Here is a 72,089-nt window from a genome sequence, read left to right as displayed (position 1 = left end):
GGGTGACCAAAATCCACAGGGAGCTGTAGCAGGGTGCAGGTTCAACCGGCAGCACACATCCACAGCACACCCTCTCTGTTGGTCACTGTGATGGAAGTTCCAGGGGGATTATCAATAGGAGATGAATAAATATGCCTGTACATAAATTCCCATACCGAAAATGGGACGGACAGAGCAGGGGCAGACTGACAACTTATGGGGCCCCCGGGCAATAGGGGATCATGGGGCCCTGTGTCCTTGCCCACACTCAAACCACACCCAAAAAAGCCTATAAAAAGGTACCAGGGGCATTTCATGTGGCCCCCTACTGACCCTGGGCCCTTGGGCAGTGCCCAAGTGCTCGAATGGTCAGTCCGCCCCTGGGAAAGAGGAATATTACCGTTGTTACCGTTGTTCCCTCAGACCAGAGACGCCTCTTGTTTTTTTGGTTATATTTATCCTGTGACATTTGCAAACAATTTCTTTTCTTACCTGACTTGGCTGTTTGTTAACTATATCAATGACGGCTTACATTTATTATAGGAAAAAGAAAGGACCAAATCCAGGTGCCAGAGACCAAGATCATTTCTAGACTTTACTCTGTCATCTGGTTCTCAGGAAAAATAGTAGAATATAATTTAGTGACTATATGTGGAATAGTAATAATTACATTTTACACGTTAGTCAAACTAAAGCTGCAATTTTGTACATTTATCAGTGTTTTTCTATTTTTACTTTAAATGTGATTGGTTCTCCTAAAACCATAAGATAGTTAAATTCCTTATAGGTTACATAGTTACATAGTTAGTCTGGCTGAAAAAAGACAAAAGTCCATCCAGTTCAACCATTAATAAAAAAAAATGTTATAATCCGACACCCACAGGTCCAATTAAAGAACATGTACAAATATTCTGGTTGGCAAAATTGTTACAGTTACTGTGAGCGTGACCAATGCATTCAGAAACTGGTAAATGTGACCTGGGCCCCTAGATTACAATGGCCCCTGGTTACGAAGGGTTAAGTACAACTACGACCGACGGACATTTTCACATTTTATGACAGACATTACTAAAATCTTTAGTCAACTGAAAACTTCCTAGAAAATAAAAGTGTCAATATTCACAATTTTACTTTTGAGCAGCAAACCTGAATTAATTTTAGGTGATAATATGACCTCCTAAGTGCCTCCATGAGATCTTTGTTCCTCAGGCTGTAGATCAGAGGATTCAGCAATGGGTTAATGAGGGCAGATATGACTGAAAACAGTTTGTTTAAACTGACCATATTGCTGGAAGATGGAACCAAGTAAATAAAAATGAAGGAGCCATAAAAGATGGAGACCACGGTGAGGTGTGAGGTGCAGGTGGAGAATGCTTTCCTCTTTCCAGTCTTACTACGGATTCTGAGGATGGTACTAAAAATATAGACATATGGAAGAAAGGTCAAAAGAAAGGCTCCTAATGCAAAAGTAGCGCATGTTAAGAATATGGCCACCATGTTTATGAAGGGGTCAGTACATGTAATTTGATATAAGCCTGGAAAGTCACAAAAGAAGTTGTGGATGGAAGATGTTCTGCAGAAGGACAACCTGAGCAAAAGTAAAGTATGGAGCAAAGAGACAGAACATCCAGCAACCCAGACCATGGAGGCCATATGAGCACAGACCCTCCAAGACATCATTAGTTTGTAATGTAGGGGGTGGCAGATGGCAATGTAGCGGTCGTAGGACATACAGTTGTGACCAAAATTATTCAACCCCCAATGCTGTAAAGGGGTTTAGGGACTATAGTGTACATTTGGAATTGTATTCAGAATCAAATCCTACAAGGACGTTGTAACTACCCAAATGCAACTAAAATGACATCAATTGTTTATGTAATACAGTAGTAAATGGTTCTTATGTGGTTTCTTCATTGCCACAATTATTCAACCCCTTAAAGACTACCACTCTGAAGAACAGAGGTTCATACAGGTGCTTTCCATCAGGTATTGAAAACACCTGTGGATGTCACCGAGCAGCAATCAAGCATAATAAGCACCAATTAGGCAGCTTTAAAATGACTGTGATACTCAGCTCCTTCTAGACATTTACTGGTGTGGTTACAAACATGGTGAAGGCAAGAGAATGGTCCAGGAAGACAAGAGAAGAGGTGATTTCTCTTCACAGGAAGGGCAATGGCTATAAGAAGATTGCAAAGATGTTAAACATACCAAGAGACACCTTAGGAAGCATCATTCGCAAATTCAAGGCAAAGGGCACTGTTGAAACGCTACCTGGTCGTGGCAGAAAGAAGATGCTGACTTCGACTGCTGTGCGCTACCTGAAGCGTAGAGTGGAGAGAAGTCCCCGTGTGACTGCTGAGGAACTGAGAAAAGATTTGTCAGATGTGGGTACAGAAGTTTCAGCCCAGACAATAAGACGCACACTGCGTAATGAAGGCCTCCGTGCCAGAACTCCCAGGCGTACCCCCTTGCTGTCTCCAAAGAATAAGAAGAGTCGACTGCAGTATGCCAAAAGCCATGTGGACAAACCACAAAAGTTGTGGGATAGTGTTCTGTGGACTGATGAAACAAAATTAGAACTGTTTGGGCCCATGGATCAACGCTATGTTTGGAGGAGGAAGAACAAGGCCTATGATGAAAAGAACACCTTGCCTACTGTGAAGCATGGTGGAGGGTCAATCATGCTTTGGGGCTGTTTTGCTTCTGCAGGTACAGGGAAGCTTCAGCGTGTGCAAGGTACCATGAATTCTCTTCAGTACCAGGAGATATTGGATGGAAACGTGATGCAGTCCGTCACACACCTGAGGCTTGGGAGACGTTGGACCTTTCAACAGGACAATGATCCCAAGCATACCTCCAAGTCCACTAGAGCATGGTTGCAGAGGAAAGGCTGGAACATTTTGGAGTGGCCATCGCAGTCACCAGACTTAAATCCGATTGAGAACCTCTGGTGGGACTTAAAGAAAGCAGTTGCAGTGCGCAAGCCTAAGAATGTGACTGAACTGGAGGCCTTTGCCCATGAAGAATGGGCGAAGATACCCGTAGATCGCTGCAAGACACTTGTGTCAAGCTATGCTTCACGTTTAAAAGCTGTTATAACTGTAAAAGGATGCTGTACTAAGTACTAAGATTGAATGTCACTTGGGGGTTGAATAAAACTGATAATGCTGTGAGCACAGAAAAGACATTTGTGGTTATTTCATTATAACTGTTATGTTATATTTGTCTGACCTACAAGTGCCTCTTTAATGTAAATGTAAGCAAGATGACTGAATGATCAAAAGCAATGTCAAACTGGCCAAAACACTCAATTTCAGTGGGGGTTGAATAATTTTGGTCACAACTGTAGCCGAGAGCAAGGAAAATTCTGAGCCAGCAAAGGAGGCATAGAAAAAGACTTGAGCTGTACAGGCAGGAATAGATATTGTTCGTCTTTTTATGACCAAATCATAGAGCATCCTCGGTGTGGTCACTGATGAATAGGACATGTCCAGAAATGCCAAGTTGGCAAGAAAAGTCAGTGAGGACCAAGAAAAATATAAGAAGGTTTGTGATAAGAGTCATCAGATAGATCAGAAGGAAAAACCCAAAAAGTGCATTCATGGTCAGTGGATGGTCTGATAGACCTACGAGGGTAAAAGAGGAAATCTCTGTCTGATTCCTCATAATATTCATTTGTTTTGTCTGTTTACATGTATTACTATAGAGCAGAGATATGATTATCTATTTAAACAATCACCATTCTGAGAAATTATTAAAAGGAGAACATGTACGGAGTACCTACACAATATTCTCAGGTTTACATGAAGACATTTGTACCGGCTAATGAATTGTTCTTATATAAAATGCTGGAAGTCCTGCAGGACCGTCTGCTGCTTTGTAACAACAACAGAAAATCTAATTAAAGGTCTCTATAGAATAAATGTATAACAGCTTTGTGACTTCGGAGTCTTTGTTTATGTAGAAATTGTTGTAGTTCTGAAAATGTAAACTGTGAATAAAATCCACTGAAGCCGTTTTCATCTTTTTTGCCAAGTATTTTATTTATTGGCTAATGGACAGAATGATCTAAAATACTTTACAAAGTTCATTGTTTTTCTTTGAGGATTCCATCATTTTGTAGTTGCATCTTCTAAGGGTTGTCAATAGACAACTTCATTGGATCGCACAGTTTCTAATCTGTAAAGAAAGCTGCAATCTTTGTGTTTGGTTGGGTAAAACTTGTCCGGGGTCACCGGGGTTTGGAAGTGATAACTACGGGCCAAGAAGCAGAAACTAAAGGGACAGGTAGTCCTCCTTCTTAAAAATATTATTCTTTCATTTATAGATGGGTAGACATTGGCCAGGGGCTAGAGGCCTAAAAATGGAGACATGAGCAAACAATCATCAATCTTTCTAAAAAAATTAATCCCGCCGCCCTATTTTGGTGGGTTTTGGTGGGTATAGATTCTTCAGTAGCACCACAATTTTATGGCAGCAAAAACAAGCCAGAAAGCAGAGAAAGAATTCACAGTGTCTTCCTAAGAAAAACTATAGCTTTGGCCCTTTTTTTAATTCCATGAGGGGTTTTTGACAAGAAAGGGGAGAAGGAGGACATGTTCCAGATGGTGGCTATGATGATACTGGGCAGCACCATTACACAGGATTAAGCAGCAGAGGTAACAAAAGGGAAATGTTTCTGGTGTTTTCCCTGTGAAATGGAGCAGAAAAGTTCATTTTGAGAAATTTGCACTCTCGTGTTTAGGAGGTAGAAGTGGCAGAGCCACCAAATGTTGCAGCCATTCAAGGTGACATCCCCCTTGTTGCATCTCTACAAGTCACCAAAAGGTTCTCACAGTGTGCATTGAGCAATATATTCTTTCTTTCCTGTGTTTGTTTGAAGAGCTGTTGGTAGTCTTGATAACCCCGCCAATGCCAGTCTGGTCTAGCTAGACACCCGTTTTGCTCAACTTGCTAGATTTGTAAGATGGAGACTACCTTCTGAGAAAATAATTAAATAACACATAAATATCAAGTTAAGGGATCCGTTCATCTTCAAAACGAGATTCACCCACAGTCAGGGTCTAACATGTTACATGTTACTAAACAAGAAGCCCATGCAACCCCCCCCACCCACCTGATGGCTCGTAGTTCTCAATGAACTACCCCTGCCCTGGTTAGTGATGTAGCACGGGGCTCAAAATTTCAATTCCTAAGCTACTAGCCAGGCCTTAAGACTTACTCACCACCAGTTGCCCCACCATACCCCTACCTTGCCCGCCCCTAATTCTGCCCCTAAACACACCGTTGTAAATGATCTCATGTTAAGTTAAGGGATCAGTTCATCTTTCATAACATGTTATACCCATAGTCAGGGTCTAACATGTAACATGTTACTAAATAAGCAGAGTAAAATGTAGCAATAGAGAGCGCTCTCCAATAGCAGCTGATACACTCTGGTAACCACATAAAACCTTCAATAGAAATATAATAATAAAGTGCAGCGCTAAATAATCCAGTGAAAATAAAGTCCCATTGTAATTCAATATACAATCGATATTGTGAAGCGTGCCAGCAAGCCTGTCCTTAATAGGTGGTGGTCCATTCAAGTATTAAAATTATGCGCTTACCGGAAGCGCATAGATTATGCGCATTGATAAATCCGAGTAGTATGGTATGCGTGTGGGACATCCGTCTCCAATAGGGCAGCTCCGCAGTAAGTGAATGATGTCTGCTCCAGAGGTCTCCTTAGGGATCAGCAGGGTCAGCCACCTGATTACAGGAATTCCGCTCTCTGGATATTGAAGAACTTCCCAGGTTCTGCATACTTAAAGGCTCCATATAGGAGTCATAAAAAAATGCTCATAGTGCAATATTGCCAGGAAATTGAATTTATTATTACAGCAAGTATCACAATAAAAGATCATTAAAAGGTACACTGACCAGTATTGAATGGCCACCCGGACCAGTATGTGGCTCTGGCGGTTGAAAAACACAGCGTGTTGACTCCTTAGGCCTTTCGTCAGAATGCACATCTTCAGAGGAATGTCAACACTAGAGATGAGCGAAGTATTCAATAATTCGATTCGGCTGATTCGGCGAATTCGAGGAATAAATTCGATTCGAGGCGAATATATTCGCTGCGAATTTAACTTTAAAAAGGGTGTTTCTAGGCTTCAGAGAGCCTTTATATTAGTGCAGAACACTGTAATTTAAATGCCCTTGGAGTCTGCTGGGGAAGAGAAATAATACTGACAGTCAGTATGACATGCAGATGAGTGCCGTCGATCTTAGAATCACCGCACACTTCACTCATTTGGGCAGTCACGGGGCCAAAACCAGAGTGTGGAGCCACAGTGTGGCGGTGGAGGCAGCAGCAATGGGAGGCCATACAGCACCCTATGACAAAATGGAACCCACCAGCAGTGTGAGGAGACCTGAAAGTGGCACATGGCAGAGTGTGGCGATGGAGACAGCAGCAATGGGAGGCCGTACAAGGACCCATGACACACTCTGGACCTGGCAGCAGCATGAGGAGGAGGTACAGGGACCCATGACATACTCTGGACCTGGCAGCAGCATGAGGAGGAGGTACAGGGGCCCATGACAGATTACGGGCCTGGCAGCAGCATGAGGAGTCGGTACGGGGGCCCATGGCAGATTACGGGCCTGGCAGCAGCAATGGGAGGCCCGTAATCTGCAGCACCCTATGACAAAATGGAACCCACCAGCAGTGTGAGGAGACCTGAAAGTGGCAAATGGCAGAGTGTGGCGATGGAGACAGCAGCAATGGGAGGCCGTACAGGGACCCATGAGACACTCTGGACCTGGCAGCAGCATGAGGAGGTGGTACGGGGGCCCATGGCAGATTACGGGCCTGGCAGCAGCAATGGGAGGCCCGTAATCTGCCAGCACCCTATGACAAAATGGAACCCACCAGCAGTGTGAGGAGACCTGAAAGTGGCAAATGGCAGAGTGTGGCGATGGAGAAGAAAGCTACTCATCATCGACTGCAGACTGAGGCAGCCGCTGCTGGTGGAGCTGCCACTGCTCCTACCACCCCACCCCTCCCCTGCTGCCATGACAACGGAACGTGAGCGCACAGGGCCCACAGTGTCTGAGGATGGACGTTAGCGCAGACAGGCAGAGACCAACTGACTACATAGGTGGTTTTTATAGTACGTTATTTTGGCCTCCCTCTCAGCAGGTGTGAAAAAGGCCACCATTTTTGAACGGTAGCGAGGGTCCAACAAGGTGGACAGCCAAAAGTCATCCCTCTGTCTGATGGTTATTATTCGGCTGTCGCTACGCAAGCAACCGAGCATGCTATGGGCCATTTGTGCCAAGAATGCGAGGGACTCCCTGCCTCCATCTCCACAGCATACTGCCACGGTGCGTCTGGGTCCTCTGTCTCCTCCTCCTCTACCAGATGCTCCTGCTCCTCCACTCCTGTCCGCTGAGTGGAAAAACCACCCATTTCACTCAATAATTCCCGAGCACCAATGTCCTCCTCTACCTCCTCCTCTTCTTCCTGTCCTGCCCCCACAGGGGTCATGTGGCGTTGAGATCTGTGCGCCACGTCTACCGCACCCTGACCAGCCATTGTTAACAGCATTTGTTCCAGGACGTGCAACAGAGGAATGACGTCGTTCATCCCATAGTCCTGCCGACTCACGAATAGCGTGGCCTCCTCAAAGGGCCTGAGCAAGCGGCAGGTGTCACGCATGAGCTGCCAATGGCTGACATCTAAGTTACACAGGGGAGTACCTTTATCCGCTTGTAACATCAGGAAATCGGTGATGGCCTTTCGCTGTTCGTAAAGGCGGTTAACATATGTAGGGTTGAATTCCACCTTGTTGCAACGTCACAGCATGAGGAGTCGGTACGTGGGCCCATGGCAGATTACGGGTCTGGCAGCAGCTATGGGAGGCCCGTAATCTGCAGCACCCTATGACAAAATGGAACCCACCAGCAGTGTGAAGAGACCTGAAAGTGGCACATGGCAGAGTGTGGCGATGGAGACAGCAGCAATGGGAGGCCGTACAGGGACCCATGAGAGACTCTGGACCTGGCAGCAGCATGAGGAGGCGGTACAGGGGCCCATGGCAGATTACGGGCCTGGCAGCAGCAATGGGAGGCCCGTAATCTGCCAGCACCCTATGACAAAATGGAACACACCAGCAGTGTGAGGAGACCTGAAAGTGGCAAATGGCAGAGTGTGGCGATGGAGACAGCAGCAATGGGAGGCCGTACAGGGACCCATGAGAGACTCTGGACCTGGCAGCAGCATGAGGAGGCGGTATAGGGGCCCATGACAGATTACGGGTCTGGCAGCAGCAATGAGAGGCCCGTAATCTGCCAGCACCCTATGACAAAATGGAACACACCAGCAGTGTGAGGAGACCTGAAAGTGGCACATGGCAGAGTGTGGCGATGGAGACAGCAGCAATGGGAGGCCGTACAGGGACCCATGACAGACTCTGGACCTGGCAGCAGCATGAGGAGGCGGTACGGGGGCCCATGGCAGATTACGAGCCTGGCAGCAGCAATGGGAGGCCCGTAATCTGCCAGCACCCTATGACAAAATGGAACACACCAGCAGTGTGAGGAGACCTGAAATTGGCACATGGCAGAGTGTGGCGATGGAGACAGCAGCAATGGGAGGCCGTACAGGGACCCATGACAGATTACGGGCCTGGCAGCAGCATGAGGAGGCGGTACAGGGGCCCATGACAGATTACGGGCCTGGCAGCAGCAATGGGAGGCCCGTAATCTGCCAGCACCCTATGACAAAATGGAACCCACCAGCAGTGTGAGGAGACCTGAAAGTGGCAAATGGCAGAGTGTGGCGATGGAGACAGCAGCAATGGGAGGCCGTACAGGGACCCATGAGACACTCTGGACCTGGCAGCAGCATGAGGAGGCGGTACGGGGGCCCATGGCAGATTACGGGCCTGGCAGCAGCAATGGGAGGCCCGTAATCTGCCAGCACCCTATGACAAAATGGAACACACCAGCAGTGTGAGGAGACCTGAAAGTTGCAAATGGCAGAGTGTGGCGATGGAGACAGCAGCAATGGGAGGCCGTACAGGGACCCATGAGACACTCTGGACCTGGCAGCAGCATGAGGAGGCGGTACAGGGGCCCATGGCAGGTTACGGGCCTGGCAGCAGCAATGGGAGGCCCGTAATCTGCCAGCACCCTATGACAAAATGGAACCCACCAGCAGTGTGAGGAGACCTGAAAGTGGCACATGGCAGAGTGTGGCGATGGAGACAGCAGCAATGGGAGGCCGTACAGGGACCCATGAGAGACTCTGGACCTGGCAGCAGCATGAGGAGGCGGTACAGGGGCCCATGACAGATTACGGGCCTGGCAGCAGCATTGGGAGGCCCGTAATCTGCCAGCACCCTATGACAAAATGGAACCCACCAGCAGTGTGAGGAGACCTGAAAGTGGCACATGGCAGAGTGTGGCGATGGAGACAGCAGCAATGGGAGGCCGTACAGGGACCCATGAGAGACTCTGGACCTGGCAGCAGCATGAGGAGGCGGTACAGGGGCCCATGACAGATTACGGGTCTGGCAGCAGCAATGGGAGGCCCGTAATCTGCCAGCACCCTATGACAAAATGGAACACACCAGCAGTGTGAGGAGACCTGAAAGTGGCACATGGCAGAGTGTGGCGATGGAGACAGCAGCAATGGGAGGCCGTACAGAGACCCATGACACACTCTGGACCTGGCAGCAGCATGAGGAGGCGGTACAGGGACCCATGACAGATTACGGGCCTGGCAGCAGCATGAGGAGGCGGTACAGGGGCCCATGGCAGATTACGGGCCTGGCAGCAGCAATGGGAGGCCCGTAATCTGCCAGCACCCTATGACAAAATGGAACCCACCAGCAGTGTGAGGAGACCTGAAAGTGGCACATGGCAGAGTGTGGCGATGGAGACATGGGCCCCCTGGCCACGCTTGACTTTCTGGCCACATAGTCAACATACGGCTACGTTTACTTCCTCGGGCGGCTTGACGAAAAATTGCCACACCGCCGAGTAGGAAACTTTGCCCCCGCTACTCCTCACTGGCTGACTGCTACTTCCTCCGTGCACACCGGCACCACTACTGGCCGTGGTGGTAGGCTGCAGTGGAGCTGGTGCTCTACTCCGTGGCCGTTTGCCTCCACTGACACTGCTGCGACCCTGCTGCCTCCTGGGCAACCCACCGACTGTTTTGCTCGCTGCCAAGCTGCCACCCTCTTCTCCTGATGATGCGGAAGCAATAGCCTGATTACGACGAGGCTGCCAAGTGCGATCAGCCTCATCATCATCAATTAGGGTCTCCGCCTCACTACTAGCCCCCCGGCTGCGTGTGGGTCAGGAGACAGACCTGTCTCTAGACCGGCTACCGAGCCACTCTCCTCGCCAGTACTTCTTCGCCTGGCTGCTGAAGAGGCGGATGTCTCCCCCCGTTCCTGACCGCCCTCTGTTAGCTCTTCCTCACTGTACAGTGGGGCTGAGCCCACAGCATGCGATACTTCGCTTGGTGAGGGAACACCAAAGGACAGGGGCAGGTAGAGGACACGTGATTTCAGTGAGCTTGCTCCCGGGCCATGCCAACTAACGGTTGTGTCTGACGTACCCACCGACCGTTAGCTGTAGGTGTCAGAGGTGACCTGGGAAGAGGAAGACGACCGAGCCAACCAATCGATGACAGCAGGGTTGTCGGTGGAGACACGACCGCTGGATGACACCGGGAGCACTGGCCTCTGGCTGCGACTAGTGCTGCCTCGACCCCTTCCTCTGCTGCCACGTCTGCTCGCTCCTAAAACATTGCCTCCTCTGCCACTCCTCTGCGTGTTGTCTGACATACTCTTTAATTAAACGATTATGTGTCCCTGAGTAACAATTCTGTGTCCCTGAGTAACAGTTCTGTGTCCCTCAGTAACAATTCTGTGTCCCTCAGTAACAATTCTGTGTCTGTCCCTGAGTAACAATTCTGTGTCCCTGAGTAACAGTTCTGTGTCCCTGAGTAACAATTCTGTGTCCCTGAGTAACAGTTCTGTGTCCCTGAGTAACAATTCTGTGTCCCTGAGTAACAGTTCTGTGTCCCTGAGTAACAGTTCTGTGTCCCTGAGTAACAGTTCTGTGTCCCTGAGTAACAGTTCTGTGTCCCTGAGTAACAATTCTGTGTCCCTCAGTAACAATTCTGTGTCCCTCAGTAACAATTCTGTGTCCCTCAGTAACAATTCTGTGTCTGTCCCTGAGTAACAATTCTGTGTCCCTCAGTAACAATTCTGTGTCCCTCAGTAACAATTCTGTGTCCCTCAGTAACAATTCTGTGTCTGTCCCTGAGTAACAATTCTGTGTCCCTCAGTAACAATTCTGTGTCCCTTAGTAACAATTCTGTGTCCCTCAGTAACAATTCTGTGTCTGTCCCTGAGTAACAGTTCTGTGTCCCTGAGTAACAGTTCTGTGTCCCTGAGTATCAATTCTGTGTCCCTCAGTAACAATTCTGTGTCCCTCAGTAACAATTCTGTGTCCCTCAGTAACAATTCTGTGTCTGTCCCTGAGTAACAATTCTGTGTCCCTGAGTAACAGTTCTGTGTCCCTGAGTAACAATTCTGTGTCCCTGAGTAACAGTTCTGTGTCCCTGAGTAACATTTCTGTGTCCCTGAGTAACAGTTCTGTGTCCCTGAGTAACAATTCTGTGTCCCTGAGTAACAGTTCTGTGTCCCTGAGTAACAGTTCTGTGTCCCTGAGTAACAATTCTGTGTCCCTCAGTAACAAATCTGTGTCCCTCAGTAACAATTCTGTGTCCCTCAGTAACAATTCTGTGTCCCTCAGTAACAATTCTGTGTCTGTCCCTGAGTAACAATTCTGTGTCCCTCAGTAACAATTCTGTGTCCCTCAGTAACAATTCTGTGTCTGTCCCTGAGTAACAATTCTGTGTCCCTCAGTAACAATTCTGTGTCCCTTAGTAACAATTCTGTGTCCCTCAGTAACAATTCTGTGTCTGTCCCTGAGTAACAGTTCTGTGTCCCTGAGTAACAGTTCTGTGTCCCTGAGTAACAGTTCTGTGTCCCTGAGTATCAATTCTGTGTCCCTCAGTAACAATTCTGTGTCCCTCAGTAACAATTCTGTGTCCCTCAGTAACAATTCTGTGTCTGTCCCTGAGTAACAATTCTGTGTCCCTGAGTAACAGTTCTGTGTCCCTGAGCAACAGTTCTGTGTCCCTGAGTAACAATTCTGTGTCCCTGAGTAACAGTTCTGTGTCCCTGAGTAACAATTCTGTGTCCCTGAGTAACAGTTCTGTGTCCCTGAGTAACAATTCTGTGTCCCTGAGTAACAGTTCTGTGTCCCTGAGTAACAATTCTGTGTCCCTCAGTAACAATTCTGTGTCCCTCAGTAACAATTCTGTGTCCCTCAGTAACAATTCTGTGTCTGTCCCTGAGTAACAATTCTGTGTCCCTCAGTAGCAATTCTGTGTCCCTCAGCAACAATTCTGTGTCCCCCAGTAACAATTCTGTGTCTGTCCCTGAGTAACAATTCTGTGTCCCTGAGTAACAGTTCTGTGTCCCTGAGTAACAATTCTGTGTCCCTGAGTAACAGTTCTGTGTCCCTGAGTAACAATTCTGTGTCCCTGAGTAACAATTCTGTGTCCCTCAGTAACAATTCTGTGTCCCTCAATAACAATTCTGTGTCTGTCCCTGAGTAACAATTCTGTGTCCCTGAGTAACAGTTCTGTGTCCCTGAGTATCAATTCTGTGTCCCTGAGTAACAGTTCTGTGTCCCTGAATAACAATTCTGTGTCCCTGAGTAACAATTCTGTGTCCCTGAGTAACAATTCTGTGTCCCTCAGTAACAATTCTGTGTCTGTCCCTGAGTAACAATTCTGTGTCCCTCAGTAACAATTCTGTGTCTGTCCCTCAGTAACAATTCTGTGTCCCTCAGTAACAATTCTGTGTCCCTCAGTAACAATTCTGTGTCCCTCAGTAACAATTCTGTGTCTGTCCCTGAGTAACAATTCTGTGTCCCTCAGTAACAATTCTGTGTCTGTCCCTGAGTAACAATTCTGTGTCCCTCAGTAACAATTCTGTGTCCCTCAGTAACAATTCTGTGTCCCTGAGTAACAATTCTGTGTCCCTGAGTAACAGTTCTGTGTCCCTGAGTAACAGTTCTGTGTCCCTCAGTAACAATTATGTGTCCCTCAGTAACAATTTTGTGTCCCTCAGTAACAATTCTGTGTCCCTCAGTAACAATTCTGTGTCTGTCCCTGAGTAACAATTCTGTGTCCCTGAGTAACAGTTCTGTGTCCCTGAGTAACAATTCTGTGTCCCTGAGTAACAGTTCTGTGTCCCTGAGTAACAATTCTGTGTCCCTGAGTAACAGTTCTGTGTCCCTGAGTAACAATTCTGTGTCCCTCAGTAACAATTCTGTGTCCCTCAGTAACAATTCTGTGTCCCTCAGTAACAATTCTGTGTCTGTCCCTGAGTAACAATTCTGTGTCCCTCAGTAACAATTCTGTGTCCCTCAGCAACAATTCTGTGTCCCTCAGTAACAATTCTGTGTCTGTCCCTGAGTAACAATTCTGTGTCCCTGAGTAACTGTTCTGTGTCCCTGAGTAACAATTCTGTGTCCCTGAGTAACAGTTCTGTGTCCCTGAGTAACAATTCTGTGTCCCTGAGTAACAATTCTGTGTCCCTGAGTAACAATTCTGTGTCCCTCAGTAACAATTCTGTGTCCCTCAATAACAATTCTGTGTCTGTCCCTGAGTAACAATTCTGTGTCCCTGAGTAACAGTTCTGTGTCCCTGAGTAACAATTCTGTGTTCCTGAGTAACAGTTCTGTGTCCCTGAGTAACAATTCTGTGTCCCTGAGTAACAGTTCTGTGTCCCTGAGTAACAATTCTGTGTCCCTGAGTAACAATTCTGTGTCCCTGAGTAACAATTCTGTGTCCCTCAGTAACAATTCTGTGTCCCTGAGTAACAATTCTGTGTCCCTCAGTAACAATTCTGTGTCCCTCAGTAACAATTCTGTGTCTGTCCCTGAGTAACAATTCTGTGTCCCTCAGTAACAATTCTGTGTCTGTCCCTGAGTAACAATTCTGTGTCCCTCAGTAACAATTCTGTGTCCCTCAGTAACAATTCTGTGTCTGTCCCTGAGTAACAGTTCTGTGTCCCTGAGTAACAGTTCTGTGTCCCTGAGTATCTATTCTGTGTCCCTCAGTAACAATTCTGTGTCCCTTAGTAACAATTCTGTGTCCCTCAGTAACAATTCTGTGGCCCTCAGTAACAATTCTGTGTCCCTGAGTAACAATTCTGTGTCCCTGAGTAACAGTTCTGTGTCTGTCCCTGAGTAACAATTCTGTGTCCCTCAGTAACAATTCTGTGTCTGTCCCTGAGTAACAATTCTGTGTCCCTCAGTAACAATTCTGTGTCCCTCAGTAACAATTCTGTGTCTGTCCCTGAGTAACAGTTCTGTGTCCCTGAGTAACAGTTCTGTGTCCCTGAGTATCTATTCTGTGTCCCTCAGTAACAATTCTGTGTCCCTTAGTAACAATTCTGTGTCCCTCAGTAACAATTCTGTGGCCCTCAGTAACAATTCTGTGTCCCTGAGTAACAATTCTGTGTCCCTCAGTAACAATTCTGTGTCTGTCCCTGAGTAACAATTCTGTGTCCCTCAGTAACAATTCTGTGTCCCTCAGTAACAATTCTGTGTCTGTCCCTGAGTAACAGTTCTGTGTCCCTGAGTAACAGTTCTGTGTCCCTGAGTATCTATTCTGTGTCCCTCAGTAACAATTCTGTGTCCCTTAGTAACAATTCTGTGTCCCTCAGTAACAATTCTGTGGCCCTCAGTAACAATTCTGTGTCCCTGAGTAACAATTCTGTGTCCCTGAGTAACAGTTCTGTGTCCCTGAGTAACAGTTCTGTGTCCCTGAGTATCAATTCTGTGTCCCTCAGTAACAATTCTGTGTCCCTCAGTAACAATTCTGTGTCTGTCCCTGAGTAACAATTCTGTGTCCCTCAGTAACAATTCTGTGTCCCTCAGTAACAATTCTGTGTCCCTGAGTAACAATTCTGTGTCCCTGAGTAACAGTTCTGTGTCCCTGAGTAACAGTTCTGTGTTCCTGAGTAACAGTTCTGTGTCCCTCAGTAACAATTCTGTGTCCCTCAGTAACAATTCTGTGTCCCTCAGTAACAATTCTGTGTCCCTCAGTAACAATTCTGTGTCCCTCAGTAACAATTCTGTGTCTGTCCCTGAGTAACAGTTCTGTGTCCCTAAGTAACGATTCTGTGTCCCTAAAGTATCTGTGGCCCTAACTCTGTCCCTAATACAGAGAGGTCTGTCTCTCTTGAATGACCGGAGGCTAATGGAGAATTGTAAGATGGCCTCAATTTATAGCTCCACCATGACACAGTGCTGGCTGGCTGGCTGCTGATTGGCTAATGCGATCACATGTCATGAATGAATGCATTATGGGTCAGCGCGCCTTGTCTGCGCGCCTTCCCAGAGATCCCCGCTCCGTCGCCACACATGTCGCCGCCATTTTTTGAAAAATTAGCAGACTTCGGATGCACGAATCGAAATTTTTCTAATATTCGAAATGGATTCCACTTCGCCGAGTTCGATTCGCTTATCTCTAGTCAACACATTCAGTACTGGTCAGTGTACCTTTTTATTATCTTTTATTGTGATACTTGCTGTAATAATAAATTCAATTTCCTGGCAATATTACGCTATGAGCAGCTACCCCCTCATCCCCCCTCTCCCTCAACATAACCCACAGGGACTTCGTCACTGCTCAGACTCCCTCCAACCCTGTTCCCCCTCACTCAGCTACCCCCTCATCACCCCTCTCCCACGGCCCCACCACTGCTCCGACCTCCTCTTCCACCCCACTCTACATTCCTCATACTGAAGCTCCCCCAACACTCCGCACCTTTGACCTTACTACCATCGAGGAAGTCTCCAAGATCCTCTCTGATGCCCGCCTCACCACCTGCCCCCTTGACCCTATCCCCTCACAACTCCTACGACCTCCCTCCCCCTCCATCCTACGCTCCCTCACCCACATCTTTAATCTCTCCCTCTCCTCAGGCACTTTCCTCTCCCCTCTGAAGCATGCACACATCACCCCCATACTTAAAAAGCCCTCCCTGGACCCCAATGACCCAAACAACCTCAGACCCATCTCCCTGCTCCCATTTACATCCAAACTCCTCGAGCGCCTAGTCTACACCCGCCTACGCTCTCACCTCAACGACAACAACCTCCTCGATCCCCTACAGTCCAGCTTCCGTCCCCTACACTCCACCGAAACCGCCTTACTCAAACTCTCCAACGACCTGCTAACCGCCAAAGCTAATGGCCACTATTCAGTGCTCCTACTCCTTGACCTCTCTGCGGCCTTCCACACAGTCGACCACCCCCTCCTCCTCAAAAACTACACTCCCTCAGCCTCAGAGATTCTGCTCTCTCCTGGCTCTCATCCTACCTGTCACAACGCTCCTTCAGCGTTACCTATAATGCTACCACCTCCCCCTCACTCCCCCTCTCTGTTGGGGTCCCCCAAGGTTCTGTCCTCGGGCCCCTTCTCTGCTCCATCTACACCTCCTCCCTTGGCCAACTCATACACTCTCACGGCTTCAACTACCACCTATATGCCAAAGACACACAAATCTATCTCTCCACCCCCCACCTCACCCCCTCGGTCTCCGCCCGAATCACACACCTACTGAGCGACATATCAGACTGGATGTCGCTCCACTTCCTTAAACTGAACCTCTCCAAAACCGAGTTTCTTGTCTTCCCCCCCCCAGCCCGGACACCACCCCCCATTGACTTCTCCATCACATCCAACAACGCCACCATCAAACCCGCCCCGCAGGCCAGAGTACTTGGTGTCATTCTGGACTCCAACCTATCCTTCCAGCCCCAAGTCCAATCTTTAACAAACTCGTGCAGACTATGTGTGTCACTACTGTGCCGCCACCCCCTCCCTCCTAGATTGTAAGCTCCAAGGAGCAGGGCCCTCGATCCCCTCATGTTTTGCATTGTATTGGTATTGTTCTGTCACATGTTCTGTCCCCCTCTGTAATGTACAGCGCTGAGCGAACTATTGGCGCTTTATAAATACTGTATAATAATAATGAGCATTTTTTTATGACTCCTATATGGAGCCTTTAAGTATGCAGAACCTGGGAAGTTCTTCAATATCCAGAGAGCGGAATTCCTGTAATCAGGTGGCTGACCCTGCTGATCCCTAAGGAGACCTCTGGAGCAGACATCATTCACTTACTGCGGAGCTGCCCTATTGGAGACGGATGTCCCACACGCATACCATACTACTCGGATTTATCAATGCGCATAATCTATGCGCTTCCGGTAACCGCATAATTTTAACACTTGAATGGAGCACCACCTATTAAGGACAGGCTTGCTACCACGCTTCACAATATCGATTGTATATTGAATTACAATGGGACTTTATTTTCACTGGAATTTTTAGCGCTGCACTTTATTATTATACTAAATGAGCAGCCAATGCAATCCCCCCCTCCCCCCAAGCCCCCATTGTGACAGTGGGATGGGGGATCTTTTCTCCACACCCACTGTCACATATCTGGATAGTGAGCCTGACGTGAAGAGCCAGGCTTCCTGTACAACTCAAGCTCAAGGACCGCTGATGGTGGTCGCAGGGGCAAGGTGGGGTATGAGTGCCTGAGATCAGTTCAGTAATAGCTGATGAGCTGATGAGTTGTAGGCAATGAGCCGGGTTCTGATGTAGCCGTGCTGGATGGATGGATACTCAAGAACTGCGTGCTGAGGATGCAGGGTCAGACGAGCCGGGTTCTGATGTGGCCGTGCTGGATGGATGGATACCTGAGAACTGCGTGCTGAGGATGCAGGGTCAGACGAGCCGGGTTCTGATGTGGCCGTGCTGGATGGATGGATACCTGAGAACTGCGTGCTGAGGATGCAGGGTCAGACGAGCCGGGTTCTGATGTGGCCGTGCTGGATGGATGGATACCTGAGAACTGCGTGCTGAGGATGCAGGATCAGACGAGCCGGGTTCTGATGTAGCCGTGCTGGATGGATGGATACCTGAGAGCAGCGTGCTGAGGGTGCAGGGTCAGACGAGCCGGGTTCTGATGTAGCCGTGCTGGATGGATGGATACCTGAGAACTGCGTGCTGAGGATGCAGGGTCAGACGAGCCGGGTTCTGATGTAGCCGTGCGGGATGGATGGATACTCGAGAACTGCGTGCTGAGGATGCAGGGTCAGACGATCCAGGTTCTGATGTAGCCGCGCTGGATGGATGGATACCTGAGAACTGCGTGCTGAGGGTGCAGGGTCAGACGAGCCGGGTTCTGATGTAGCCGTGCTGGATGGATGGATACCTGAGAGCAGCGTGCTGAGGATGCAGGATCAGACGAGCCGGGTTCTGATGTAGCCGTGCGGGATGGATGGATACTCGAGAACTGCGTGCTGAGGATGCAGGGTCAGACGAGCCGGGTTCTGATGTAGCCGCGCTGGATGGATGGATACTCGAGAACTGCGTGCTGAGGATGCAGGGTCAGACGAGCCGGGTTCTGATGTGGCCGTGCTGGATGGATGGATACCTGAGAACTGCGTGCTGAGGATGCAGGGTCAGACGAGCCGGGTTCTGATGTGGCCGTGCTGGATGGATGGATACCTGAGAACTGCGTGCTGAGGGTGCAGGGTCAGACGAGCCGGGTTCTGATGTAGCCTTGCTGGATGGATGGATACCTGAGAGCAGCGTGCTGAGGATGCAGGGTCAGACGAGCCGGGTTCTGATGTAGCCGTGCTGGATGGATGGATACCTGAGAGCAGCGTGCTGAGGATGCAGGGTCAGACGAGCCGGGTTCTGATGTGGCCGTGCTGGATGGATGGATACCTGAGAACTGCGTGCTGACGGTGCAGGGTCAGACGAGCCGGGTTCGGTATCAGTCAGGCAGATCAGGCTTACAGCGGCAGGAGGAAGAGTAGTCGGGTCACAGGCCAGGTCAGCAATGGAGGATCAATCAGACGGGAGCGGAGACAGAAGAATAATCCAAGACAAGCCGGAGGTCAGGGCAGGAAGCAATCAAGCGGAAATCAGGAACAGGATAAAGAACAGCTGGGTCAACACTGCGCTGAGTAACAGTCCACAATAGGGAGTGTAGACATCCAATAGGCTGACACGTTTCGAGGACTTGCCTCTTCCTCAGGGCTCTAAGGAAGAGGCAAGTCCTCGAAACGTGTCAGCCTATTGGATGTCTAAACTCCCCATTGCGGACTGTTACTCAGTGCGGTGATGACCCAGCTGTTCTTTATGATGTTCCTTGACTAAATTGTCGTTTGTGAGTACAACACCTACTTTATTTTTTATGAAACATTTTTTATGGTAATGCCCTCGGCCTGTGCGCCATGTTTGTTCTTTCCTCATTCAGTATATTTGGATTCCCCCGGTCCATTTGAGGGCAGCAAGGTGCGCATGTTCCAGGACATTCTTAATGTGGTTGTAGCATCGAGTCCATCCCCAAGCGCAGGAGCATTTGTGTTTGCCGGTTCAGAGATCAGGACCAGGCTGGTTCGGTATCAGGAGACAATCCCAGGAATCAGGGAACACGAGCAGGAATAAGACCATACGGCAATGGGACAACTACTGCAGCCAGTTTAAATAGCCCTTTTGGCTCCAGCATTAGTGACAGGCGCGCGCCCATATGCGTAAGTGCGCATGCGCGCACGCCTATGTCCAAGTGCCTGCACATCTGTTTGGCTCGTAAGGACTCTGCGCATGCGCATATTTGTGTGCCGTGGAACTTCACCAGCACTATGGGCAGGCCTTTCCTGACACCCACTGTCAATATAAAAAAAAAAAAAAAGCGCCCACCTGACCACATCATTCATTCACGGAGTTCTGTAATAAGAAAACTACAACTACCATCACCCATTGCAGATGATGTCTCGTCGTTCTCAATGAACTACCCGGGCTCTGGTTAGCGATCTAGCACGGGGCTCTAAATTTCAAGTCCTAAGCTACTAGCCAGGTATTAAGAGTTACTCACCAACAGTTGCCCCACCAAACCCCTACCGTGCCCCGCCCCTAATTCTGCCCCTAAACACACCCTTGTAAATGATCTCATGTTAAGTTAAGGGATCAGTACATCTTTCATAACATGTTATACCCATAGTCAGGGTCTAACATCTAACATGTTACTAAATAAGCAGCCCATGCAACCCCCCCCCCCCCACCCCCCCAAGCCCCCATTGTGACAGTGGGATGGGGGATCTTTTCTTCACACCCACTGTCACAATTAAAAAAAAACCAAGAGCCCACCTGACCACATCATTCATTCACAGAGTTCTGTAATATGAGAACTACAAGTACCATCAACCATTGCACCGGATGGGTCATAGTTCTCAATGAACTACCCGGGCTCTACCTTGCCCCGCCCCTAATTCTGCCCCTAAACACACCCCTGTAAATGATCTCATGGTGACCTTTATTTGGTTAGATTGGTCACATATTTCCGGGAAGCCTTGCATGGTGTCACCTGGTGGAGGATCCTTCTGCTCCTCTGGGAGATACTGTGTTCCCATCCTTCAGCTATCATTTGGAGAGGCATATTACTTATCACCTTTTTCAGTTCTTTGGAACTTTATTGTTTATTTTATATTTCACTCATGGATTTGGACATTGTTCATTAGATGCCCATATTGGGATGTATTTATATTTATTTCACATTTATATTTCCTATAAATTAGCACAACACTTCCCTGCAGTTTATTGATCCTCCCTGTCATTCAGTAGATGCCTGAGGAACGGGCGCACAGCGACACCGACGGCCTGCATGCAGGAACTTTGCATGACACCTAAGGTTTGCTCATCGTGAAAGAAATGCTTTACTGGCTCCTCATACAAAAAATTATAAATGCACATTTTTTTAAATGCAAAAAAATGTGCATTTATTATTTATTTGGTGAACTTATTCTTTCATTTTGCCTAAATAAACATATAGTTTATAAAAAAATAAAATTAAAATAAAAATGATCAAATACAGTTGCAAGAAAAAGTATGTGAACCCCTTGGGATTACGTGGAGTTTTGCATGAGTTGGGCATAAAATGTGCTCTGAACGTCATCTAAGTCACAACAATAGAAGAACACAGTCTGCTGAACATAATTCTACACAAACATTAGATGCTGCCATGGTTTAATTGCACATAACATGTAAACATTCACAGTGCAGGGAGGAAAAAGTATGTGAGGCCCTAGCTTAATGACTTCTCCCAGAGCTAATTGGAGCCAGGAGTGAGCCAACCTTGATTCCAATCAGTGTGATGATATTGGATGTGTTGCTGACAGCTGTCCTGCCCTTAAAAAACACACACCTGTTTTGGGTTTACTGGTTTCAAGAAGCACTGTCTGATGTGAACCATGCCTCACAGAAAAGAGCTCTCAGAAGACCTACGATCAAGAATTGTTGACTTGCATGAAGCTGGAAAGGGTTACAAAAGTATCTCCAAAAGCCTTGAGGTTCATGTGTCCACGGTAAGACAGACTGTCTACAAATGGAGAAAGTTTAGCACTGTTGCTACTCTCCCTAGGCGTGGTCGTCCTGTAAAAGTGACTGCAAGAGCACAGCGCAGAATGCTGCATGATGTAAAGAAGAATCCCAGAGTGTCAGCTAAAGACCTACAGAAATCTCTGGCACATGCTAACATTTTTGTTGACACATCTACAATAAGGAAAACATGAAACAAGAATGGAGTACATGGGAGGACACCACGGAGGAAGCCATTGCTGGCCAAAAAGAAGATTGCAGCACATTTGAAATTTGCAAAAGAGCACCTGGATGTTCCACAGCACTACTGGCAAAATATACTGCGGACAGATGAAACCAAGATTGAGTTGTTTGGGAAGAACACACAGCACTATGTGTGGAGAAAAAAAGGCACAGCACACCAACATCAAAACCTCATCCCCACTGTGAAACATGGCGGAGGGAGCATCATGGTTTGGGGCTGCTTTGCTGCCTCAGGGCCTGGACGGATTGTTGTCATTGATGGAAAAATTAATTACAGAGTTTATAAAGACATTTTGCAGGAAAACGTACAACCATCTGTCCGCCAACTGAAGCTCTGCAGAGGATGGGTGATGCAACAGGACAATGACCCAAAGCATACAAGTAATTCAACAAAACAATGGCTGCAACAGCACAGAATACGCCTTCTGGAGTGGCCCAGTCAGAGTCCTGACCTCAACCCCATTGAAATGCTGTGGCATGACCTTAAGAGAGCGATTCACACCAGACATCCCAAGAATATTGCTACACTGAAACAGTTTTGTGAAGAGGAGTGGTCCAAAATGACTCCAGATCGTTGTGCAGGTCTGATCTGCAACTACAGGAAACGTTTGGTTGAGGTTATTGCTGCCAAAGGAGGGTCAACCAGTTATTAAGTCCAAAGGTTCACATACTTTTTCCTCCCTGCACTGTGAATGTTTACATGTTATGTGCAATTAAACCATGGCAACATCTAATGTTTGTGTAGTATTATGTTCAGCAGACTGTGTTCTTCTATTGGTGTGACTTTGATGACGTTCAGAGCACATTTTATGCCCAATTCATGCAAAACTCCACGTAATCCCAAGGGGTTCACATACTTTTTCTTGCAACTGTAAACCATATAAAAAAAATATTAATTGTGGCTGGGCATCTTCTACGGTGGAGTCCAGGAACTGGAACAAGGAGACTATTTCCGCTAAATGTTATGGGGCGAGTTTTTCAAATTTGCATTCAGATATTGGGAGTGAGGGAAGAAGCAGCAGCACAGACCCAGAGACTGGATGAAGCTGAAGCAGGGAGATCCTTTGCACTATAGGTCCTCAGGTACAGCTTCCTCTCCAGCAAAGAGAACAGCAATCACCACAGTAGTGACATCACTAAATCTGGTCAGATTAACAGTCAGAGGCAGCAGGGCCTTAGATGATCTCACACTTCAGATATCCAGCTATCAACCTCAAGTAAGGATGATTATTTATAATATATAAATAACATTTTTAAAAGGATTTTGGGATAGAGAAGAAAAAAAAAACCACATAGCTATACCCCTGAACTCATGCAAAATGCAAAGGAGGTTATTAGACAAATTATAAAATGGAAAATTAGGCACAGGGTAAATGAGGACACATATGACTGACAACAATGATTTCTTACTGAACATATTATCCTGTGTAGATAACGAAAAAAAAAAATGATTCAACTTTCAGTTAGCCCTATTTAAATTTCAGGTAACTTTAACCATTAGCCGCCCGGCCAATGGCCGTTTGGCGGCTTCAAAAGTGCTTCGGCATTCCGGGTGGAAGCCATTTGGCGTGCTCCCGCACATGCGCAGTTTGCGCTAATGCAGAGCCGCACAGCGGCGCGATCTGTCACCGGCCGTGTACCTCGGACACGGCCGATGACAGATCTGAGTACCGGCCCCCGTTGCTGGTACCATGTGACCTGCTGTGACCAATCACAGCAGGTCACATGACAGTTGTATACAATGGATGGCTTCATTCATGCCATCCATTGTATACTAGTGTCTAGCTGTGAATGGTCACAGCAGGTCACATGCACATGTCATGTGATTAGCTGTGACCAAATCACAGCTAAGCACAAAAAAAAAAAAAACCTGAATGAATTGATTTCATTCAGGTAAATGCTTGCTTATAGCAAAGTAATTCTTTGCTATAAGCAAATTGTGTAAAAAAAAAAAAAAATACTGATCACTTCCCCAAAGTAGTACAGTGTTACTATGGTAACATTGTACTACTTTGGTCATAGTAAAATATGAAAAAAAAATCTTAAAAAAAAATAAAAAAAATGTAATAAAAAAATTAAAAATAATAAAAAAAATAAAAAAAAATATATATTTTTTTTTTCATACTGTCACCAGTCAGTGTCCCTGTTCACCGCCATGCCAGTTATATGATGATGCTGTACTGCACTGGTGACAGTATGTAAAAAAAAAAATTGTGAAAATAATTTTTTTAATTTTTTCATTTTCTGAAAAATTATGACAAAAAAAATACAACTTCAAAAAACTCGCCATGCCTCTTATGAAGTACGTCGGACTGTCTACTCTGCAAAAAGGGGACATTTGGGGGATATCTGTACTGTCCTGACATTTGGGGGATATCTGTACCGTCCTGACATTTGGGGGATATCTGTACCGTCCTGACATTTGGGGGATATCTGTACCGTCCTGACATTTGGGGGATATCTGTACTGTCCTGACATTTGGGGGATATCTGTACTGTCCTGACATTTGGGGGATATCTGTACTGTCCTGACATTCTTGGACCTCAAGAAATAAGATTGGCCGTCAGTACTTCAGGACTGATCAATATTCAGATCTATACCATAGTTTGTGAACTCTATAACTTTCCTACAGATAAATAATACATCCTAATTTGGGTTATTTTCCCCAAAGACATGGAGCAGAATACATCTCGGCCTAAATTTATGAAGAACAATTATTTATTTGCAAACTTTTATAACAGAAACAAAGAAAAACGTGTTTTTTTTTTCAAAATTTTTGGTCTTTTTTTGTTAATTTAGCAAAAAATAAAAACCCCAGCGGTGATTAAATACCACCAAAAGAAAGCTCTAGTTGTGTGAAGAAAATGATAAAATTTTAGTTTGGGTACAATGTTGTATGACCGCGCAATTGTCATTCAAAGTGTGAGAGCTCTGAAACATGAAAACTGGCCTGGGCAGGAAGGGGTAAAATCACACGGTATTGAAACGGTTAAGTAATAAAAGGAACTTCTGAAGGCTTCTTTGAAATTTGCTAATCGTCAGGCAATAGAAAACAAATGAAAAAATAGAAAATGAGTCAAGCATTAAGTGAGGAGATATATGACCGAAAAAAAGATTTTATTTTTAATAAACATATTGCTGGAGATGGACACAAAGTTATTCAGTAAATTTGCATTTTCAGAAAAATAATGTAACCTTGGTAGCTTCCATGTGTCACCCATGACAAGGGAATCAAGAGAGGGCAAAGGAATGGTGGGTATAGAGGCCAAGGAAGAAGGACCTTCCATGGCTGCATCTTCAAACCTTAAACCAAACTGTCAATGAATGTCTCTGCCAAACTGTCACTGAAGACCCGAGACCTGGAACATCCAACAAAAGGTGTGGGGCATGTGCCTGGATGCCAGGGTCTACCAACACCACGGAGAGTCTGACCCACCCACACAAATAAGACCACTAATTTCTATGAGATTCTCTTTTCAAATTTAAACTATTTATTCTCTATGTAAATGTATTGCCAGTTAAAAAGAAAACATCTATGGTCCAAACTGTTGGAAATTCACTCAGTCACTAAAAGACAGAAACAATGGAGTACTGACGTGATACTTTTTATATTTTCTATCTGAAATTTTTTAGTAGCTGGGTGGTGATTGTAGCCGTATTAGTGCACTTGTGACAGAAACAATGGAGTACTGACGTGATACTTTTTATATTTGCACTAACATACAATTTTGAGGACAAGCTTTTGGGGAGTGTCCCCTTCTTCAAGGTCCAGGCTGTACTACTTCCAAAGAAATTGAAGAAGGGGACATACCCCAAAAGCTCGTCCTCAAAATTGTATGTTAGTGCAAATAAAAAAAGTATCACGTCCGTACTCAATTGTTTCTGTCACAAGTGCACTAATACGGCTACAATCACCACCCAGCTACTAAAAAATTTCAGATAGAAAATCTTCACAATCCAGGAGGACAGTCTGTTCTGTTATAGGGAAGAGTTGCTGGTTCAGTCCAAATATTCGAACTGATTTTTGTTTGCCTGAAAGTTTGGTGAACTGCAAAACTAAATGGGTGTTCAGTTGGGCCAAACCCCCACCTGCATAAAAACATTTAGCAGTAGGAAGGTATCTCCTTAAGCGGCAGTAGTAATATTAGTAATACTGCTGCTAAATGGGAACCCATGACTCATCCCTGCTTGGATAAAGGGTGGAGATTTGTGGAAAAAAAGTAATAGGTTCTCCCCAAAAAGCACACCAGTCCATTTAGATTTGATATGAATTTTAATAGGGAACCCCATGAAAGAGAACTAAAAGCATGGAATCCCCCCAAAATCTATATGTGACGGGAGTGACTTTTGGGGGGGGGGGGACCTCTGTGTCATCTTCCCAAATTCCCATTATGTTTAACCCACCCTGTGCCTGTTAAGGGGTACAGGGTGTGTATGTGAATGTCTGAGTCTTGTGTATAGTGTGTGTTCCTTTGTCTAGGCCACATGGCTGTCCATTGTCTGTTTGCCATGTGCTACCCCCCATTGTGATGTGTCTTCCTGTCCAGCCAACTATTATGGGATGTACTGTTTGTGTATTGGTGTGGGGGTTGGTCAATGTCCTTTGCCATGTGTTTCATCCCATTGTTCTGTGTCTTGGTGGGATGGGGAGGGGTGATGATGTATTTCCTGTTCCTGGTTGTGTTTCCCCGCCCTCTGTATATATCCTGTGTTTTGTGTTAAAATAAAGAGTTGGCTTCCTGTATTAAGAAGAGCTGGGTGCTGTCTATTTCCTGAGGGATTTAAAAGGTGTGGTCCGTGGATGGTGTTCGGACGGGGAAGCTGCGGTATAACGGAATATACCCAAGTGCGGTCGGGTACCGGTTCCGTTACACTATACTAGATGTTTGAGTATGCAGTATGCAGCCTGGTGGGCCAGGAACAGGAGGAGACAAGTTCAAGTAGACCTCTGAACTATGCCATGCCCCATGCCCTCAATTTGGGGGGTACCTTTCCGAGGGGAGCTTATTAAAATATGAAAACCCCTTTAAATAAAAGGGACCCAGATACCTCCCTCCATATGAATAACACATAGTAACCCTACTTATTCAAAAAATATATACATAATAGCTCAACACAAACTGCTTCACAAGTCAAAAAACAAATCTTTTAGTCCAAAAAAAAAAAAACACCAAAAAAAGGCACAAAATGTAAATCTAACGTCAATTCCATTGTCCAGCGATGCAGATCTTAGTCAGTCGTGTTGAACAACTCCCACCAACCCATTGACGTGTTGAAAGAAAAAATTAACAGACACACCAATATGTCTGACCCAGTTACCAATTTGCAGCAAATGACAGCTTCTGGTCCCTTCTGCTAAATGTGAGCAAAGGGGCGGGGTCTCTCTGGTGAAGTCATTCACAATGAACGAGGAACATGGACAATGTGATCGTCAAGGGACTTAAATTGTAGTTTATTTATTTCTTTTTTATTATGTACCAATGTCAGGGATCGCGGCAGCGAGTGACTCCGCGCATGCGCGGAGCGCTGATCCATTCAATCCGGCGGACACTGAGACCTGGATGGCGGCGGCCGCGCATGCGCACTCACGATCGCGGCCGCTCACCTGGCACCAATGGCGGGGCAGGGTGCACTATTTAAACCTGCCCTGCACCTACACACATTGCCATATGGTCTTTGCTCCTGTGTTCCTGTGTTCCTGCTATTGAGATTCGTTGCTGACCTTGCGTGAACCTGACCTCCGCTGACTTCTCCTGCTCTGACCCCCCGGCTAGTTTGACCTCTCTTCTGGATACCCCCATACCTGATCTGAACTCCTGTTACCGACCCCAGCGAGTGACCTGACTATTCTTCTGCCTGCCGCCTTGTACTACGCTGATCCCACTGTTACTGACCCGGCCCGTTTGACCACGCTTACTACTCTGCCATCCATCCATCCCGCTCGGATCCAGCTTTCCGCCTCTTCACGTCAGGCTCTCTACCTGCATATACCTCTGGTGGATCCCTCTACCACAGGCGGGTGTACTCAGGGGTCATGACCTGGTCCTTGTCTGCTCCAAGCCCATCCCCACCATCAGGGGCCCTGGTGAACAAGCAGACTGGGGCTTAGACTCCGCGCTCCGGGGAATCCTGTCCTGTGGACTGCTAGAGGCCCCGCTAGGCGGTTCTAACAGAACCATACGGCCATGACGGAGCCTGGAAGAGGACCATCCCCACTGGAAGACATATGTCAGCATTTGGCGACACTAACACAAGCCGTCAAATCGTTGCAGGAGGGTTACACACACCTCAATGGCCGGATTCAGATGTTGGCCGCACCAGCGGCTTCACCTCAGTGCTCAGGTTCTGCCGCTGCAGCAGGAGAACCCTAAGAACCTCCCGGCCAGGCAGTAGTCACATTGCCTCCACCGGAACCTCATGTACCGTTGCTTCAACGGGGATCAAACGAAATTCAGGGCCTTCCGGAATGCCTGCCAGCTGTACTTTAGTCTGCAGCCCCGGGCATTTTCTTCTGAAGTAGGGAAAGTGGGTTTCATCATTTTCTTACTCCTGGATGAGTCTCAGGGCTGGGATCACCAGCTGATGGAGACCCACGATCCCCACCTAGAGACCGTGACTGACTTTTTCAACATGATGGTAGTCCTATATGACGATCCCTGTAATCGGCCCTGTATTCTCTCCGGCAGGGCCGCCGGGCAGCGGAGGCGTATGCATCTGAGTTCACATGCTGGATGGGGGACACCCGGTGGAATGATGCCACATTATGCCACCAGTTTCGCATGGGCCTGTCTGAATCACTTAAAGACGAGTTAGCCAGGGTGGGCCTGCCCAACTCTCTGGAAGATCTCATCACCCTGGCCATACAGATTGACCGCAGACTGCGGGAAAGTAGGTTAGAGAGGTCAAGCCCGGGACAAGGACCCACATGGGTACTACCCCGCACTCCAGTCCAAATCCTGTCAGGAGGAGGCCTGAACTTAGGTCCTAGGGGAATGCCAGAACCTATGCAACTCGGGTTGGCACGACCATCACTATCAGTGGAGGAACGCCAGAGACGACGGGCGAACAATCTATGTCTATACTGTGGGGGAGCAGATCATGTGGTGCGTTCTTGCCCAGCAAAATTGGGTAAGTGTGCTTCCATTTTTTCTACTGTTTCCTCTAAACGTAGTAATCACGCCAATTACTTAGCCATACCCGTGTCTTTTCAACTCCCAGGGAGAACTGTGTCAGCAACAGCAATTATCGATTCTGGGGCTTGTAGTTGCTTTTATTGATCTAGAGTTTGCCACCCAACAGAGGATTCCTCTCCAGACCAGGGAACACGGGCTTAATATTTTTTTGGCAGATGGGTCACGTATTAAGTCAGGGCTGGTGGACCGGGTGACCCCACCTATCCGTACTACAGTGGGTAACTATCACCGGGAGTTCCTTCGTTTGGATGCTATCGCATCCCCTCTGTTTCCAGTTGGGACTCCCTTGGTTGCGGGCACAAAACCCCCAAATTGATTGGAAGACGGGGTCTGTCCAGTTCCTGTCATCCTATTGCCAGGAACATTGTTATGCCCCAACCTCTGTGGTTCCCCAGTCGCTCTTAAGTATCAATAGGGACGCCAAGCTTATCCAGATCATCCCCCCGGCCTACCACGACTACTTAGACGTTTTTAGTAAGCGGGGTGCTGACATTCTCCCTCCACATCGGACCTATGACTGTCCCATCGACCTCCTACCCGGATCCGAGATTCCGTTCGGAAGGATTTTCCCCCTATCTGAGCGAGAGTTGGGAGTACTCAAGGAGTACATTGACGAGAACCTCGAGAAGGGGTTTATCCGCCCCTCCACGTCACCGGCCAGAGCGGGAATCTTCTTTGTCGAAAAGAAAGATAAGTCCCTCAGACCCTGTATCGACTACCGTGACTTGAACAAGATTACGATCAAGAATCGTTACTCCCTTCCCTTGGTCCTGGAACTGTTCCAAAGGTTAAAGACGGCAGCCATATTTACCAAATTGGATTTGAGGGGCGCATATAACCTGGTTCGCATAAGGGAGGGGGACGAGTGGAAGACTACATTTCGCGCAAGATTTGGGCACTTTGAATATCTTGTCATGCCCTTCGGACTGTGCAATGCCCCAGCCACATTTCAGCATTTTATTAATGACATATTCCGAGATTATCTAGACATTTTTGTGGTTGTTTACTTGGATGACATCTTGATCTTTTCCCCTTCTCTGGAAGACCATAGGGGTCATGTCAGAAATTTGTTGGAACGTTTACGCCAACACGGGCTGTATGCGAAAGCTGACAAATGCAGCTTCGAGCAGCACAGCATTGCATTTTTGGGGCTGATCATCTCCACCACGGGGGTTGCGATGGATCCCCAAAAGGTCTCAGCAATCTTAGAATGGCCAGTACCCACAGACAAGAAGGGCGTACAACGCTTCATAGGATTTGCCAACTTTTACCTAAAGTTCATCAAGAACTTTTCAGGCCTCGTGTCTCCCATTACTCAGCTCACCAAACAGGGAACCCGTTTCCGGTGGACGCCCGAGGCTCAAGCAGCATTTGAGACCTTGAAGAAGCTGTTTACTACTGCCCCTATTCTTAGTCATCCTGACTCCTCCCTGTCTTACATTTTGGAAGTGGACGCTTCGGAGAACGCAGTTGGGGCCATCCTGTCCCAGCGAAAAGATACCAAGGAAATTAAGCACCCGGTGGCATTTTTCTCTAGGAAGTTGACATCTGTGGAGAGAAATTATGATATTGGCGACCGGGAGCTTCTGGCTATCAAAACAGCACTGGAAGAGTAGAGGCATCTACTGGAAGGGGCCATACATCCAATCTTGATTTTCACTGACCACAAGAATCTGGAATACTTGAGGACAGCCAAATGTCTGGGACCACGCCAAGCAAGATGAGCACTCTTCTTTTCCAGATTCGCGTTCCACATCATGTACAGACCCGGGTCCAAGAATACGAAGCCTGACGCTCTCTCACGCATGTTTGAGAACCCAGAAGAAGTTCCTAGACCAGACACCATCCTGTCCACGGGAAACTTCCTCGCCCTCCAGACAGAGCTACGCTCCAGGCTTCAAACCGCATCAATAGGAATGCCAAGCCCACCTGGGGTATCTCTACAGAATAAGGAGGGTCTCTTTTGGAAAGAAAGGCAAATCAAGGTACCTGAGGAGGTCCGAACCTTGGTGCTGGGGCACTGCCATGATCATCCTCTAGCAGGACATTTTGGAAATGTGAAGACTCTAGAGTTACTCCAGCGGACGTTCTGGTGGCCAAACATGGTGAAAGACTGTGAACTACTGTATATGTGAAAACCTGCGCCACGTGTCAGAGAAGCAAGCCCACCAGAAGTAAGGCCTGGGGTCTACTACAACCATTGCCCATACCGGATCGGGCATGGCAGATGATCTCTATGGATTTCATAGTGGAGCTCCCACTGTCTCAAGATCACTCTGTGATTTTGTAATCGTGGATCGGTTGTCAAAGATGGCCCATTTCCTGCCACTAAAGAATACGCCCTCAGCTATGGAAACAGCACAGATTTTCATGAAGGAAGTAGTGAAACTCCATGGAGTTCCAGAAGACGTTGTTTCGGATCGAGGGGTCCAATTTACCTCAAAGGTCTGGAGAGCATTATGCGAGGTTCTGGGAATCAAGCTGTCTCTTTCATCGGCCTACCACCCTCAGACGAATGGGCAGACAGAAAGGAGAAATCAGACGCTGGAACAGTACTTGCAATGTTACACGTCTTTTCTCAAAGACGACTGGCTGGCACTCCTGCCATTGGCGGAGTTCGCGTATAATAACGCGAAGCATTCTGCTATGGGGCAATCCCCATTCTTCGCTAATTACGAGTTTCACCCAACATTTTTACCTGACCCCGGCAACACAGAATATGCTGGATTTTTTCTCCGCCAATAACAAGGTACTTCAAGAAGCCATGTCAAAGGCCCGGGAGGACATTAAGAGGGCCTTCGACAGGAAAAGAAGGGGTGAGCTAAGCTTGCAACCAGGAGACCAGGTCTGGATAGCTACTACCAATTTGAGGATGTCTTGCCCCTCGAAAAAGCTGGGACCAAAATTTATGGGCCCATTCCAGGTGAAACGGAGGATCAATGAGGTGGCATATGAGCTGGCACTCCTAGGAACCTTCAAGATTCACCCAGTGTTTCATGTGTCACTACTGAAGCCAGCAACGCCAGATCCCTTCCCGGACCGAAGGTCCAGGCCTCCAGAGCCTATAACCATCAACGAACAGGAAGAATTCGAGGTTGAGGCAATCATTGATTGCAGGAAAAGAGGCGGTCAGACACAGTTCCTAATTAAGTGGAAGCACTATGGCCCTGAAGAGAATTTGTGGGAACCGGCCCAAAATGTTCACGCCCCTAGACTGGTCCGGGAGTTCTATCGTAGCCACCCACGGAGGAGAGATCGGTTGGGCATCCAGAGGATGCCCGTAGGGGGGGGGGCAATGTCAGGGATCGTGGCGGTGAGTGACTCCGCGCATGCGCGGAGCGCCGATCCATTCAATCCTGGACGGCGCACTCACGATCGCGGCCGCTCTCCTGGCACCAATTGCAGGGCAGGGCGCACTATTTAAACCTGCCCTGCACCTACACACATTGCCATATGTTCTCTGCTCCTGTGTTCCTGTGTGCCTGCTATTGAGATTTGTTGCTGACCTTGTGTGAACCTGACCTCCGCTGACTTCTCCTGCTCTGACCCCCTGGCTAGTTGACCTCTCTTCTGGATACCCCCATACCTGATCTGAACTCCTGTTACCGACCCCAGCGAGTGACCTGACTATTCTTCTGCCTGCCGCCTTGTACTACACTGATCCCACTGTTACTGACCCAGCCCGTTTGACCACGCTTACTACTCTGCCATCCATCCATCCATCCTGCTCGGATCCAGCCTTCCGTCTCTTCACATCAGGCTCTCTACCTTCATATACCTCTGGCGGATCCCTCTACCACAGGCGGGTGTACTCAGGGGCCGCGACCTGGTCCCTGTCTGCTTCAAGCCCATCCCCACCATCAGGGGCCCTGGTGAACAAGCAGACTGGGGCTTAGACTCCGCGCCCTGGGGAATCCTGTCCTGTGGACTGCTAGAGGCCCTGCTAGGCGGTTCTAACAACCCCTTACACATTCACATGGGGGGTATCCAGTATCTAGGTCACCTGTATTTTTAAGGAGGGTTCCAAAATTTTGGTAAACCCCCTGCCCACAGTCCCCCTCAAACACCAGGCTGCGGTTGTGGGAAACAGGCCCTTTATCTCATCAGTATGGGGACAAGGTGCTTTTCTGGGGGGTAAGCCTTAAAAGGTACCTTCCCCATGTGGAGGGCATGTGACCTGGTGTGGTTCAAGAGGTGGGTTCACCCCGTCTGTCCTGGCCAGCCATGCTGCATGCTCTAATAAGGGTCTACTAGAGATTTTTGGGGGATTTCATTCTTTTTTTTCCCTAAACTTTTGCATTGGGTTCCCCCTTAAAATCCATACCACACTCAAAGGGTCTGATATAGAACTTGGGCGGCACACAGTGGAAGACAATGGACATTTACTTCAGTCATTCAATTCTGTGAAATGGAAATTCTTCTTTTATAATTCAGAGCCATTTGGATACATGAAATAAATGTGCTTCTTCAATCAATAACACATTTTGGAAATCACCCCAAAATTTGAGAGCGGATATAATTCGATCCATCCAAAATGAAAACACCTTTTGTTTAGAATTTTTCAAATGTTTGTTGAAAATGTAACAAAACTATGATTTATTGACCATTTAAATTGAAAATAGCGCCATCGCTGGGATTCAATAAAATAATGCCCTCAATAGAAAAATGTCTCAGAAAAGTCAACTGAATTGTCCATAGAGGATAAAAAAGTCTTATCTTCCCCTCATTACCACCAGGAGCATCTCAAATGTGATGGAGGAATGAGCGCGACTTTAGAGATATTTACTCTCTGCTCGCACTAAATGGCATCAAAACTTTATAAATCTGTGAAATTCCCTTAAAGGGACATTCCCACCATCCACAGATTGGACACTCAGGACACGTTCATTCATTACCATCCTTCCTGCCATTCCAGTGGAAAATGAAGAATGCCTAAAATGTACACACTTGTTTATTGACCATACCACTTCGATACATGTATAAAAACATGAATTTGGTGACAATATTTGGAAGAACAATAATTACGTGAAATCATTTAAGCATGAATTATACTAAAACTACATTTTTTTATACTATTGTACATTTCTCAACTTTTATGAAGTTTGTATGTTAGTTAAAAGCCTTATGTGTTTATAAAACATGTAAAAAATATTTTGGCAGGTAAATTAGTCAGAGAGTTATCGTGACGTTAACCAACACATAATGTAAAATGTGGCCTTTTTGAAGAAGGGGGGGAGGGGTGACACTATAAAGATGGAGGAAAAAAAAGAAAGGGGGAGAAGAGAAAAAAAGTCACGATTGTGATTATTTTGTAAAGTCACAAAACACGAATGTAGGTGGAGGATGAGAGATGACGGGGGGGGGCGGGGGGGGGGGGGGTAGGTAGGATATAAAAGGCCTGTTGGATCTAAGAACTCTCCTGGATAAACCTAGGTGGACCAATTAGTATTTTTAAACTAGGAGTTATCTTCCTTTTTTCTGTTCCTTTTTAAAGGGGAAATAAAAGTATCGTTAGGAAAAAGAGTTTGGGGGTTCTTGAGAATGCATCTTCTTGTATGTCCTCCCTCCTATGTCATGTCAAGTTTTTATTTAATGTTTCCCTGTATAAGTATTTTTGATATGTAATGTATTTGAAATTAATAAAAAAAAAAGTCAAACACAGGAGAAAAAAAAAAAGAATGTGGCTAGGGCATCAAGATTGCAATGACTATTGGTCATGAATAGGTTGGGTACAACTATGAACAACAGACATTTATACAATTTCTGAAAGACATTACGAAAATCTTTAGTCCTCTAAAAATTTCCTAGAATAATAAAAGTGTCAATATTCACAATTTTAGTTTCAGCAGCAAACCTGAATTAATTTTAGGTGATAATAAGACCTCCTAAGTGCCTCCATGAGATCTTTGTTCCTCAGGCTGTAGATCAGAGGATTCAGCAATGGGTTAATGAGGGCAGATATGACTGTAAATAGTTTGTTTAAAATTAACATATTGCTGGAAGATGGAACAAAGTAAATAAAAATTAAGGAGCCATAAAAGATGGAGACCACGGTGAGGTGTGAGGTGCAGGTGGAGAATGCTTTCCTCTTTCCAGTCTTACTACGGATTCTGAGGATGGTACTAAAAATATAGACATATGGAAGAAAGGTCATAAGAAAGGCTCCTAATCCAAAAGTAGCACATACTAAGAATAAGACCACCATATTTATGAAGGGGTCAGTACATGTAATCTGATATAAGTGTGGAAGGTTACAAAAGAAGTTGTGGATGGAAGATGTTCTGCAGAAGGACAACCTGAACAAAAGTAAAGTATAAACCAATGAGACAGAACATCCTACAACCCAGACCATGGAGGCCATACGAGCACAGACCCTCCAAGACATCATTTGTTTGTAATGTAGGGGGCGGCAGATGGCAATGTAGCGGTCGTAGGACATAGCCGAGAGTAAGAAAAATTCTGAACAAGCAAAGCAGAGATAGAAAAAGACTTGGGCTGTACAGGCAGGAATGGATATTGATCGGCTTTTTGTGGCCAAGTCATAGAGCATCCTCGGTGCGGTCACTGATGAATAGGACATGTCCAGAAATGCCAAGTTGGCAAGAAAAAAATACATTGGGTTGTGCAGATGGTGGTCAGTGAGGACCAAGAAAAATATAAGGAGGTTTGTGATAAGAGTCATCAGATAGATCAGAAGGAAAACCACAAACAGTGCATTCATGGTCAGTGGATGGTCTGATAGACCTACGAGGGTAAAAGAGGAAATATCTGTCTGATTCCTCATATTATTCTTTTTTTTTGTCTGTTTACATGTATTACTATAGAGCAGAGATATAATTATCGATTTAAACAATCACCATTCTAAGGAATTATTAAAAGGAGAACATGTACGGAGTACCTACACAATATTCTCAGGTTTACATGAAGACATTTGTACCGGCTAATGATTTGTTCTTATATAAAATGTTGGAAGTCCTGCAGGACCGTCTGCTGCTTTGTAACAACAACAGAAAATCTCCATAAAGGTCTCTATAGAATAAATGTATAACAGCTTTGTGACTTGAGAATATGTATTTATTTATAATTTGTTGTAGTTATGAAAATGTAAACTGTGAATAAAATCCACTGAAACCGTTTTAATCTTTTTTTTGTCAACTTTTTTATTTATTGGGTAGTGGACAGAATGATCTAAAATACTTTACAAAGTTCAATGTTTTTCTTTGAAGATTCCATCATTTTGTAGTTGCATCTTCTAAGGGTTGTCAAGTGAAAACTTCATTGGATTGCACAGTTTCTAACCTGTAAAGAAAGCTGCAATCTTTGTGTTTGGTTGGGTAAAACTTGTCCGGGGTCACAATAGTTTGGGATAACTACGGGCCAAAAAGCAGAAACTAAAGGCACAGGTAGTCCTCATCCTAAAAAATATTATCCTTTCATACACAGATGGGTAGAAGTTGGCCCGGGGCTGCACCAAGAGGCCTACAAATGGAGACATGAGCAAAAAGTCGGTAATCTTTCTAAAAAATGAATCCTGCAGCTATTTTTTGGTGGGTTTTGGTGGGTATAGATTCTTCAGTAGCACCACAATTTTATGGCAGAAAAAACAAGCCAAAAGGTAGAGAAAGACGTCACAGTGTCTTCCTAAGAAAAACTATAGCTTTGGCCCATTTTTAATTCCATGAGGGGTTTTTGACAAGAAAGGGGAGAAGGAGGATATGTTCCAGATGGTGACTATGATGATACTGGGCAGCACCATTACACAGGATTAAGCAGCAGAGGTAACAAAAGGGAAATGTTTCCGGTGTTTTCCCTGTGAATTGGAGCATCTAGAGATCTGCACTCTCGTAATTAGGAGGTAGAAGTGGCAGAGCCACCAAATGTTGCAGCCATACAAGGTTTACTGGCATCCCTCCCACCTCTGCAAGCCAGCAAAAGGTTCACACAGTGTGCATTCAACGATTTATTCTGTCCCTTTCCATGTTTGTTAGAAGAGGTGTTGGTAGTCCTCAATGCCCTGCCAATGTCAGTATGGTCTAGCTAGAGCCCGGTCTGGCTTGAATTTTTAAGATTTGTAAGATGGCGACTACCTTTTGAGAAACATGTTTAAATAGTACATAAATATAATTTAATTTACAAAAATAATAAAAATAGTAAAATTAGCCATAATAAAAAATAGTGATTGTGTCTGCGTATCTGCTATGGTGCTGGAACTGGAACAAGTTTCCACTGGATGGTATGGGAAGAGTTGGCCAAATTTGCATTCTAATATTGGGAGTGAGGGAAGAAGCAGCACAGATCCAGTGTCAGGGCTCTGTCCTCAGCAGAGGTGTTAGGAGGCCTGGCACCCCTGCTAGTACCTTGCATGGCCGCAGAAGTTCACATCGGCTCAAATTTGGGGCCAAAAAGCATTTATAAGGAAGTCCTGCACTACTCTCAGGTGCTGGTTGATCTCTGGCTCCTTAGTACCTTTGTTCCCTTGCTATCCTGACTTGTGATTTCCTGTTAACGACTCGGCTTGCTCCTGGACCTGTCTGCTCTGTTTAATCCTGACCTAACCCCGGCTTGTCTAACGAATCTTCTCTCCTGCTCTCTGTGTATGACCTCGACTATCCCTTTTGACTATGTCTGCTCCGATCCCCACCTGGCACCCGACCTTGGCTCGAACTGGTTATCCTGTGATCCTGTGTTCTCTGGAAGACCTGCATATCTCGCACAGGCGCTCCCTGCCTGCAGGCCCCATCTCAGCGCATCAGCTGTGCTCCTGGGTGGACCATCAAACAAGCACTCCAACAGGCGACCTGTGCAACTCTGGGCCTGACTCCTGCTGTCCCACCTTCAGGGGAGTCTGGAACTTAGAGGGAAGCCCTCTCTCCATTGGCCTCTGTCATCAGGTACTTGATATCCAGAGAATGGATGAAGGAGAAGCAGGAAGATCCTTGCACTGAAGGTCCTCAGGTTCAGTTTCCAGAGGAGGGGGAGGGAGCGGCTGGCTCATGCTCTCAGCACTTCGTTGAGCCAGGTGCAGCTCCAGATTGTGGGGTGGATCCTGACTTACAATCTAAGCCCCCTAACCCAAATTCATACATACACATACTAGGGCCAATTTAGATAGGAGCCAATTAACCCACCAGCATGTCTTTAGAGTGTGGGAGGAAACCCATGCAGGCTCCAGGAGAACATGCAAACTCTGTGCAGATGGTGCCATGGTTGGGATTTGAACCGATTGTAGTGCTGCTAGACGGAAGTGCTAACCACTTAGCCACTCTGCTAAATTAACCCCTTTGTAAAACAAATCACTAAAAGCCTGTGTAGACAACAAAGAAAAATTATGTAACTTTCAGTTAACCCCATGATGCCAGGGTCTACCAACACCATGGAGACTCTGACCCACCCACAAAAATAAGACCAGGAACCTCTATGATTTTTTTTTTTTTTCAAATTATTAACAATTTTTTCTCTATGTTGCCATTTATTGCCAGTTAAAAGGAAAACATCTATGATCACAAACTGGTGGAAATTCGCCCAGCTACTAAAAATTTCAGATAGAAAAACTTCACAATCCAGGAGGCCAGTCTGTTCTGTTATATGTAGGGAGAAGTTGCTGGTTCAGTCCAAATGTTTGAACTGAATTTTGATTGTCTGAAGGTTTGGTGAACTGCCAGACTAAATGGGTGTTCGGTTGGGCCAAACCCCCAACTGCAGCTGGAAGTAAAACATTTAGCAGTAGGAAGATAGACAGATTCCTGCTCAGGTTGGCTGTTGGAGCTGGCGGTCACCAGCTTTCTAGCAGCCAATGTCCCATGCCTGTTTGGACAAAGGGTGGAGATGTATGGAAAAAAGTATTGGGTTCTCCCCAAAAACCATACCAGTTCATTTAGATTTGGTATGAATTTTAATAGGGAACCCCATGCAAAAAACAAATAAGCATGGAATCCCCCCATATCTATACTAGACATTTGAGTATAGAGCATGGAAGGCCAGGAAAAGGGGGAGAAAAGTTCAAGGTAGACCTCTGAACTATGCCAGGCCCCAGGTACAACATGGGGGGTACCTTGACACCCCTGGCAAAGCACCTTGTTTCTATGCTGTTAAGGGCAAGGGCTCCTTTCCCAAAGCTCTGGTGGTTGTGGGATCTGAGGGTAAGGAGCAGCATTGAGAACGCCTTTAAAAATAACCCCTTTAAAAATAAAAGGGACCCAGATATCTCTCTCCATATGGATGACTAAGGGGATGATAGGACTCCTACTTAATTATAATAAATAAAATATGCATAGTAGCTAAACTAAATTTTGAAGATGTTTTTAAGTCAAAAAATAAAAAGCACCAAAAAAGTCAAAAGATGTAAATCTATCTTCAATCCCATTGTCCATAGATGCAGATCCTAGTCAGTCATGTTGAACAACTGCTGTCATCCCGTTGATGCATTGAAAGAAAAAATTCAGATACCCACCAATACGTCTGACCCAGTTACCAATTTGCAGCAAATGACAGCTTCTGGTCCCTTCTGCTAAATGTAAGCAAAGGGGCGGGGTCTCTCGGGTGAAGTCATTCACAATGAACGAGGATCTGCATTGCTGGACAATGGGATCGTCAAGGGATTTACATTGTAGGACATTGTAGTTTTTTTATTTATTTTTTACAAGTGTGTTTAATAACTTTTTTTTATTATGTCCCCCTTACACATTCACATGGGGGGTATCCAGTATCTAGGTCACCTGTTTTTTTAAGGAGGGCTTCCAAATTCTGGTAAACCCCCTGCCAACGGTCCCCCCCAACCACTAGGTTGGGGTTGTGGGAAACAGGCCCTTTTAGCTCATCAGTATGAGACAAGGTGCTTTTCTGGGGGAGGGTAACCCTTGAAGAGTACCCTCCCCCTGTTCAGGGCATGTGATCTGGTATGGTTCAAGAGGTGGGTTCAACTCGCTTTACCTGGCCATCCATTCTGCATACTCTGATAGATTTTGGGGGGGTTCCTGTATGGATTTTGCATGGTGTTCTCCCTTAAAATCCATACCACACTCAAAGGGTCTGATATAGAACTTGGGTGGCACACAGTGGAAGACAATGAACACGCTTACTGGATGGGAAAGCACACAGATTACCTCAGCATACTGCTGCTCTTTCAATGCCCAATCACTAGGATGGGGGAGGAGAAGCTAAATTTAGGCAGATATTTTTGCCTATATTCTGCCATCCCAAGGATGAGTACCGTAGCCATGATTCCGTGTGGAAGGTGGCAGTTGATCTGTGCTTGCAGCAACAAGAGTAACCACTACCAGCATTGCAAAGACTAACATTTATAATGGACATTTAATGTAGATACTAAGTATTCTTAAAAAAAAAATAAAAAAATATATATATATACTGTATATCTTTTTCCTGCCCGGCCTAAAGACAAGTGACGGCAATACACACGTCATTATGTCTGGATGTCATATGATATCCCCCTCACTCCCCCTCTCTGTTGGGGTCCCTCAAGGCTCTGTCCTCGGGCCCCTTCTCTTCTCCATCTACACCTCCTCCCTTGGCCAACTCATACACTCTCACGGCTTCAACTATCACCTCTATGCCGACGACACACAAATCTATCTCTCAACCCCCCACCTCACCCCCTCGGTCTCCGCCCGAATCACACACCTACTGAGCGACATATCAGACTGGATGTCACTCCACTTCCTTAAACTGAACCTCTCCAAAACTGAGTTTCTTGTCTTCCCCCCCCAGCCGCGCGCCCCCCCCCATTGACTTCTCCATCATGTCCAACAACGCCATCATCAAACCCACCCCGCAGGCCAGAGTACTTGGTGTCATTCTGGACTCCAACCTATCCTTCCAGCCCCATGTCCAATCTTTAACAAACTCGTGCAGACTCCACCTCCGCAACATGCAGACTCCACCTCCGCAACATCGCCAAAATCCGCACGTTCCTAACCCCAGAAACCACTAAACGGCTCATCCACTCCCTCATCATATCACAACTCGACTACTGCAACTCCCTCCTCACTGGCCTGCCTCGCCACAGGCTATCCCTGCTTCAATCGATCCTGAATACGGCTGCCAGACTCATTCACCTTTCCAACTGCTCCATCTCCACCCCCCCCCTCTGCCAATCCCTCCACTGGCCTCCACCCCCTCTGCCAATCCCTCCACTGGCCTCCACTCAGTGTCCTCCACCCCCCTCTGCCAATCCCTCCACTGGCCTCCATTCAGTGTCCTCCACCCCCCTCTGCCAATCCCTCCACTGGCCTCCACTCAGTGTCCTCCACCCCCCTCTGCCAATCCCTCCACTGGCTTCCGATTGCACAACGGATCAAATTCAAAATCCTAACACTGACGTACAAAGCCGTCCACCATACTGCCCCGAACTACATCACTGACCTAATATCCAAGTACCGCCCAACACGCACACTCCGCTCCTCACAAGACCTCCTTCTCTCTAGTCTCTCTCTGGTCTCCTCCTCCCATGCCCGCCTCCAGGACTTCTCCAGGGTGTCACCCATCCTCTGGAACTCCCTGTCCCAACCCATCAGATTATCACCTACTCTCCTCTCCTTTAGGCGCTGAAAACCTCTTCCTACCACTCCATCCCCCACAGCTATCTCCTCCTGTGCCACCATCCCCTCCCTCCTAGATTGTAAGCTCCAAGGAGCAGGGCCCTCTATCCCCTCATGTTTTGCATTGTATTGGTATTGTTCTGTCACATGTTCTGTCCCCCTCTGTAATGTACAGCGCTGAGCCAACTATCGGCGCTTTATAAATACTGTATAATAATAATAATAATCCTCCACAGAACGTGGCTTGTGCTCGCCCCATGGGCCACACTGCTGCGTGATCTGTCACCCGCTGTTTCCACCAGACATAGCGGATGACCAATCAGTGTACCAGCTGCTGTTGGTACCATGTGACCACTGTTAGCAATCATTGCAGATCACATGACAATAGTACACAATGAATGGCATTTATTCGTTAATAGTATTGTAAAACTAGGAGTGATCTTCATTTCTTTCTGTTCCTTTTTAAAGGGGAAATAAAAGTGTCATTAGGAAAAAAGAGTTTTTGGGTTCTTGGGAATGAGCCTTCTTGTATGTCCTCCTTCCTGTGTCATGTCATGTTTGTATTTAACCCCTCGCCTACCGGGCACTTCTACTCCCTTCCTGCCTACAGGACACTTCTACTCCCTTCCTGCCTACAGGACACTTCTACCCCCTTCCTGCCTACCGGACACTTCTACCCCCTTCCTGCCTACCAGACACTTCTACCCCCTTCCAGCCTACCGGGCACTTCTACCCCCTTCCTGCCTACCGGGCACTTCTACCCCCTTCCTGCCTACCGGACACTTCTACCCCCTTCCTGCCTACCGGGCACTTCTACCCCCTTCCTGCCTACAGGGCACTTCTACCCCCTTCCTGCCTACCGGACACTTCTACCCCCTTCCTGCCTACAGGACACTTCTACCCCCTTCCTGCCTACAGGGCACTTCTACCCCCTTCCTGCCTACTGGGCACTTCTACCCCCTTCCTGCCTACCGGGCACTTCTATCCTCTTCCTGCCAAGGCTAATTTTTAGCTTTCAGCACTGTTGCACTTTGAATGACAATTGCTCGATCATGCAACACTGTACCCATATGAAATTTTAACATTTTGTTTGAGACAGATAGAGCTTTCTTTTGGTGGTATTTAATCACCACTGGGTTTTTTATTTTTTGATAAACAACAGAAAATTTAGAAAAAAAAAGTTTTTTTCTTAGTTTCTGTTATACAATTTTGTAAATGAGTAATTTTTCTCCTTCACTGATGTACGCTAATGAGGCTGCAGTGATGGGCAATGATAGGCTGCACTGATGGGCACTGATAGCCGGCACTGATGGGCACTGATGAGGAGGCACTGGTAGGTGGTACTGATGAGCATTGACAGGCATCACTGGTGGACATTCACAGACATCACTGATGGGCACTGAAAGGCAGTACTCATATATGGCACTGATAGGCAGCACTGACTGGAACTCTTATGTGGCACTTATGGCCACTGATAGGCGGCATTGACTGGCACCAATAGGCAGCACTGACTAGCACTGATAGGTGGCACTGATTAATAGCACTGATAGGTGGCACTGACTGGCACTGATAGTTGACACTAAAAGGCAGCTCAGACGGGCACTGATATGTGGCATTAATGTGCACTGATGGGCACTCACAGGTGGCACTGATGGGGCTCCACTGATCATCAGTGCCCTGATGATCAGTATAGATGTCCCCTCCGAGGAATGCCGATTACCGGCTCTCCTCTCCTCACAAGCTGTGAGCGTGAGAGCTCGTGAGGAAAGAAATGCCGATAACCGAAATTTCCGTATTTACATGAGATCAGCTGTGATTGGACACAGCTGATCACATGACAGAGCCGAAGTCATCCGCTCTTTCCACTGATTGATGATCCGCTGTGTCCCAGGGACACAGCACACCACAGATCGCCGTGCTGCGCGCCCCCAGGGGCAGCACGCGTGGTTAGAGTGGGAGGACGTCATATGACGTCCTCCAAGGGTAACAGAACCACCGCGCTCCCGCCATTTCCTTATATGGCGGGCCGGAGGAGGTTAATGTTTCCCTGTATAAGTATTTTTGATATGTAATGTATTTGAAATTAATAAAAAAAAGGTAAACACAGAAAAAAAAAGAATGTGGCCAGAGCATCAGGATTACAGTGACCATTGGTCATGAATAGGTTGGGTACAACTTTGAACAACGGACATTTTTACAATTTCTGAAAGACATTACTAACATCTTTAGTCATCTAAAAATTTTCTAGAAAAATAAAAGTGTCAATATTCACTATTTTTGTTTCAGCAGCAAACCTGAATTAATTTTAGGTGATAATAAGACCTCCTAAGTGCCTCCTTGAGATCTTTGTTCCTCAGGCTGTAGATCAGAGGATTCAGCAATGGGTTAATGAGGGCAGATATGACTGTAAACAGTTTATTTAAATTTTACATATTGCTGGAAGATGAAACCAAGTAAATAAAAATTAAGGAGCCATAAAAGATGAAGACCACGGTGAGGTGTGAGGTGCAGGTGGAGAATGCTTTCCTCTTTCCAGTCTTACTACGGATTCTGAGGATGGTAGTGAAAATATAGACATATGGAAGAAAGGTCAAAAGAAAGGCTCCTAATGCAAAAGTAGCACCTGCTAAGAATATGACCACCATGTTTATGAAGGGGTCAGTACATGTAATCTGATACAAGTGTGGAAGGTCACAAAAGAAGTTGTGGATGGAAGATGTTCTGCAGAAGGACAACCTGAGCAAAAATAAAGTATGAACCAAAGAGACAGAACATCCTACACCCCAGACCATGGAGGCCATACGAGCACAGACCCTCCAAGACATCATTAGTTTGTAATGTAGGGGGTGGCAGATGGCAATGTAGCGGTCGTAGGACATAACTGAGAGTAAGAAAAGTTCTGAACAAGCACACCACACATAAAAAAAGACTTGGGCTATACAGGCAGGAATGGATATTGATCGGCTTCTTGTGACCAAGTCATAGAGCATCCTCGGTGCGGTCACTGATGAATAGGACATGTCCAGAAATGCCAAGTTGGCAAGAAAAAAATACATTGGGTTGTGCAGATGGTGGTCAGTGAGGACCAAGAAAAATATAAGAAGGTTTGTGATAAGAGTCATCAGATAGATCAGAAGGAAAAGCCCAAAAAAGTACATTCATGGTCAGTGGATGGTCTGATAGACCTACGAGGGTAAAAGAGGAAATCTCTGTCAGATTCCTCATATTATTCATTTTTTTGTCTGTTTACATGTATTACTATAGAGCAGAGATATAATTATCCATTTAAACAATCAAATAAAATCACCATTCTGAGGAATTAATAAAAGGAGAACATGTACGGAGTACCTACACAATATTCTCAGGTTTACATGAAGACATTTGTACCGGCTAATGATTTGTTCTTATATAAAATGCTGGAAGTCCTGCAGGACCGTCTGCTGCTTTGTAACAACACAACAGAAAATCTCAATAAAGGTCTCTATTAGAGATGAGCGAATCGAACTCGGCGAAGTGGAATTCGTTTCGAATATTAGGAAAAATTTGATTCGCGCCGAATCCGAAAATTAGCAGACTTCGGATGCGCGAATCGAAATTTTTCCTAAAATGGCGGCGACATGTGTGGCGACGGAGCGGGGATGTCTGGGAAGGCGCGCAGACAAGGCGCGCTGACCCATAATGCATTCATTCATGACATGTGATCGCATTAGCCAATCAGCAGCCAGCCAGCCAGCACTGTGTAATGGTCGAGCTATAAATTGCGGCCATCTTACAATTCTCCATTTGCCTCCAGTCATTCAAGAGAGACAGACCTCTCTGTATTAGGGACAGAGTTAGGGCCACAGATACTTTAGGGACACAGAATTGTTACTTAGGGACACAGAATTGTTACTCAGGGACACAGAACTGTTACTCAGGGACACAGAATCGTTACTCAGGGACACAGAACTGTTACTCAGGGACACAGAACTGTTACTCAGGGACAGACACAGAATTGTTACTGAGGGACACAGAATTGTTACTGAGGGACACAGAATTGTTACTCAGGGACAGACACAGAATTGTTACTGAGGGACACAGAACTGTTACTCAGGGACACAGAACTGTTACTCAGGGACACAGAACTGTTACTCAGGGACACAGAATTGTTACTCAGGGACAGACACAGAATTGTTACTGAGGGACACAGAATTGTTACTGAGGGACACAGAATTGTTACTGAGGGACACAGAATTGTTACTCAGGGACAGACACAGAATTGTTACTGAGGGACACAGAACTGTTACTCAGGGACACAGAACTGTTACTCAGGGACACAGAATTGTTACTCAGGGACAGACACAGAATTGTTACTGAGGGACACAGAATTGTTACTGAGGGACACAGAATTGTTACTGAGGGACACAGAATTGTTACTCGGGGACAGACACAGAATTGTTACTGAGGGACACAGAACTGTTACTCAGGGACACAGAACTGTTACTCAGAGACAGACACAGAATTGTTACTGAGGGACAGACACAGAATTGTTACTGAGGGACACAGAATTGTTACTCAGGGACACAGAAGTGTTACTCAGGGACACAGAATCGTTACTCAGGGACACAGAACTGTTACTCAGGGACACAGAACTGTTACTCAGGGACAGACACAGAATTGTTACTCAGGGACACAGAACTGTTACTCAGGGACACAGAACTGTTACTCAGGGACACAGAACTGTTACTCAGAGACAGACACAGAATTGTTACTGAGGGACAGACACAGAATCGTTACTTAGGGACACAGAATTGTTACTCAGGGACACAGAACTGTTACTCAGGGACACAAAATCGTTACTCAGGGACACAGAACTGTTACTCAGGGACAGACACAGAATTGTTACTCAGGGACACAGAACTGTTACTCAGGGACACAGAACTGTTACTCAGGGACACAGAACTGTTACTCAGGGACAGACACAGAATTGTTACTGAGGGACACAGAATTGTTACTGAGGGACACAGAATTGTTACTCAGGGACAGACACAGAATTGTTACTGAGGGACACAGAACTGTTACTCAGGGACACAGAACTGTTACTCAGGGACACAGAACTGTTACTCAGGGACACAGAATTGTTACTCAGGGACAGACACAGAATTGTTACTGAGGGACACAGAATTGTTACTCAGGGACAGACACAGAATTGTTACTGAGGGACACAGAACTGTTACTCACGGACACAGAACTGTTACTCAGGGACACAGAACTGTTACTCAGGGACACAGAATTGTTACTCAGGGACAGACACAGAATTGTTACTGAGGGACACAGAATTGTTACTGAGGGACACAGAATTGTTACTGAGGGACACAGAATTGTTACTCAGGGACAGACACAGAATTGTTACTGAGGGACACAGAACTGTTACTCAGGGACACAGAACTGTTACTCAGGGACACAGAACTGTTACTCAGAGACAGACACAGAATTGTTACTGAGGGACAGACACAGAATTGTTACTGAGGGACACAGAATTGTTACTCAGGGACACAGAACTGTTACTCAGGGACACAGAATCGTTACTCAGGGACACAGAACTGTTACTCAGGGACACAGAAATGTTACTCAGGGACACAGAACTGTTACTCAGGGACAGACACAGAATTGTTACTGAGGGACACAGAACTGTTACTCAGGGACACAGAACTGTTACTCAGAGACAGACACAGAATTGTTACTGAGGGAAAGACACAGAATCGTTACTTATAGACACAGAATTGTTACTCAGGGACACAGAACTGTTACTCAGGGACACAGAATCGTTACTCAGGGACACAGAACTGTTACTCAGGGACAGACACAGAATTGTTACTCAGGGACACAGAACTGTTACTCAGGGACACAGAACTGTTACTCAGGGACACAGAACTGTTACTCAGGGACAGACACAGAATTGTTACTGAGGGACACAGAATTGTTACTGAGGGACACAGAATTGTTACTGAGGGACACAGAATTGTTACTCAGGGACAGACACAGAATTGTTACTGAGGGACACAGAACTGTTACTCAGGGACACAGAACTGTTACTCAGGGACACAGAACTTTTACTCAGGGACACAGAATTGTTACTCAGGGACAGACACAGAATTGTTACTGAGGGACACAGAATTGTTACTGAGGGAAACAGAATTGTTACTGAGGGACACAGAATTGTTACTCAGGGACAGACACAGAATTGTTACTGAGGGACACAGAACTGTTACTCAGGGACACAGAACTGTTACTCAGGGACACAGAACTGTTACTCAGGGACACAGAATTGTTACTCAGGGACAGACACATAATTGTTACTGAGGGACACAGAATTGTTACTGAGGGACACAGAATTGTTACTGAGGGACACAGAATTGTTACTCAGGGACAGACACAGAATTGTTACTGAGGGACACAGAACTGTTACTCAGGGACACAGAACTGTTACTCAGGGACACAGAACTGTTACTCAGAGACAGACACAGAATTGTTACTGAGGGACAGACACAGAATTGTTACTGAGGGACACAGAATTGTTACTCAGGGACACAGAACTGTTACTCAGGGACACAGAACTGTTACTCAGGGACAGACACAGAATTGTTACTGAGGGACACAGAATTGTTTCTGAGGGACACAGAATTGTTACTGAGGGACACAGAACTGTTACTCAGGGACACAGAACTGTTACTCAGGGACACAGAACTGTTACTCAGGGACACAGAACTGTTACTCAGGGACAGACACAGAATTGTTACTGAGGGACACAGAATTGTTACTGAGGGACACAGAATTGTTACTCAGGGACAGACACAGAATTGTTACTGAGGGACACAGAACTGTTACTCAGGGACACAGAACTGTTACTCAGGGACAGACACAGAATTGTTACTGAGGGACAGACAAAGAATTGTTACTGAGGGACACAGAATTGTTACTCAGGGACAGACACAGAATTGTTACTGAGGGACACAGAACTGTTACTCAGGGACACAGAACTGTTACTCAGGGACACAGAATTGTTACTCAGGGACAGACACAGAATTGTTACTGAGGGACACAGAACTGTTACTCAGGGACACAGAACTGTTACTCAGGGACACAGAACTGTTACTCAGGGACACAGAATTGTTACTCAGGGACAGACACAGAATTGTTACTGAGGGACACAGAATTGTTACTGAGGGACACAGAATTGTTACTCAGGGACAGACACAGAATTGTTACTGAGGGACACAGAACTGTTACTCAGGGACACAGAACTGTTACTCACGGACACAGAACTGTTACTCAGGGACACAGAACTGTTACTCAGGGACACAGAACTGTTACTCAGGGACAGACACAGAATTGTTACTGAGGGACACAGAATTGTTACTGAGGGACACAGAATTGTTACTGAGGGACACAGAATTGTTACTGAGGGACACATAATTGTTACTCAGGGACACAGAACTGTTACTCAGGGACACAGAACTGTTACTCAGGGACAGACACAGAATTGTTACTGAGGGACACAGAATTGTTACTGAGGGACACAGAATTGTTACTCAGGGACAGACACAGAATTGTTACTGAGGGACACAGAACTGTTACTCAGGGACACAGAACTGTTACTGAGTGACACAGAACTGTTACTCAGGGACAGACACAGAATTGTTACTGAGGGACACAGAATTGTTACTGAGGGACACAGAATTGTTACTTAGGGACAGACACAGAATTGTTACTGAGGGACACAGAACTGTTACTCAGGGACACAGAACTGTTACTCAGGGACACAGAATTGTTACTCAGGGACACAGAATCGTTACTCAGGGACACATAATCATTACTCAGGGACACAGAATTGTTACTCAGGGACACATAATTGTTACTCAGGGACACAGAATCGTTATGTTATTTTTGGGGTGCTTATAGAATTAAATAGTATGTCAGACAACATGCAGAGGAGTGGCAGAGGAGGCAATGTTTCAGGAGCGAGCAGACGTGGCAGCAGAGGAAGGGGTCGAGGCAGCACTAGTCGCAGCCAGAGGCCAGTGCTCCCGGTGTCATCCAGCGGTCGTGTCTCCACCGACAACCCTGCCGTCATCGATTGGTTGGCTCGGTCGTCTTCCTCTTCGCAGGTCACCTCTGACACCTACAGCCAACGGTCAGTGTGTACGTCAGACACAACCGTTAGTTGGCATGGCCCGGGAGCAAGCCCACTGAAATCACGTGTCCTCTACCTGCCCCTGTCCTTTGGTGTTCCCTCACCAAGCGAAGTATCGCATGCTGTGGGCTCAGCCCCACTGTACAGTGAGGAAGAGCTAACAGAGGGCGGTCAGGAACGGGGGGAGACATACGCCTCTTCAGCAGCCAGGCGAAGAAGTACTGGCGAGCAGAGTGGCTCGGTAGCCGGTCTAGAGACAGGTCTGTCTCCTGACCCACACGCAGCCGAGGGGGCTAGTAGTGACGCGGAGACCCTAATTGATGATGATTAGGCTGATCGCACTTGGCAGCCTCGTCGTCATCAGGCTATTGCTTCCGCATCATCAGGAGAAGAGGGTGCCAGCTTGGCAGCAAGCAAAACAGTCGGTGGGTTGCCCAGGAGGCAGCAGGGTCGCATCAGTGTCAGTGGAGCCAAACGGCCACGGAGTAGAGCACCAGCTCCACTGCAGCCTACCACCACGGCCAGTAGTGGTGCCGGTGTGCACGGAGGAAGCAGCAGTCAGCCAGTGAGGAGTAGCGGGGGCAAAGTTTCCTACTCGGCGGTGTGGCAATTTTTCGTCAAGCCGCCCGAGTAAGTAAACGTAGCCGTATGTCGACTATGTGGCCAGAAAGTCAAGCGTGGCCAGGGGGCCCATGTTGGGACTACAGCGTTGCGTCAGCATATGCAGCATCGCCATTCGGTGGCCTGGGAAAACCGTGATAAAGATACGGCGGTTCTGCCTGCCCCAGCCCCCGCTCCATCACCCGCTCCGTTACTTGCTCCGTCACCCGACGTCAATCGCCCTCTATCAGCCAGTCAAGGCTCCAACACCTCTGCTGAGGGGAGTTGTCGCTCGTTGGCATCTTCCGCTCGTTCAGATGCTCCTTCTCCTGCTACTCCTCTTCACGGATTCCGTCAGCAGTCTTTCTTGGAATCCGTTTCCAAGAGACAACAGTTTGCGAGCACGCACCCGACGGTGCAGAAGCTGAACGTCCTCCTGTCCAAGTTGCTGGTGCTGCAGTCCCTCCCTTTCCAACTGGTGGACTCAGCACCTTTCCGAGAAATGATAGCTTGTGCCGCGCCGCGGTGGAGAGTGCCAAGCCGTCATTTCTTCGCCAAAAAGGCAGTGCCAGCCCTGCATTCACATGTAGAAGAGATGGTGGGCCAGTCTTTGAGCATGTCGGTCTCTGCCAAAGTGCACGGCAGCGCCGACGTGTGGAGCTGTAACTACGGTCAGGGACAGTACATGTCATTTACGGCCCACTGGGTGAACGTGGTGCCGGCACAGCCGCACCAGCAACTTGGACAGGTCACGCCGCTTTTGCCTCCACGTTTGCACGTCCTTGGTCCAGCAAAGATGTCCGCCTCTACCACCTCTTCTTCCGCCGTGTCCTCAGCCGCCACCCCCGTGCCAAGTCCCATTACCCGACCGGCATATCACATGTGCAGGGCGCAACGGTGTCACGCTGTGCTGCACCTGGTATGCCTTGGCGAACGTAGTCACACAGGGGAGGAACTTCTGAGTGTAATGAACAGAGAAATCGACAGATGGCTGTCTCCGCGCAAACTGAAAATCGGAACCATGTTGACCGACAACGGAAAGAACATGGTGTCTGCTCTGCGTCAAGGAAGGTTGTGCCATGCGCCATGCATGGCTCACGTGTTCAATCTGGTTGTCAAGCGGTTCCTAAAATCCACCATCCCACTGCAAGACATCCTTAAAATGTCACGTAAACTTTGCATGCATTTCAGCCATTCCTACACCGCAAAGCACACCCTCCTTGAGCTGCAGCGGCAGAACAGAATTCCACAGCATCGCCTGATCTGCGACGTTGCAACAAGGTGGAATTCAACCCTACACATGTTAGACCGCCTTTACGAACAGCGAAAGGCCATCACCGATTTCCTGATGTTACAAGCGGATAAAGGTACTCCCCTGTGTAACTTAGATGTCAGCCATTGGCAGCTCATGCGTGACACCTGCCGCTTGCTCAGGCCCTTTGAGGAGGCCACGCTATTCGTGAGTCGGCAGGACTATGGGATGAACGACGTCATTCCTCTGTTGCACGTCCTGGAACAAATGCTGTTAACAATGGCTGGTCAGGGTGCGGTAGACGTGGCGCACAGATCTCAACGCCACATGACCCCTGTGGGGGCAGGATAGGAAGAAGAGGAGGAGGTAGAGGAGGTGCTCATTGGTGCTCAGGAATTATTGAGTGAAATGGGTGGTTTTTCCACTCAGCGGACAGGAGTGGAGGAGCAGGAGCATCTGGTAGAGGAGGAGGAGGAGACAGAGGACCCAGACGCACCGTGGCAGTATGCTGTGGAGATGGAGGCAGGGAGTCCCTCGCATTCCTTGGCACAAATGGCCCATAGCATGCTCGGTTGCTTGCGTAGCGACAGCCGAATAATAACCATCAGACAGAGGGATGACTTTTGGCTGTCCACCTTGTTGGACCCTCGCTACCGTTCAAAAATGGTGGCCTTTTTCACACCTGCTGAGAGGGAGGCCAAAATAACGTACTATAAAAACCACCTATGTAGTCAGTTGGTCTCTGCCTTTGTGCGCCAACTTCCATCCTCAGACACTGTGGGCCCTGTGCGCTCGCGTTCCGCTGCCATGGCAGCAGGGGAGGGGTGGGGTGGTAGGAGCAGTGGCAGCTCCACCAGCAGCGGCTGCCTCAGTCTGCAGTCGATGATGAGTAGCTTTCTTCACCAGCGCAGTGAGGAAACTACTAACCAGCCGCAGCAGCAGCAGCATCAGGTGGACCTGGAGCAGGACCTCAAACAACAGGCTTGGGCCTACTTGGACAGCACCCTGCCAACCGAGGTAGAGAATCCCCTTGACTACTGGGCAACGAAACTTGACCTTTGGCCCCAACTAGCTGAATTTGCCCTTGAAAGGCTGTCATGCCCGGCCAGTAGCGTGGCATCGGAGCGCGTGTTTAGTGCGGCAGGAGGTATTGTAACTCCGCGGAGGACACGACTGTCCACCCAAAGTGTGGAGAGACTCACGTTTGTGAAAATGAATCAGGCGTGGATTAGTCTGGATTTCAAACCACCAGTTCCTGACACAACTGACTAAATCCGCCATGAATCATGCCCCAAACATGTGCCACTTTCAGGTCTCCTCACACTGCTGGTGTGTTCCATTTTGTCATAGGGTGCTGGCAGATTACGGGCCTCCCATTGCTGCTGCCAGGCCCCTAATCTGCCATGGGCCCCTGTACCGCCTCCTCATGCTGCTGCCAGGTCCACAGTGTGTCATGGGTCCCTGTACAGCCTCCCATTGCTGCTGTCTCCATCGCCACACTCTGCCATGTGCCACTTTCAGGTCTCCTCACACTGCTGCTGGGTTCCATTTTGTCATAGGGTGCTGGCAGATTACGGGCCTCCCATTGCTGCTGCCAGGCCCCTAATCTGCCATGGGCCCCTGTACCGCCTCCTCATGCTGCTGCCAGGTCCACAGTGTGTCATGGGTCCCTGTACGGCCTCCCATTGCTGCTGTCTCCATCGCCACACTCTGCCATGTGCCACTTTCAGGTCTCCTCACACTGCTGCTGGGTTCCATTTTGTCATAGGGTGCTGGCAGATTACGGGCCTCCCATTGCTGCTGCCAGGCCCCTAATCTGCCATGGGCCCCTGTACCGCCTCCTCATGCTGCTGCCAGGTCCACAGTGTGTCATGGGTCCCTGTACGGCCTCCCATTGCTGCTGTATCCATCGCCACACTCTGCCATGTGCCACTTTCAGGTCTCCTCACACTGCTGCTGGGTTCCATTTTGTCATAGGGTGCTGGCAGATTACGGGCCTCCCATTGCTGCTGCCAGGCCCCTAATCTGCCATGGGCCCCTGTACCGCCTCCTCATGCTGCTGCCAGGTCCACAGTGTGTCATGGGTCCCTGTACGGCCTCCCATTGCTGCTGTCTCCATCGCCACACTCTGCCATGTGCCACTTTCAGGTCTCCTCACACTGCTGCTGGGTTCCATTTTGTCATAGGGTGCTGGCAGATTACGGGCCTCCCATTGCTGCTGCCAGGCCCCTAATCTGCCATGGGCCCCTGTACCGCCTCCTCATGCTGTTGCCAGGTCCACAGTGTGTCATGGGTCCCTGTACGGCCTCCCATTGCTGCTGTCTCCATCGCCACACTCTGCCATGTGCCACTTTCAGGTCTCCTCACACTGCTGCTGGGTTCCATTTTGTCATAGGGTGCTGGCAGATTACGGGCGTCTCCCATTGCTGCTGCCAGGCCCCTAATCTGCCATGGGCCCCTGTACCGCCTCCTCATGCTGCTGCCAGGTCCACAGTGTGTCATGGGTCCCTGTACGGCCTCCCATTGCTGCTGTCTCCATCGCCACACTCTGCCATGTGCCACTTTCAGGTCTCCTCACACTGCTGCTGGGTTCCATTTTGTCATAGGGTGCTGGCAGATTACGGGCCTCCCATTGCTGCTGCCAGGCCCCTAATCTGCCATGGGCCCCTGTACCGCCTCCTCATGCTGCTGCCAGGTCCACAGTGTGTCATGGGTCCCTGTACGGCCTCCCATTGCTGCTGTCTCCATCGCCACACTCTGCCATGTGCCACTTTCAGGTCTCCTCACACTGCTGCTGGGTTCCATTTTGTCATAGGGTGCTGGCAGATTACGGGCGTCTCCCATTGCTGCTTCCAGGCCCCTAATCTGCCATGGGCCCCTGTACCGCCTCCTCATGCTGCTGCCAGGTCCACAGTGTGTCATGGGTCCCTGTACCGCCTCCCATTGCTGCTGTCTCCATCGCCACACTCTGCCATGTGCCACTTTCAGGTCTCCTCACACTGCTGCTGGGTTCCATTTTGTCATAGGGTGCTGGCAGATTACGGGCCTCCCATTGCTGCTGCCAGGCCCCTAATCTGCCATGGGCCCCCCTACCGCCTCCTCATGCTGCTACCAGGCCCGTAATCTGTCATGGGCCCCTGTACCGCCTCCTCATGCTGCTGCCAGGTCCAGAGTGTGTCATGGGTCCCTGTACGGCCTCCCATTGCTGCTGCCAGTAGGCAGAAGGGTCGCAGAAGTGTCAGTGGAGGCAAACGGCCACGGAGTAGAGCACCAGCTCCACTGCAGCCTACCACCATGGCCAGTAGTGGTGCCGTTGTGCACGGAGGAAGTAGCAGTCAGCCAGTGAGGAGTAGCGGGGGCAAAGTTTCCTACTCGGTGGTGTGGCAATTTTTCGTCAAGCCGCCCGAGGAAGTAAACGTAGCCGTATGTCGACTATGTGGCCAGAAAGTCAAGCGTGGCCAGGGGGCCCATGTTGGGACTACAGCGTTGCGTCAGCATATGCAGCGTCGCCATTCAGTGGCCTGGGAAAACCGTGATAAAGATACGGCGGTTCTGCCTGCCCCAGCCCAGGGTTCCATTTTGTCATAGGGTGCTGGCAGATTACGGGCCTCCCATTGCTGCTGCCAGGCCCGTAATCTGCCATGGGCCCCCGTACCGCCTCCTCATGCTGCTGCCAGGCCCGTAATCTGTCATGGGCCCCTGTACCGCCTCCTCATGCTGCTGCCAGGTCCAGAGTGTGTCATGGGTCCCTGTACGGCCTCCCATTGCTGCTGTCTCCATCGCCACACTCTGCCATGTGCCACTTTCTGGTCTCCTCACACTGCTGGTGGGTTCCATTTTGTCATAGGGTGCTGTATGGCCTCCCATTGCTGCTGCCAGGTCCGTAATCTGCCATGGGCCCCCGTACCGACTCCTCATGCTGCTGCCAGGCCCGTAATCTGTCATGGGCCCCTGTACCGCCTCCTCATGCTGCTGCCAGGTCCAGAGTGTGTCATGGGTCCCTGTACGGCCTCCCATTGCTGCTGCCAGGCCCGTAATCTGCCATGGGCCCCCGTACCGAGTCCTCATGCTGCTGCCAGGCCCGTAATCTGTCATGGGCCCCTGTACCGCCTCCTCACGCTGCTGCCAGGTCCAGAGTGTGTCATGGGTCCCTGTACGGCCTCCCATTGCTGCTGTCTCCATCGCCACACTCTGCCATGTGCCACTTTCAGGTCTCCTCACACTGCTGGTGGGTTCCATTTTGTCATAGGGTGCTGTATGGCCTCCCATTGCTGCTGCCTCCACCGCCACACTGTGGCTCCACACTCTGGTTTTGGCCCCGTGACTGCCCAAATGAGTGAAGTGTGCGGTGATTCTAAGATGGACGGCACTCATCTGCATGTCATACTGACTGACAGTATTATTTCTCTTCCCCAGCAGACTCCAAGGGCATTTAAATTAAAGGTACAGTGTTCTGCACTAATATAAAGGCTCTCTGAAGCCTAGAAACACCCTTTTATAAGTTAAATTTGCAGCGAATATATTCGACTCGAATCAAATTTTTTCCACGAATTCGCCGAATCAGTCGAATCGAATTTTTGAATAATTCGCTCATCTCTAGTCTCTATAGAATAAATGTATATCAGCTTTGTGACTTGAGAATATTTATTTATTTATACTTTGTTGTAGTTATGAAATTGTGAACTCTGAATAAAATTAATTTTATTTATTGGCTAATTTACAGAATGATCTAAAATACTTTACAAAGTACAACGTTTTTCTTTTAAGATTCCATCGTTTTGTAGTTGCATCTTCTAAGGGTTGTCATTGGATCGCACAGTTTCTAACCTGTAAAGAAAGCTGCAATCTTTGTGTTTGGTTGGGTAATACTTGTCCGGGGTCACCAGGGTTTGAAAGCGATAACTACGGGCCAAGAAGCAGAAACTAAAGGCACAGGTAGTCCTCCTTCTTAAAAACATTATCCTTTCATTCATAGATGGGTAGAAGTTGGCCCGGGGCTGCACCAAGAGGCCTAAAAATGGAGACATGAAGAAAAAGTCGGAAATCTTTCTAAAAAATGTATCCTGCAGTTGTGTTTTTGGTGGATATAGATTGTTCAGTAGTACCACAATTTCATGGCAGCAAAAACAAGCCAAAAGGCAGAGAAATATGTCACGGTGTCTTCCTAAGAAAAACTATAGCTTTTGCCCTTTTTTTATTTAATATGTATGTATTTATTTATAATTTGTTGTAGTTATGAAAATGTAAACTGTCAATAAAATCCACTGAAACCGTTTTAATTATTATATTATTATTATATATTACATTGAGTTTATATAGCGCCAAAGGGTTTGCTCAGCGCTGTACAATAGAGGGGGGGACAATACATGAAACATTACAGCAGCTACGAACAGCACACGAGGGGTAAGAGGGCCCTACTCTTTCGAGCTTACAATCTGGGAGGGAGGGGGTAGTGGTACAGGAGGAAGTGGCTGTGGGGGATGGAGTGGTAGGAGGAATGAAGGAGAGCAGCAGTTAGGTGAGGGTGGGGTAGGCTTCCCTGAAGAGGTGGGTTTTCAGGGAGCGCCTGAAGGTGAGGAGGGAAGGTGACAGTCTGATGGATTGGGGTAGTGAGTTCCAGAGGATGGGGGAGGACCTGGAGAAGTCTTGCAGACGTGCGTGTGAGGAGGAGACCAGGGAGCAAGATAGAAAGAGGTCCTGTGAAGAGCGAAGGGTACGGGTAGGGTGGTACTTGGGAATCAGATCGGTGAGGTAGTTAGGGGCAGTGTTGTGAATGGCTTTGTAGGTCAGAGTGAGTAGTTTGAATTTGATGCGTTGGGCGATAGGGAGCCAATGAGGGGATAGGCAGAGGGGGGTGGCAGAGGTGGAGCGGGTGGTGAGGTGGATGAGTCTGGCAGCTGAGTTCAGGATGGTCTGAAGCGGGGAGAGTTTGCACTGGGGTAGGCCGGTGAGGAGGGAGTTGCAGTAGTCAAGGCGTGAGATAATCAGGGAGTGCACAAGTAGTTTAGCGGTGTCTGGGGTAAGGAAGGTGCGTATTTTGGCGATATTGCGGAGGTGGAGCCTGCATGTGTTTGTCAGTGATTTGACATGAGGTTGGAAGGAGAGGTTAGAGTCCAGAATGACGCCAAGGACTTTGGCTTGCGGGGCGGGATTGATGGTGGTGACGTTAGTAGTGATGGATAGGATGGGGGGGGGGGGGGCGTGGGCAGGAGGGAAGACGAGAAGCTCGGTTTTGGAGAGGTTGAGTTTGAGGAAATGGAGCGACATCCAGTCAGAGATGTCGTTTAGGAGGTCAGTGATGCGGGCGGAGAAAGTGGAGGTGAGGTGAGGGGTGGAGAGGTAAATTTGAGTGTCATCAGCATAGAGATGGTAGTTGAAGCCGTGGGAGTGTATGAGTTTGCCAAGGGAGGAGGTGTAGATGGAGAAGAGAAGGGGTCCAAGGACAGAGCCCTGGGGGACCCCAACAGAGAGGGGGAGGGAAGGGGAGGTGGCACCATTGTAGGAAACGCTGAAGGAGCGTCGGGATAGGTAAGAGGAGAACCAGGAGAGAGCGGTGTCTCTGATGCCAAGGGAGAATAGTTTATTAAGGAGGAGGGGGTGGTCAACTGTGTCGAAGGCCGCGGAGAGGTCCAGGAGGAAGAGGACAGAGTAGTCGCCTTTCGCTTTGGCGGTAAGTAGGTCGTTGGTGATTTTGAGGAGGGCGGTTTCGGTGGAGTGTAGGGGACGGAAGCCGGACTGTAGTGGATCAAGGAGGTTGTTGTCAGTTAGGTGGGCGCTTAGGCGGTTGTAGACTAAGCGCTCCAGGAGTTTGGAAGTGAGTGGCAGCAGGGAGATGGGTCTGAGGTTGTTTGGGTCAGAGGGGTCCAGGGAGGGCTTTTTGAGTATGGGGGTGATGTGCGCATGCTTTATTGGGGAGGGGAATACGCCGGTAGAGAGGGAGAGATTGAAGATGTGGGTGAGGGAGCAGATGAGGGAAGAGGGGGGTGACTGGAGGAGTCGAGAGGGGATAGGGTCTAGGGGGCAGGTAGTGAGGCGGGCTTCAGAGAAGACCCTGGTGACTTCCTCAGTGGTAGCGGGGCTGAAGGAGTGCAGAGCTGGTGGGGTTACGGTAAGCGGGGTCTTGGGTGTGGAGGGGGGCAGTGCGGTTGCGAGGTCAGAGGAGGGAAGAGATGAGGGGGAGATAGGGGGGGGGAGGCTAGGTGGGGAGGTAGATTGCGAGTTGACTATGTCCTGACGGATTGCATCAATTTTATTGTGGAAATGAGTGGCAATCTCGTGGGCGGTGAGTGAGGTACTGAGTGGAGGAGGGGGGGGAGAGAGCAGGGAGTTGAAGGTGGAGAAGAGTCGGCGAGGGCAGGTGGAGAGGGTGTTAATCAGGTTTACGAAGTAAGCCTGCTTGGCGGCGTGGAGGGAGGAGGTGTAAGTGAGGAAGAGTAGTCTCTCCAGCGCACGACTGCGACGTTTGAGGCATTTAGTGTGGTCGTTCTGCCATGGTTGGAGCGGTCTGGGTTTGATGTAGCGTGTGGTTAGGGGTGCCAGAGAGTCTAGGGTAGCTGATAGTGAGTCGTTGTACGTGTTAGTGGCTAGGTCAGGACAAGACAGTGGAAGGATGCTGTCGTGTAGGCGGTCGGCAGCTGAGTGGAGGGGGGCCGGGTTCAGGTTGCGAAGGTTGCGGCTGGTGATGGTTTGGCGCTCTGGGGGGGGGGAGTTAGGGGAAGGGGAGATGGAGAACGTGAGGAGGTGGTGGTCGGAGAGAGGGAAGGGGGTGTTAGAGAACTGGTTGAGGGTACAGAGGTGGGAGAAGACGAGGTCCAGGGTGTTCCCAATGATGTGGGTGGAGGATTGAGTGTGCTGTGTGAGCGCGAAGGAGGAGGTTAGGTGGAGGAATTGGGAAGTAGCCGGGCTGTTGTCATTGATGGGGATATTGAAGTCCCCGAGGATGATGGTTGATAGCTCAGAGGAGAGGAAGAAGGGAAGCCAGGCAGCGAAGTCATCCAGGAAGCGGGGTATGGATCCGGGAGGCTTGTAGATCACTGCGATCCTTAGGGGGGTGGGTGGGAAGAGCCGGATGCAGTGAGCCTCGAAGGAGGAGAAAGTTAGGGAGGGAGGATTAGGGAGGACCTGGAAGGTGCTCAGCGGTGATAGGAGCAGGCCGACCCCACCACCTTTGTGACCGCTTTTAATCTTTTTTGTCAACTATTTTATTTATTAGCTAGTGGACAGAATGATCTAAAATACTTTACAAAGAAGTACAAAATTTTCAGGAAGTACAATGTTTTTCTTTGAAGATTCCATCATTTTGTAGTTGCATCTTCTAAGGGTTGTCAAGTGAAAACTTCATTGGATCGCACAATTTCTAATCTGTAAAGAAAGCTGCAATCTTTATGTTTGGTTGGGAAAAACTTGTCCGGGGTCACCAGGGTTTGGAAGCGATAACTACGGGCCAAAAAGCAGAAACTAAAGGCACAGGTAGTCCTCCTTCTTAAAAACATTATCCTTTCATTCATAGATGGGTAGAAGTTGGCCCGGGGCTGCACCAAGAGGCCTAAAAATGGAGACATGAGTAAAACGTAGGCAGTCTTTCTAAAAAATGAATCCTGCAGACATGTTTTCGGTGGGTTTTGGTGGGTATAGATTCTTCAGTAGAACCACAATTTCATGGCAGCAAAAACAAGCCAAAAGGCAGAGAAATATGTCACAGTGTCTTCCTAAGAAAAACTATAGCTTTGGCCCATTTTTAATTCCATGAGGGGTTTTTGACAAGAAAGGGGAGACGAGGATATGTTCCACATGGTGGTTATGATGATACTGGGCAGCACCATTACACAGGATTAAGCAGCTGAGTTAACAAAAGGGAAATGTTTTCGGTGTTTTCCCTGTGAAATGGAGCAGAAAAGTTCATTTCTAGAGATTTGCACTCTTGTGATTAGGAGGTAGAAGTGGCAGAGCCACCAAATGTTGCAGCCATACAAGGTTTACTGGCATCCCCCCACCTCTGCAAGCCACCAAAAGGTTCACACAGTGTGCATTCAACAATTTATTCTGTCCCTTTCCATGTTTGTTTGAAGAGGTGTTGGTAGTCTTGAATACCCTGCCAATGCCAGTATGGTCTAGCTAGAGGCCCGTTTGGCTTGAATTTTTAAGATTTGTAAGATGGCGACTACCTTTTGAGAAACATGTTTAAATAGTACATAAATATAATTTAATTTTACAAAAATAATACAATTAGTAAAATTAGCCATAATAAAAAATAGTGATTGTGTCTGCGTATCTGCTATGGTGCTGGAACTGGAGCAAGTTTCCACTGGATGGTATGGGAAGAGTTGGCCAAATTTGCATTCTGAGATTGGGAATGATGGAAGAAGAAGCACAGATCCAGAGAATGTATGAAGGAGAAGCAGGAAGATCCTTGCACTGAAGGTCTCAGGTTCAGCTTCTGGAGGAGGGGGAGGGAGCGGCTGGCTCATGCTCTCAGAACTACGTTGACCCAGGTGCCTCTCCAGACTCTGGGGTGGATCCCGACTTACAATCTAAGGCCTCTAACCCAAATTCACACATACACATATTAGGGCCAATTTTGATAGGAGCCAATTAACTCACCAGCATGTCTTCGGAGTGTGGGAGGAAACCCATGCAGGCTTCAGGAGAACTTGCAAACTCTGTGCAGGTAGTGCCATGGTTGGGATTTGAACCAACAATTGTAGTGCTGCTAGATGGAAGTTCTAACCACTTAGCCACTCTGCTAAATGAACCCCTTTGTAAAACAAATCACTAAAAGCCTGTGTAGATAACAAATATTTAACTTTCAGTTAATCCCATTTAAATTCCAGGTAACTTTAAGTAATAAAAGGAACTTCTGAAGGCTTCTTTGAAGTTTGCTAATCGTCAGGCAATAGAAAACAAAATACAAAATAGAAAATTCGGCAAGCGGTAAATGAGGTCAGTTACTCCCCTGAACTCAAAGTATGAAAATGCAAAAGAGGTTATCAGACAAATTAGAAAATGGAAAGTTAAAGGGTAAATGAGGACATATATGACCAAAAACATTTTTTTCTTACTAAACATATTGCTGGAGATGGACACAAAGTAATTCAGTAAATTTGTATTTTCAGAAAAATAATGTAACCTTGGTACAGTAGCTTCCATGTATCACCCATGACAAGGGAATCAAGAGAGGGAAAAGGAATGGTGGGTATAGAGGCCAAGGAAGAAGGACCTTCCATGGCTGCATCTTCAAATGTTAAACCAAACTGTCAATGAATGTCTCTGCCAAACCGTCTCTGAAGACCAGAAAAAATGGAACATTCAACAAGAGGTCTGGGGCATGTGCCTGGATGCCAGGGTCTACCAACACCACGGAGAGTCTGACCCACCCACACAAATAAGACCAGGAATCTCTATGAGATTTTTTTTCCCAAATTATTAACAATTTATTCTCTACGTTGCCATTTCCTGCCAGTTAAAAGGAAAACATCTATGGTCACAAAGCGGTGAAAATTCGCCCAGCTATTAAAAATTTCAGATAGAAAAACTTCACAATCCAGGAGGACAGTCTGTTCTGTTATATGTAGGGAGAAGTTGCTGGTCCAGTCCAAATGTTCAAACCGAATTTTGATTGTCTGAAGGTTTGGTGAAGTGACAAACTAAATGGGTGTTAGGTTGGGCCAAACCCCCAACTGTAGCGGGAAGTAAAACATTTAGCAGTAGGAAGGTGTCTCCTTTATATTAGTGATACCGCTGCTAAATGAGACAGATTCCTGCTCAGGTTGGTTGTTGGAGCTGGCGGTCACCAGCGTTCTAGCAGCCAATGTCTCATTCCTTTTTGGACAAAGTGTGGAGATTTGTGGAAAAAAGTAATGGGTTCTTCCCAAAAATCATACCAGTTCATTTAGATTTGGTATGAATTTTAATAGGGAACCCCATGCAAAAAACAAAAAAAGCATGGAATCCCCCCAAAATCTATACTAGACATTTGAGTATGCAGCATGGAAGGCCAGGAAAAGGAGGAGACAAGATCAAGGCAGAACTCTGAACTGTGCAAGGCCCTATGCCCTCAACATGGGGGGTACCTTGGCAAGGGGACACCCCTGGCAACCACCTTGTTCCTATGCTGTTTAGGGCAAAGGTGCCTTTCCCAAAGCTCTGGGGGTTGTGGGATCTGAGGGTAGGGAGCTTATTAAAATATGAAAACCCCATTAAAAATAAAAAGGACCCAGATATCTCTCTCCATACGGATGACTAAGGGGATGATAGGACTCCTACTTATTTATATAAAAATATGCATAGTAGCTAAACAAAATATTTAACAAGTTTTTAAGTCAAAAAATAAAAAACACCAAAAAAGTCAAAAGATGTAAATCTATCTTCAGTCCCATTGTCCATAGATGCAGATCTTAGTCAATCATGTTGAACAACTCTTGTCAACCCATTGACGCGTTGAAAGAAACAATTCACCGACTCACCAAATATGTCTGACCAAGTTACCAATTTGCAGCAAATGACAGCTTCTGGTCCCTTCTGCTAAATGTAAGCAAAGGGGCGGGGTCTCTCGGGTGAAGTCATTCACAATGAACGAGGATCTGCATTGCTGGACAATGTGATCATCAAGGGAGTTGCATTGTAGGACATTTTTGGTTTTTTATTTATTTTTTACAAGTGTGTTTAATAATTTTTTTTTTTAATTTGTACCCCTTACACATCACATGGGGGGTATCCAGTGTCTAGGTCACCTGTATATTTAAGGATGGCTTCCAAATTCTTTTAAACCCCCTGCCAATGGTCCCCCCCAACCACCAGGCTGGGGTTGTGGGAAACAGGCATCAGCATGAGACAAGGTGCTTTTCTGGGGGGGCAACCCTTGAAAGGTGCCTTTCCCATGTTGAGGGCATGTGACCTGGTTTGGTTCAAGTGGTGTGTTCACCCCGTATTTCCTGGCCAGCCATGCTGCATGCTCTGATAAGGGTCTACTACAGATTTTGGGGGGTTCCTGCATGGATTTTGCATGGTGTTCTCCCTTAAAATCCATACCACACTCAAAGGGTCTGATATAGAACTTGGGTGGCACACAGTGAAAGACAATGAACACGCTTACTGGATGGGAAAGCACACAGATTACCTCAGCATACTGCTGCTCTTTCAATGCCCAATCACTAGCGTGGGGGGAGGAGAAGGTAAAATTAGGCAGATATTTTTGCCTATATGCTGCCATCCCAAGGATGAGTACCGTAGCCATGATTCCGTGTGGAAGATGGGAGTTGATCTGTGCTTGCGGTAACAAGAGTAACTACTACTAGCGTTGCAAAGACTAACATTTATAATGGAAATTTAATTTACATACTAAGTATTCTTTAAAAAAATAAAAAAAAATATATATATACTGTATATCTTTTTTCTGTCCGGCCTAAAGACAAATGACGGCAATACACACGTCGTTATGTGTGGATGTTATATTATGTCCTCCACAGAACGTGGCTTGTGCTCGCCCCATGGGCCACACTGCGGCGTGATCTGTCCCCGCTGTTTCCACCAGACATAGCAGGTGACCAATCAGTGTACCAGCTGCTGTTGGTACCATGTGACCGCTGTTAGCAATCATAGCAGATCACATGACAATAGTACACAATGAATGGAGTTCATTCGTGCTGATTGTGCTGATGTGTCACAGTGATCACCAGGTACAGAGAGGGCAAATCACAACCCACCTGTACCATGTGATTAGCTGTGAACACTCACAGCTAACAACAATAGTAAATACTGAATGAATCCATTTCGCTCGGTAAAACTGGTTGCTTATAACAGTGAAATTCACTAGTATAAGCAATCATAGTGTGTAAAAAAAATATTGCTCTGGTTACAGTATTGTTTAAGAAGGAAGGGAGAAAGGGAAAAGAAGTCATGATTGAGATTTCTTTGTAAAGTCACAAAACACAAACATAGGAGGAGGATGAGAGATGACGGGGGGGGGGGGGGGGGGGTAGGATATAAGAGGCCTGTTGGATTTAAGAACTCTCCTGGATAAACCTAGGTGGACCAAACAGTATTAAACTAGGAATTATCTTCATTTCTTTCTGTTCCTTTTTAAAGAGGAAATAAAAGTGTCATTAGGAAAAAAGAGTTTAGGGGTTCTTGAGAATGCGCCTTCTTACATGTCCTCCTTCCTATGTCATGTCTTGTTTTTATTCAATGTTTCCTTGTACACGTATGAATGATATGCAATGTATTTGAAATAATAAAAAAAAGAAGTTAAAAACAAAAAAGAAAAGAAAAGAATGTGTCCAGGGCATCAAGATTACAATGACCATTGGTCATGAATAGGTTGGGTACAGCTATGAACAATGGACATTTTTTCCATTTATGAAAGACATTACTAAAATCATTAATCATCTAAAAATTTCCTAGAATAATATAAGTGTCAATATTCACAATTTTAGTTTCAGCAGCAAACCTGAATTAATTTTAGGTGATAATAAGTCCTCAGAAGTGCCTCCATGAGATCTTTGTTCCTCAGGCTGTAGATCAGAGGATTCAGCAATGGATTAATGAGGGCAGATATGACTGTAAATAGTTTGTTTAAAATTAACATATTGCTGGAAGTCGGAACCAAGTAAATAAAAATTAAGGAGCCATAAAAGATGGAGACCACGGTGAGGTGTGAGGTGCAGGTGGAGAACGCTTTCCTCTTTCCAGTCTTGCTACGGATTCTGAGGATGGTACTGAAAATATAGACATATGGAAGAAAGGTCATAAGAAAGGCTCCTAATGCAAAAGTAGCACCTGATAAGAATACGACCACCATGTTTATGAAGGGGTCAGTACATGTAATCTGATATAAGTGTGGAAGGTTACAAAAGAAGTTGTGGATGGAAGATGTTCTGCAGAAGGACAACCTGAGCAAAAATAAAGTATGAGCCAAAGAAACAGAACATCCTGCAACCCAGACCATGGAGGCCATACAAGCACAGACCCTCCAAGACATCATTAGTTTGTAGTGTAGGGGGTGGCAGACGGCAATGTAGCGGTCGTAGGACATAGCTGAGAGCAATAAAAGTTCTGAGTCAGCAAAGGAGAGGTAGAAAAAGACTTGGGCTGTACAGGCAGGAATGGATATTGATTGGCTTTTTGAGACCAAGTCATAGAGCATCCTCGGTGCGGTCACTGATGAATAGGACATGTCCAGAAATGCCAAGTTAGCAAGAAAAAAATACATTGGGTTGTGCAGATGGTGGTCAGTGAGGACCAAGAAAAATATAAGAAGGTTTGTGATAAGAGTCATCAGATAGATCAGAAGGAAGACCACAAAAAGTGCATTCATGGTCAGTGGATGGTCTGATAGACCTACGAGGGTAAAAGAGGAAATCTCTGTCTGATTCCTCATAATATTCATTTGTTTTGTCTGTTTACATGTATTACTATAGAGCAGAGATATAATTATCCATTTAAACAATCAAAACAATAACCATTCTGAAGAATTATTAAAAGGAGAACATGTACGGAGTACCTACACAATATTCTCAGGTTTACATGAAGACATTTGTACCGGCTAATGATTTGTTCTTATATAAAATGTTGGAAGTCCTGCAGGACCGTCTGCTGCTTTGTAACAACAACAGAAAATCTCAATAAAGGTCTCTATAGAATAAATGTATAACAGCTTTGTGACTTGAGAATATGTATTTATTTATAATTTGTTGTAGTTATGAAAATGTAAACTGTGAATAAAATCCACGGAAACCATTTTAATCTTTTTTGTCAACTATTTTATTTATTGTCTAGTGGACAGAATGATCTAAAATACTTTACAAAGTACAACATTTTTCTTTTAAGATTCCATCATTTTGTAGTTGTATCTTCTAAGGGTTGTCAAGTGAAAACTTCATTGGATCGCAAGTTTCTAATCAATCAAGAAAGCTACAACCTTTGGGTTTGGTTGGGTAATACTTGTCCGGGGTCACCAGGGTTTGGAAGTGGTGACTATGGGCCAAAAAGCAGAAACAAAAGCACAGGTAGTTGTCATCCTAAAAACATTCACCTTTGTTTATGGATGGGTAGAAATTGGCCAGGGGCTGCACCAAGAGGCCTACAAATGGAGACATGAGCAAAAGTCTGCAATCTTCCTTAAAAAAGGAATACTGCAGCCCATAGGTTTGGTGGGTATAAATGTACGTATAAGTAGTACCACAATTTGATGGTAGAAAAACGTAGTGGGTTCTCCCCAAAAATCTTGCCAGTCCCTTTTCGTCTGGTATGTATTTCAATAGGGAACCCCAAGCAATGTGATGGCAGCAAAAACAAGACATAATGCAGAGAAAGAAGTTACAATGTCTCCCTAAGAAATATTATAGCTTTCAGCCTTTTTAACTGAGGATAAGTTCCAGATGGTGGCTATGATGATACTCAGCAGCACCATTACACAGGATGAAGACGCAGAGCTAACAAACGGGAAGTGTTTTTGTTGCTTTCCTCATAAAATGGAGCAGAAATGTAACAAATTAAAACCTGAAGTTCATTTCTGGAGAACTGCACTCTCAGGATGAGGGCAATGAGAGGTAGAGGTGGCAGAGCCACCAAAAGTGGTGGCCCCTACAAGGCTTACTGGCATCCCCTTTGTTGTACCTATCCAAGCCACCAAAGGTTCATATGGTCTGCATTGAACAATACATTCTGTCTCTTCCCATGTTTGTTTGAAGAAGTGCTGGTGGTCTTGAATACCTCACCAATGACAGTGTGGTCTAGACAGAGACCTTTTTTTCTTGACATCATAAGATGGTGAGAACCTTCTAAAAAAAATGTTGAAATAATAATTAAATATAAACTGAGCTCCTGGATTGTCTGAGGTGCAACCTGGCGTCGTCGGATGAACCGAAACATGACATCCCAGAGGGGTTCTATTGGAATTAGGTCAATAAGTGTATTAAAGAAACCCCCCCCCCCCCCCATGGTTGGGACTTTAAAAGCATCAATGGATGAGTAAAAAATATATCAATCTTTATTGAACATAGATTGGTTTAAACATATCAGCCATAAAATATGACATGGGCGGTTACTTACAGATAAGTACAATATCACCATACAAAGGTATATCAACAATACAGAGTTCCTGGATAACCTTCGACGCGTTTCAGAGTAAGTCTTCTCCTTCTTCAGGGATGAGACTCATAGGTGATAGAGCCTCTAGAAGAACATAATACAGAGAGAGTCAAAGAAAAAAGGGAAAAAGGTTTCAGCCACATTTAAAGGAATCTGGTGTGTAGCCGAGTCCACCAGTCCTCCCCAGACCACATCCATGCCGGCACTGACCGGACAGGACCCCTCCGAAAAGGCACAGAGGCCTCACTGACAGCCACAGAGGGGAACGTTGCTAGTGCAGGTGCAGGTTCAAATGTTAATTGGAAGCTAATGGGGAAACACAGCTCCATGCATACAAATGTCCTCCAGCTTTTTTTAAGGACAAAGACTAATTCAGGGGAATATTAGATGGAAAGATAATTATAGAACCAGCAATGATGGGTCAGCCTTATCCCCTAAATATAGGGCTGAGCTGTTCTTAAATACTGTCATGATGTCACAAGGGGGCGGGGTTCACCCCACCCCTTGGGACATCATCACGCATTGACCAATCACTGTGATCTGTCAGGGCACAGTGCATTGTGGGAGGCCCATACCGATTGTGTGTTCACTGAACACACGAACGGCCTATGTTCGAGTCGAACATGTAGCCCATCCCTGGTTTTGACTTGCTGAACATGTGTGTGCCACAGAGAATGCTCTATAATTGACCAGTCCTAATACCGTATGCGAGAAGGGACAACCATTACATTATCTTTCCTTGTCTCAGACTCTACGGGTCCATTCCAAAGGGCCCTCTCTTTAGGTATGCAATGAGGACAGTAGATGGATTAGATAGATCCACCAATCGGGATTGGCCTATGCAAGTCTCTGAGAGATAGGTCTATATCAGGTTAGGTTTTTAGGGGAAGACAGGAGAGAGAAGATCCGAGGATCATCATAGGGGTCCCCGTGCTACACAGCAATATCAGACTTTTCTTTGGCACTTCCATGCATGCTGTCCTATGTTGTCGTCTCGCTGTTGGAGTAATGAGGTTATGAGTATTATATTCTTTAATTCCTTTGTTTAGTCTTTTTTTTCCTGTAAATTGCTGTGTTAGTTTAGATCTTCATACTATTTACCAATACATTTTGGTTGTTGTGTTGTGTGTGACTCGGGGTCAAAGACTTTTCATTAATAATAACACAGCAAAGAGATATTAAATCTCAAAAATATAAAGTGCGGGAAACATTGGCAAAGTAAGAGATGTGCGTCCTCGGTCAACAGTCCTCCACGCATCAGAGGGAGGGGGAAATCACCCCAAAATCTGACAGAAGACGTAACTCAATTTATCAAAAATAGAACACATTGGGGATGATTTACTAAATCTGGAAAGTAAAAGGTGAAAAAGATACAATGTGGCGCTAATCCCTTAGCATCCCTACTTCACTATAATAAACATGATGATCTAAAACACATGAAACATACACTATATTGCCAAAAGTATCCCAATCATGTGATTCAGGTGTTCCAATCCCCTCCATATCATGTGATTCAGGTGTTCCAATCCCCTCCCAATCATGTGATTCAGGTGTTCCAATCCCCTCCATATCATGTGATTCAGGTGTTCCAATCCCCTCCATATCATGTGATTCAGGTGTTCCAATCCCCTCCCAATCATGTGATTCAGGTGTTCCAATCCCCTCCATATCATGTGATTCAGGTGTTCCAATCCCCTCCCCATCATGTGATTCAGGTGTTCCAATCCCCTCCCCATCATGTGATTCAGGTGTTCCAATCACCTCCCCATCATGTGATTCAGGTGTTCCAATCCCCTCCATATCATGTGATTCAGGTGTTCCAATCCCCTCCCCATCATGTGATTCAGGTGTTCCAATCACCTCCATATCATGTGATTCAGGTGTTCCAATCCCCTCCATGGACACAGGTGTATACAATCAAGCCCCTAGGCATGCAGACTGCTTCTACCAACATTGGTGAAAGAATGGGTCGCTCTCAGGAGCTCAGTGACTCCAAGCGTGGTCCCGTGATAGGTGGCCACCTGGGCAATAAGTCCATCCGTGACATTTCCTGGCTACTAAATATTCCACGCTCAACTGTTAGTGGGATTATAACAAAGTGGAAGCCACTGGGAACAACAGCCACTCAGCCACCAAGTGGTAGGCCACGTCACATGACAGGGCGGGGTCAGCGCATGCTGAAGCACACAGTGCGCAGAAGCCACCAACTGTCTGCAGAGTCAATAGCTAAAGACCTCCAAACTTGGTGTGACCTTCAGATGAGCCCAACAACAGTGTGTAGAGAGCTTCATGGAATGGGTTCCCATGGCCGAGCAGCTGCATCCAAGCCTTCCAAGTGCAATGCAAAGTGTTGGATGCTGTGGTGTAAAGCATGCCACCACTGGACTCTAGAGCAGTGGAGGCGTGTTCTCTAGAGGGACCAATCACGCTACTCTGTCTGGCAATCCCATGGACGTGTCTGGGTTTGGCGGTAGTCAAGAGAATGGTACTTGTCTGACTGCATTGTGCCAAGTGTAAAATTGGGAGAGGGGGGATTATGGTGTGGGGCTGTTTTTCAGGGGTTGGGCTTGGCCCCCTAGTTCCAGTGAAGGGAACTCTTAAGGCGACATTTTGGACAATTTCATGCTCCCAGCTTTGTGGGAGGAGTTTGGGGATGGCCCCTTCCTGCTCCAACATGACTGCCCACCAGTGCACAAAGCAAGGTCCATAAAGACATGGAGGAGCCAGTTTGGGGTGGAGGAACTTGACTGTCCTGCACAGAGTCCTGACCTCAACCCCATAGAACACCTTTGGGATGAATTAGAGCAGAGACTGCGAGCCAGGCCTCCTCCCCCGATATCAGTGCCTGACCTGACAAATGTGCTTCTGGAAGAATGGTCCAACCTTCCCATAGACACCCTCCTAAACCTTGTGGACGGCCTTCCCAGAAGAGTTGAAGCTGTTATAGCTGCAAAGGGCGGGGCCAACTCAATATTGAACCCTACGGACTAAGACTGGGAGGCCATGAAAGGTCATGTGCGTGAAAAGGTCGGGGCCAACTCAATATTGAACCCTACGGACCAAGACTGGGAGGCCATTAAAGGTCATGTGTGTGGAAAGGCCGGCCAACCAATACTTTGGGTAACATTGTGTATCTCACCATACTACTAAAACATTTTTTCAGTAATTTTAGGCTGCATATTAATTAGGTAGCGCAGAAATCATGTTACACTTTAGACTAAAAACTGGAAAGTGCAAAGTCTGGTGCAGGACACAGAGGAACCTGATACATCCAGCAACTACAAAATGGGGGCTCATCCACGATCTCCTCCTAACTTTTTGCAGGGTGATGACCTCATTGAAGAGTCAAGCAGCCAACATGGACTCCATGTCACTGCCAAAGGGTTGTGTAAAGAATGGGAACTGTTATCTGGCATTAGACACATTATTGCAGTGGATCTTCATTCCAAGATGGCCACTCTGAAGATTATGGGGTTGATTTGCTAAAACTGGGGAGCGTAAAATCTGCTGCAACTCTTCATAGAAACCAATCAGCTTCCAGGTTTCTCTCTCAAGGCTTAACCGAACAAGCTGAAGTTAGAAGCTGATTGGCTGCTATGGACGGCTACACCGGATTCTGCACTCTCCAATTTTAGTAAATCTCCATCTCAATGTATACACCTCATTGTGCACTTATATTGTTCCATTATTGTGTTTATTTCTATTTTTATGAACGTGTTTAAATTATTAAATATTTACTGCTGCTCGTGTGTTAAAATAATTTTTTACAGCTGACTGACAATACCTGTGATTGGATAAAACTATGCTGGGTAAAAACTCACCAGGTTTAGGAGGGTGTCTATGGGAAGGTTGGACCATTCTTCCAGAAGCACATTTGTCAGGTCAGGCACTGATGTCGGGGGAGGAGGCCTGGCTCGCAGTCTCCTCTCTAATTCATCCCAAAGGTGTTCTATGGGGTTGAGGTCAGGACTCTGTGCAGGCCACATATAAAGCCATTTATAACTCCGCCCCAAATTACATCACCAATCTTGTATCCAAATATCACCCAAAATGTACTCTCCGCTCCTCGCACGACCTCCTACTCTGTAGCTCCCTTGTCTCCTCCTCCCATGCTCGTCTCCAGGACTTCTCCAGAGCTTCCCCCATCCTCTGGAACTCTCTCACACAATTTATCAGACTATCGCCTACTCTGCTCACTTTTAGGTGATCTCTGAAAACCGATCTCTTCAGGGAAGCCTATCCTGCCGTCAGCTAATAATGGGATCTTCTACTCTTCCAACCAGTCCATCCCCCACAGTTACTACCTTTTGTACCACCAGCCCCTCCCTCCTAGATTGTAAGCTCCCAGGATCAGCCCCTCCCTCCTAGATTGTAAGCTCCCAGGATCAGCCCCTCCCTCCTAGATTGTAAGCTCCCAGGATCAGCCCCTCCCTCCTAGATTGTAAGCTCCCAGGAT

The 72,089-nt window shown here is 46.9% G+C and overlaps 3 protein-coding genes and 1 pseudogene across 3 annotated transcripts; all 4 read right to left on the bottom strand.

The window, feature by feature from the left end:
• Positions 1-951: 951 nt before the first annotated feature.
• On the bottom strand, positions 952-3,440 carry LOC149434050 (olfactory receptor 2A12-like). The gene is made up of 2 exons (XM_089664144.1): positions 3,331-3,440; positions 952-1,711 (listed from the first exon to the last, which is right to left on the bottom strand). Exons 1-2 carry the CDS (start codon positions 3,438-3,440, stop codon positions 1,099-1,101), a joined length of 723 nt encoding a protein of 240 aa, XP_089520270.1. The 3' UTR covers positions 952-1,098.
• A 31,370-nt stretch (positions 3,441-34,810) lies between these two features.
• LOC149434049 (olfactory receptor 5B12-like) lies at positions 34,811-35,785 on the bottom strand. The gene has a single exon (XM_089664135.1). The coding sequence runs from the start codon at positions 35,750-35,752 to the stop codon at positions 34,811-34,813; it is 942 nt and encodes a 313-aa protein (XP_089520261.1). The 5' UTR covers positions 35,753-35,785.
• Positions 35,786-43,804: 8,019 nt separating this feature from the next.
• On the bottom strand, positions 43,805-44,644 carry LOC149434048 (olfactory receptor 2A12-like; annotated as a pseudogene).
• Positions 44,645-64,979: 20,335 nt separating this feature from the next.
• LOC149434047 (olfactory receptor 1J2-like) lies at positions 64,980-68,453 on the bottom strand. The gene is made up of 2 exons (XM_089664133.1): positions 68,428-68,453; positions 64,980-65,967 (listed from the first exon to the last, which is right to left on the bottom strand). Exon 2 carries the CDS (start codon positions 65,928-65,930, stop codon positions 64,980-64,982), a length of 951 nt encoding a protein of 316 aa, XP_089520259.1. The 5' UTR covers positions 65,931-65,967; positions 68,428-68,453.
• Positions 68,454-72,089: the final 3,636 nt, after the last annotated feature.

Source organism: Staurois parvus, unplaced genomic scaffold (assembly GCF_062004578.1).
Source record: "Staurois parvus isolate SC_StPar_1 unplaced genomic scaffold, SC_StPar_1.0 ptg001842l, whole genome shotgun sequence".
In the NCBI taxonomy this organism is placed as follows: Eukaryota; Metazoa; Chordata; class Amphibia; order Anura; family Ranidae; genus Staurois; species Staurois parvus.
Note: the sequence above shows the minus strand (reverse complement) of the source record. Positions and strands in the feature narration are given on the sequence as shown.

Bases quoted from the DNA above. Each gene is read 5' to 3' on its own strand.
- LOC149434047 (XM_089664133.1), bottom strand. From the start codon at position 65,930: ATGAATATTATGAGGAATCAGACAGAGATTTCCTCTTTTACCCTCGTA.
- LOC149434049 (XM_089664135.1), bottom strand. From the start codon at position 35,752: ATGAGGAATCAGACAGATATTTCCTCTTTTACCCTCGTAGGTCTATCA.
- LOC149434050 (XM_089664144.1), bottom strand. From the start codon at position 3,440: ATGCTCTATGATTTGGTCATAAAAAGACGAACAATATCTATTCCTGCC. The intron at 1,712-3,330 runs TACAGTTGTGAC...TGGTCACAACTG, and splicing joins GAATTTTCCTTGCTCTCGGC to TATGTCCTACGACCGCTACA.